The sequence below is a fragment of the Dendropsophus ebraccatus genome, chromosome 1 (genome assembly GCF_027789765.1).
Source record: "Dendropsophus ebraccatus isolate aDenEbr1 chromosome 1, aDenEbr1.pat, whole genome shotgun sequence".
Lineage (NCBI taxonomy): Eukaryota > Metazoa > Chordata > Amphibia > Anura > Hylidae > Dendropsophus > Dendropsophus ebraccatus.
Window position 1 is genome coordinate 197,770,468 of NC_091454.1, and position 72,089 is coordinate 197,842,556.

The 72,089-nt window shown below is 46.3% G+C and overlaps 2 protein-coding genes across 2 annotated transcripts; both read left to right on the forward strand.

The window, feature by feature from the left end:
- The first annotated feature begins 14,127 nt into the window (after nt 1-14,127).
- On the forward strand, nt 14,128-23,700 carry TMED4 (transmembrane p24 trafficking protein 4). Its single transcript, XM_069944151.1, has 5 exons — nt 14,128-14,357; nt 15,488-15,588; nt 17,031-17,156; nt 18,096-18,242; nt 19,868-23,700. The coding sequence occupies exons 1-5, from the start codon at nt 14,195-14,197 to the stop codon at nt 20,015-20,017; spliced, it is 687 nt and encodes a 228-aa protein (XP_069800252.1). The 5' UTR covers nt 14,128-14,194; the 3' UTR covers nt 20,018-23,700.
- A 1,600-nt stretch (nt 23,701-25,300) lies between these two features.
- DDX56 (DEAD-box helicase 56) lies at nt 25,301-49,418 on the forward strand. Its single transcript, XM_069960158.1, has 14 exons — nt 25,301-25,436; nt 31,037-31,198; nt 31,283-31,437; nt 31,520-31,690; nt 31,811-31,901; nt 32,415-32,656; nt 33,553-33,693; nt 35,223-35,336; nt 35,422-35,516; nt 37,289-37,365; nt 37,554-37,643; nt 41,010-41,115; nt 42,182-42,276; nt 49,134-49,418. The coding sequence occupies exons 1-14, from the start codon at nt 25,386-25,388 to the stop codon at nt 49,215-49,217; spliced, it is 1,674 nt and encodes a 557-aa protein (XP_069816259.1). The 5' UTR covers nt 25,301-25,385; the 3' UTR covers nt 49,218-49,418.
- The last annotated feature ends 22,671 nt before the right edge of the window (nt 49,419-72,089 follow it).

Genomic DNA, 72,089 nt, shown 5'->3' on the forward strand with positions numbered 1-72,089 from the left:
AACTATTGTCAAGTGTATTATCAAGTGTTTTATCAAGAGAAACCTCATAATCGTGTAACCTTGCCTCAAGCACATACCTTCTTAGTAAAACAAGCTTATTTAGGTTAAAGAGACTCTGTGATCTTTCGTTTTTTACCGACACAGCACATCACCTAACCCTGGGATACTTTCCTTTTCTGTGGGTGGCGGTTCCGATAGTCCAGGAAGGTCACTACACCACTCTGGCCATCTGTGAATACCATAACCCAAGGGACCCCGTAGCAACCCAGCAGGACACTGACCACAGGGGAAAAAGGTACAACCGGCCTTGTAAAATAAAAGCAGGCGTGCCATCACACCCTTGTGCCTTCCCAGCACTGGCGTCACAAAGTAACATTCCAAGGTTCGAGTGTAGCGCGGCCAACCACCTTCGGCGTGGAGTCACACTCAGAGGAGTGACCAGCCGCTCCTCCGATGAAACATCACCCCAGGGGTACACCTCATATGTCCTGTAGGGAGTGGTGTATTCTTTCCAGTCTGACACAGTGCTCTCTGCTGCCACCTCTGTCCCTGACAGGAACTGTTCAGAGCATAAGCAAATCCCTATAGAAAAACTCTTCTGCTTTGGACAGTTCCTGTCATGGACAGAGGAGGCAGCAGAGAGCACTGTCAGACTGGAAAAACTACACTACTTCCTGCAGGACACACAGAAGCTGATAAGTTCTGGAAGACTGGAGATTCTTAAAGGGAACCAATTAGCCCAACTGGGTTGATTTGGTTCCCTGCAGCACTGTATAAAGCTCCTGTGCAGGTCGCATTATGTACTGGCGGCAGCTGCAGCAGCTATGCAGACATGTGTCTAGTCGCCGCTCTCTGCCTGTCAGCGCTCAACGAGATGAGTGACATGTGGAATAGCCTGTTACTGGCACCTCTGCCTGTCTATCATGGCCCCCCGAGCACCCTGACAGGCTGAGAGACACGGTCAGAGAGCCGATGACTTCCTGATGCACTTCCCCCTGCCAGGTGCTGGTGGAATATATTTCATTTTCTTTGGTGTATAGCTGCTGCTGCAGCCGAGGCCGGTACATGCTGCGAGCTGCAGAGGAGCTTTATACAGTGCTCCAGGGAACCAAATAAGCCCAGTTGGGCTGATTGGTTCCCTTTCAATAGAACTAAGTTACAAATCTATATAATTTTCTGACCCCAGTTGATTTGAAAGAAAAGAAGTACCCCTTTAATCCCTTGCATATATCCACTAAGACAATATAAAACTGGTTGTCCCACTAATTCAAGCCTTTGTTAGGATCATAACAGAGGGACCCCAATTGGGGCCTCCAATAGATGAACCAGAGCTAATGAGTACCAGGTGACTAAAGAGGTTGGCTTCTTATTTCACATCAGCTCCAAGCATGTTTGCACTGGGAGAAACTGTATTATTTGTAGTGGTAAAGTAAAGTACTGCAGCCTTATGTCCTATTCACATGACAGGGCTGGCAGCACTTTGCAGCGCTGCTTCATATTGTACAGGAGACTGCAGCAACTGATAGGGGGAGAACTGAGAGGAAAACCTCTCCCATCTAATACTTATGGTCTATACTAAAATAGGGATACCTTTTCGATTGCTATGATATAGAGAGCTTTGTTCTGTTACCGCTTCTTCCCCATCATAGTATGATCCTGGGAATAGGTGATATCGTATACAGAATTTATAGCACTGAATAGACTTCTCCTACAAGGGACACTTGTGACTCTTGTGCACAATATATATGACACCCTAGCTAGGAGATGAGGCTGTTGGCCTGTGTAGTAGAGACTAGTCCTGAGGCTTGTGTACTAGGCCCAGGAGAGGCAGGGGAGTGCAGGCGATTGAGGAGCTGGTAAACTGTAGGTCAGGGGTCTGGATACCCAACCATGTAAAGCCATACAAGCAGGGGCGTAGCTAGGGTTCACGGGGCCCCATAGCAAAAAAATTTAACGGGCCCCCCCCTCCCCTACACACAACACAAAGCACTGCGTGTATGCAGGGCCGTCATCAGGAATTTCAGGGCCCCATACAACCAAAGTGTCTGGGCCCCCCACATTAATAAAAAAAAAAAAATTGTGTGTTCGACCCACGCCTTGCTGGGAGGTATAATTTGGTTCAGATCAATTCTAGAGAACTGGCTCATATTCCCCATTTTCCCCAGTGGCTTAAAATGTAACCTCCGTTATACAGTTATAAAATTGTAGAAACTAAATGTGAACAAGGTGCAATGTAAATGTCACCATACAGACACTTACTTGTATAGCTGCCTCTTGTGCTCTGTATGCAGTGCATTATATTCACCCTTGCAACGTACAATTTATAGCGTGTCTACAAGCCCAGCGGGGCTCATTATGATGGAGACTAAAACTTATACAAGAGTGGGGTAGGGCTTCCCCTGCATTCAGAATGCTGTTGAGTACTAGGCAATGCCCCGTTTGGGATTATTGAATTTTGAGGGTCTGGGGGGCTGTTTGATTTGTATATGTTCACCAATATCCCCCCCAGGCAGACTAGTTTAGCTCACCCAAGACAGTGATAGCAAATACATGGCGGTGAGAACGCTTTCTAGGAGATCCTGTTTGTGCAGCAGAGGTGTCTTTATCCTGCTCTGCATAGATCCTCGAAATTCAATAACCCCAAACGGGGCATTGCCTAGCACTCAACAGCATTCTGAATACAGGGGAACCCCTACCCCACTCTTGTATAAGTTTTAGTCTCCATCATAATGAGCCTCACTGGGCTTGTAGATGCGCTATAAATTGTACGTTGCAAGGGTGAATATAATGCACTGCATACAGAGCACAAGAGACAGCTATACAAGTAAGTGTCTATTTGAATTGCACCTTGTTCACATTTAGGTTCTACAATTTTATAACTGTATAACAGAGGTTACATTTTAAGCCACTGGGGAAAATGGGATATATGAGCCAGTTCTCTAGAATTGATCTCACACACAGACATCAGCACACATGTATACAGACACCAGCACACATGTATACAGACACCAGCACACATGTATACACACATACAGACACCAGCACACATGTATACAGACACCAGCACACATGTATACAGACACCAGCACACCAGGGCACAATGAAGTTTGAACTTCTGCAACCTGGAGAAATCACCTGATATCACCTGCAGTCCTATGTAACACCACATAACACAGTGGTATCTCTGAGTACAGATAATGTAGTAGATTTCACCTGCAGTCCTATGTAACAGCACAGATAACACAGTGATATCTCTGAGTATAGATCATGTAGTAGATGTCACCTGCAGTCATATATAACAGCACAGATAACACAGTGATATCCCTCTGAGTACAGATAATGTAGTAGTCACCTGCAGTCCTATGTAACAGCACAGATAACACAGTGATATCTCTGAGTACAGATAATGTAGATGTCACCTGCAGTCCTATGTAACACCACAGATAACACAGTGATATCTCTGAGTACAGATAATGTAGATGTCACCTGCAGTCCTATGTAACACCACAGATAACACAGCGATATCTCTGAGTACAGATAATGTAGTAGTCACCTGCAGTCCTATGTAACACAACAGATAACACAGTGATATCTCTGAGTACCGATAATGTAGATGTCACCTGCAGTCCTATGTAACAGCACAGATAACACAATGATATCTCTGAGTACAGATAATGTAGTAGTCACCTGCAGTCCTATGTAACACAACAGATAACACAGTAATATCTCTGAGTACAGATAATGTAGATGTCACCTGCAGTCCTATGTAACACCACAGATAACACAGCGATATCTCTGAGTACAGATAATGTAATAGTCACCTGCAGTCCTATGTAACACAACAGATAACACATTGATATCTCTGAGTACAGATAATGTAGATGTCACCTGCAGTCCTATGTAACAGCACAGATAACACAGTGATATCTCTGAGTACAGATAATGTAGATGTCACCTGCAGTCCTATGTAACACCACAGATAACACAGCGATATCTCTGAGTACAGATAATGTAGTAGTCACCTGCAGTCCTATGTAACACCACAGATAACACAGTAATATCTCTGAGTACAGATAATGTAGATGTCACCTGCAGTCCTATGTAACAGCACAGATAACACAGTGATCTCTGAGTACAGATAATGTAGTAGCTGTCACCTCGGGGCGCCCCTACTAAATGATGTTCTACAAAATAAGAAAAGTGTCATACAGGGACTCACAGGTGACGTCTTCTTTGATCTGAGGAGTCACTTTCCCTTTTCCTCTCCATCCGGCCCAGACCTCCATGATGATTCCTTCCAGATACGTTTCATCTTTTCAGAACCTGCGAGACAAACAATTTAGGCTCCGCACATTTCTAGCAACTTCCTTTCCTTTCTCCCCCCTGTAGGCTCCCAAAGTAACTGCGCTGTGTGGATGCCCCCCTGTATGTAGGATCCCCTGCTGTGCCCCCTGTATGTAGGATTCCCTGCTGTGCCCCCATGAGCTAATAATGCCCCCAGAGGTGGCCCCCATGAGCTAATAATGCCCCCAGAGGTGCCCCCATGAACTAATAATGCCCCCAGAGGTGCCCCCATGAGCTAATAAGGCCCTAGAGGTGCCCCCATATACTAATAATGCCCCCAGAGGTGCCCCCCTGAGCTAATAATGCCCCCAGAGGTGCCCCCATATACTAATAATGCCCCCAGAGTTGCCCCCATGAACTAATAATGCCCCCAGAGGTGCCCCCATATACTAATAATGCCCCCAGAGGTGCCCCCATATACTAATAATGCCCCCAGAGGTGCCCCCATATACTAACAATGCCCCCAGAGGTGCCCCATGAACTAATAATGCCCCCAGAGGTGCCCCTATATACTAATAATGCCCCCAGAGGTGCCCCCATGAACTAATAATGCCCCCAGAGGTGCCCCTATATACTAATAATGCCCCCAGAGGTGCCCCTATATACTAATAATGCCCCCAGAGGTGCCCCTATATACTAATAATGCCCCCAGAGGTGCCCCTATATACTAATAATGCCCCCAGAGGTGCCCCATATACTAATAATGCCCCCAGAGGTGCCCCCCATGAGCTAATAATGCCCCCAGAGGTGCCCCCATATACTAATAATGCCCCCAGAGGTGCCACCGATGAGCTAATAATGCCCCCAGAGGTGCCCCTAAAAAAACAAACATCCTACTCACCTAATCGGCGCTGTGTAGCTGCAGGCAGCAGCTCTTCCTCCTCTTCGGGCTCCATCTTGCGAGCCGCAGTGACGGGACTTCCGGCAGGCATGATGACGTCACATGATTACGCCTGCCGCAGAGGTCACGGCCCGGCCTCCCATAGGCTGCTGGTATGAAGTGCCGGCAGCCTATGGGAGGTAATACAGGAGTAGGACGCTGACAGGTCCTGCTCCTGTATTCTGATCACTTTAATGTTCCGCCCGCTCACTGTGCGGGCGGAACATCAAAGCGATCAGTGCATCCCGAGAAGCTGCGCGGCCGCAGCTTCTCGGGATGCTCAAAAACAGATGGCAAGGGGGGCCTGCCCCCCCCATGTCTCTTAGGGTCCGGGCCCCATACGGCAGTACCACTTGTACTGCCCTATCGGCGGCCCTGCGTGTATGTACACTGCAGTACATAACATAGAAACATAGAAGATTGTCGGCAGAAAAAGACCACTGGGTCCATCTAGTCTGCCCTATTAGTATTTTCTTTCTTATCTTAGGATAGATATATGTTTATCCCAGGCGTGTTTAAATTCTGTTATTGTGGATTTACCAACCACCTCTGCTGGAAGTTTGTTCCAGGTATCTACTACTCTTTCAGTAAAATAATATTTTCTCACATTGCTTCTGGAGTTAAGCAGAAGGACACTCCCTCTTACCTTCTCCCCTGGGCCCCCCTCCTGCACGGGCCCCATAGCAACTGCCTACCCTGCCTCTATGGTAGCTACGCCACTGCGTACAAGAGAGCCGGGTCATAGCTCTTGATAGGAGATGAAGACACCTAATAGATAGAAGAAAGCATAGGACAATTGTGGACCTGTGTGAAGTTAGGGCCATATTAAACGGAGCGATAACCTTCTGAATCAGGCCGATTTGGCAGATCATTGATCCATGTAATAAAGACAACGATCATCGGCTTTACCTAAAATCACCGTCCGCCAACTATGCATTGCTATATATATACATTGTGTAATAGCGATGCAGGAGTGACACCAGAGTAAATAAAATAATAAAGTTATGCATATCTCTCCATGCTTCCCCTGTATTCCTAGCTTCTCCCCACAGCCGCCAATGCAACTTCAGAGCCAGTCTCTGAAGTGACAGGCTGCTTAGCCAATCACGGGCCGGGACGGGACTGCTGCGCCCAGTGATTGGCTGAGTGGCCAGTCAATTCAGAAGCCGGCTCTGAAGTTGTACCGGAGGCTGCGTACACCGCGCAGGAGTGAAGAAAGCATCAGGAAGTATGGAGAAGTAATGTCTGAAAGCAAGGGCTACATGGACATCCCTAATATATATACAGGGTGGTAGAAAAGTAGGTGGACAGTATGTGTAATAGGGTTATGAGGAGATTTATCAAACATGGTGTAAAGTGAAACTGGCTCAGTTGCCCCTAGCAACCAATCAGATTCCACTTTTCATTCCATGCAAGCTAGGGGCAACTGAGCCAGTTTCACTTTACAGCATGTTTGATAAATCTCCCCCTTTATAACCCTATTACACATACTGTCCACCTACGTTTGGAGCACCCTGTATACCCTGTACACCCTGTATACCCTTGCTGCACGATAATCAAGACGTGTAATAGGCTCAGTAAGTAAGCGCTGATGTAGCAGATTGGTGCTCGTTTACTATATTGATCTGGCCGTGTACTATGGTACTTACACAGGTTTAGGAGAGACTCTTGTGAGGAGAACAGGGACCTGAGTAAAATTCTACCTGTTGCTTATTGTTTTTTTTTCCTGTTGTAGTTTCCTGAAGTGTTCAAGCAGCAACAGTGCCACCTAGTATAACTATAACCACTACTTTTTTTTTTTTTTTGCCTCTGTTGAGAATTTCTGCCATCAAGCTTGCTGAACTGCACTTGGCCTGTGATTGTCTTCTTATAGGCCCCGTTCACACTGAGCAAGAACATTGGAATTCCCTGATAAGTACTGGAAGACTTGAAATTTTTAAATAGAAGTAAATTATAATTATATGTAACTTTCTGACACCAGTTAATTTGATAGAATTTTTTTTCTCCTTTATTGTCGAGGAGAGAGTACTCCTGTTGTATTAACCTTTAGGTCCCCATTCATAGTGAGCAAGAACATTGCACCCCACGCTTCTAGAAGCAGCTCCCACAAGTTGGATTGGTTGAATGGGCACTTCTGGCGTACCATACGATCAGTAGCGAAATTTGGTGGGGGGCAAGGGGGGCGGTCGCCCCCGGGCCCACTCAGACAGGGGCCCACTGAGGTCTTAGACAGTTAATGCTGTCTGCAAAAGCTATTGCTTTTGCAGACAGCATTAACACGTCAGTAGTGGCCGGAACTGTATGCGCTCGCACTCCTAATGAGCGCATACAGTTCCGACTGGGCCAGGATGTGATTGACACAGCATCAGGAGCCATTGGCTCCTGGCTGTGTCAATCATTCTTGTGGCCGGAGGCAGCGTTATGCCTCCAGCCACAAGAGGCTGCGCTCCGCATCCGCACACGCCCCCCGAACCGCCGAGCCCACCCCCTCCTTTATGCCTCTCTTGCGACCGCAAGCACGGTCTTGCTTGCGGCCGCAAGAGGCAATCTTACCCCTGTCTGATGCGTCGCTCCCTGGGGGATTCCCAGGGAGCGCACGTATCAGGAACCTTAGTGCGCGTCGCTGGGACTTCCTGTACCGGAAGTCCCGGCCTGGGCGCACACTCAGCTTCCGGATGTGTGCGCTGCCCGGGAATCCCCCAGGGAGGGACGCATCAGCTGGGGGCAGAAGAGAGGACAGCAGCGACGGGGGAGCGCTTGTTAGGTGAGTTGTGTGTTTGTTTTTTTTAATCTGCTGTGCAGGGGGCAAACTATAAGGGGGGATACAGGGGGGGAGCCATCTACAAGGGGGGAATACAGGGGAGGGAAGCCATCTATAAGGGGGGATACAGGAGGGGAGCCATCTATAAGGGGAGAATACAGGGGAGGGAAGCCATCTATAAGGGGGGATACAGGGGGGGAGCCATCTATAAGGGAGGGATACAGGGGAGGGGAGCCATCTATAAGGGGGGGATACAGGGGAGGAGCCATCTATAAGGGGGGGGATACAGGGGGGGAGCCATCTATAAGGGGGAATACAGGGGAGGGAAGCCATCTATAAGGGGGGAATACAGGGGAGGGAAGCCATCTATAAGGGGGGATACAGGGGGGGGGAGCCATCTATAAGGGGGGAATACAGGAGGAGCCATCTATAAGGGGGGAATACAGGAGGAGCCATCTATAAGGGGGGATACAGGGGAGGGAAGCCATCTATAAGGGGGGGATACAGGGGAGGGGAGCCATCTATAAGGGGGGGGATACAGGGGTAGCCATCTATAAGGGGGTAATACAGGGGGGGCATCTATAAGGGGGCAATACAGCGGGGAGCCATCTATAAGAGTCAGCCTACCCACTAAACAAGGGTGTAAAGGGGCCAATACAGATGTGCAGTGTGTAGAGAGATGAGGATGGTGACAGAGTGTGGAACCTAATATGTCTGTCTGGCAGATTCTGTGGATTCGTGGCTCGGAGAAGTTCTCATAACGGCCCAGGACAGATGGAGAAGAAGATGAAAAGGGAAGAACTCTGATCAGAGAAGACGTCACCTGTGAGTCACTAAATATATCTGCACTGTAATGTATATGGTGTGTAGAGCCTGTGTAGAGCTGGGGCTACTGCTAAATGACTTGAAGAGGTGATATTGCTCTGTGTACAGTGGATTATTCAGTTGCAGCAGTGGTGTTAGTCAGTATGTGCTGGTATTAGTCGGTATGTGCTGGTATTAGTCGGTATGTGGTGGTATTAGTCGGTATGTGCTGGTATTAGTCGGTATGTGCTGGTATTAGTCGGTATGTGCTGGTATTAGTCGGTATGTGCTGGTATTAGTCGGTATGTGCTGGTATTAGTCGGTATGTGCTGGTATTAGTCAGTAAGTAGTGGTGTTATTTGTTACTTGTAATCTGGTACTGTGTTTTATTGGATTTAGTATAGAGGATTTAGTCAGTAACAATATGGTGGTGATGGTAGTGGTTGTGGTGATATTTCCCCCTTGTATACTGGTATTATTGGTAATACCATATATATATACCAGTAGCATGCACTTGGTCGAGGAAGGGGGGCTCCAGGTTGACAGTCTGCAGCCCTCAGGGTATGCTGGGAGTTGTAGTACAGTAGTACAATCCTCCGATACCTGCCGCTGTAGACAGATGTATTGCTGGAACTTCAGGGCTGATGGTTGTCACCCACAGGTTGCAGCCACCAGGAGAATCAAACTGAGGACAAGAGTGGTGCTGTCTGTGGAAGAAGGCAGCTATATTTTTCTAATGTTAAGCCCTTTTACTTTTTTTGTGGTTCTATATTCCAGATGTAGAAGCCTCTTACACGGCTCTGTATCCTTATTCACTATAAGAAATGTAGAAGAATATTCCCTTTATTATTCAAAAAAATCCTTGTCACCTGCTGGGGTTCCCTATGGGTAACGTTGGTTGGGGGCCCACTCAGCCTCACTCGCCCCCCCCCTAGGCTGAACCCCTAGCTACGCCCCTGCATACGATAGAATACCAGCTGCCTGCTTCTGCTGTAAATAGTTCTCGCACAATTTGGAGGTGTGTTTAGGGTCATTGTCCTGTTGTAGGATGAAATTGGCTCCAATCAAGCGCTGTCCACTGGGTATGGCATGGCGTTGCAAAATTGAGTGATAGCCTTCCTTATTCAGAATCCCTTTTACCCTGTACAAATCTCCCTCCTTACCAGCACCAAAGCAACCCCAGACCATCACATTACCTCCACCATGCTTAACAGATGGCGTCAGGCATTCTTCCAGCATCTTTTCATTTGTTCTGCTTCTCACAAACGTTCTTCTTTGTGATCCAAACACCTCAAACTTGGATTCATCCGTCCACAACACTTTTTCCAGTCTTCCTCTGTCCAATGTCTGTGTTCTTTTGCCCATCTTAATCTTTTTCTTTTATTGGCCAGTCTCATGGTGCGTTTACACAAACGATAATTGCCGTGATTGTACGATTAACCATGTTGCAGTAATGATTTTTTTTCATAACCATCAGCGTTTAGACGGTACGATATATCGTCCGGAAAAATTGTTTTGCGATCGTTTTGCGATTGCGCGCCCGCAGCCCGGCCCGCCCGCCACCCGGCCCCCCGCTGGCAGCCCGGCCCCCCGCTCATCCTCAGCCCCCTGCGTGGCTCTTCAGCACTGATTGGCTGAAGAGGAGCCGTTTGAAATTCCCGGCTCCCCTCTTCAGCCAATCAATGCAAGGCAGCACTGATTGGCTGAAGAGGGGAGCCGGGAATTTCAAACGGCTCCTCTTTAGCCAATCAGTGCTGAAGAGGAGCACTGATTGGCTGAAGAGGAGCCGTTTGAAATTCCCGGCTCCCCTCTTCAGCCAATCAGTGCACTGAAGAGCGGAGCTGCGGATGTCTGAAGACCTGCTGTGCGGAGCAGGTAACGTATGACCGTGGGCCGGCGGGGGCGATCGGAGCGGCGGCTTCGGCGATGAGAGCGGCGGGGGTGGCGATCGAGCCGGCGCAGGGGGCTGCGGATGAGCGGGGGGCCGGGCTGCGAGCGGGGGGCTGGGCTGCGAGTGGGGGGCCGGGCAACGGGCGGGGCTGCGGGCGGCCGGACTATCATGCGACCGGACTATCGCGCGCCGACTGTTTACACGGAACGATCGGCAATTTTTTTGCGAACGACGATTTGATGACATGTTGAAAGATCAAAACGAACGATGTCTCGTTTGTCGTTTGATCGTTCGCTGCGTTTACACGTACGATTATCGTTCGAATTCGATCGTTATCGCGCAAATTCGCGCGATAATCATTACGTGTAAACGCACCATCAGATATGGCTTTTTCTTTGCCACTCTGCCCTGAAGGCCAAAATCCCACAGCCGCCTCATCACTGTAGATGTTGACACTGGTGTTTTGCGGGTACTATTTAACCCCTTAAGGACCGGGGCTGAAATGGCCTTAAGGACCGGAGCAACTTTTATGAATATGACCAGTGTCACTTTATTCATTAAAGGGGTTATACAGCGCTACAAAAACATGGCCACTTTTCCCCTTACTGTTGTCTCCAGTTCAGGTGCAGTTTGCAATTAAGCTCCATTTACTTCAATGGAACAGAGTTTCAAAACCCCACCCAAACTGGAGACAACAGTAGGGGGAAAGTGGCCATGTTTTTGTAGCGCTGGATAACCCCTTTAATAACTTCGGGATGCTTTTACCTATCCGGCTGATTCTGAGATTGTTTTCTCATGACATATTGTACTTCACATTTCTTGTAAATTGGAGTCGATACTTATAACGAATCTTTATGAAAAAAACCAAAATAACGTGAAAAATTGTGAAAAAATGCATTTTTCCAACTTTAAAACTTTTCTGCTTATACAGAAAATGGTTATACCACATAAATTATATATTAAATAGCATTAGCAACATGTCTACTTTATGTTGGCGGCATTCATTAAACTACATTTCATTTTTTTTAGACAATAGAAAGCGTAAAACATTAGCAGCAAATTTCCAAATTTTCAGTAAAATTTCAAAATCAGATATTTTTAGGGACCTGTTCAGGTATAAAGTGCATTTGAGGGGACTGTATGTTAGAAAGCCCCACAAAGCACCCCATTTCAGAAACTGCACCCCCCAAACTCTACAAAAGCATATGAAGTGTAAAGTGTTTTACCCTTTAGGGGAGTCACAGAAATAAAAGCTAAGTGTGTAAGAAATTAGAAAATTTAAATTTTCTGTGCAGAGATTTTATTGTAATCCAATATTTTTCGTAATTATAAACCTATTACCAGAGAAATGCACCCCAATATTTATTGCCCGTTTCTGCAGTTTATAGAAATACCCCATATGTGGCCCTATTGCGCTATTTGACGCAACCACAAGCCTCAGATATAAAGGAGCGCCTAGTGAATTTCAATGGCTCCGTTATATTTGGTCATTTCTAACTGTACCACTTCAGGTTGGCAGAGGCTCTGGGGTGCCAAAACCTAAAAAACACCCCTAAAGGGACACCATTTAGAAAACTACACCCCTCAAGGAATGTAACAAGGGGTGCGGTGAGCATCTGGACCCCACAGGTGCTTCACAGATTTTCCGAACAATATGGCGTGAAAAAAGACAAAAGTATTTTTTACACTAAAACGTTGTTCTAGCCTTCAATTTTTCATTTTCACAAAGGGATAAAAGGAAAAAAAAAACACAAAACATGTAGCGCAGTTTCTCCCGAGTACGGAACTACCCCACATGTGGACATAAAGTGCCAAGCGGGCGCAGGACGAGCCTCCAAAGGGAAGGAGCGCCAATTGGCTTTTGGAGGCTGGATTTCACTGGAATGGATTTCAAGGGCCACGTCGCATTTACAGAGCCCTCGTGCTGCCAAAACACTGGAAACCCCCCACAAGTGACCCCATTCTGGAAACTACACCCCTTAAGGAATCTAACAAGGGGTGCAGTAAGCATATGGACCCCACTGGTGATGGGCACCAATGTGGAAAAATGTGACGTGAAAGTGAAATTTTCATTTTTTCACTTTCACGGCACAAATGTGCCCGTCATCAAGGGGTCCATATGCTCACTGCACCCCTTGTTAGATTCCTTGAGGGGTGTAGTTTCCAGAATGGGGTCACTTGTGGGGGGTTTTCACTGTCTTGGCAGCACGATGACTCTGTAAATGCGACATGGCGTTCATCATCCATTCTAGCCAAATCCAACCTCCAAAATCCAAATGGCGCTCCTTCCCTTCGGAGGCTTGCCCTGCACCCACATGGCGCTTTATGTCCACATGTGGGGTATTTACGGACTCGGGGGAAATTGCTCTACACATTTTTTATTTTTTTTTTCCTCTTTTAACCCCTTGTGAAAATGATAAATTCAAGGCTAGACCAACATTATAGTGTAAAAAATGTAATATTTCATTTTCACACCACATTGTTCCAAATTTGTGCCCGTCACCAGTGGGGTCCATATGCTCACTACACCCCTTGTTACATTCCTTGAGGGGTGAAGTTTCCATAATGGGGTCATTTGTGGGGGGTTTCAACTGTCTTGGCAACACAGGGGCCTTTTAAATGCAACATGGCCCCTCAAAATCCAATCCAGCCTCAAAAAACCAAATGGCGCTCCTTCCCTTCGGAGGCTTACCCTGCACCCGCATGGCGCTTTATGTCCAAATGTGAGGTATTTACGTACTCAGGGGAAATTGCTCTACACATTTTGTGTTTTTTTTTTATCTTTTAGCCCCTTGTGAAAATGAAAAAATCAAGACAAGATCTATGATTTAGAGTAAAAAATTTAAAAAAATTACACTTCCACAAGGGGTTAAAAAAGAAAATAAACGCAAAGCGTGTAGAGTAATTTCCCCTGAATACGAAAATACCCCACATGTGGACATAATGTGCCATATGGGCACAGGGCAAGCCACCAAAGGGACAGCGCGCCATTTAGAGGCTGGAATGGAGAATGGAGGCCATGTCGCAATTGCAAAGCTCCTGTGCTGCCAGGACAGTAGAAACCCCCCACAAGTGACCCCATTCTGGAATATATACATATATTATTTATTTTATCTTTTTTTTCACATATCACATTTATTTTAAATATATATATACACTGACATAGTGGTTGTGTCAATACAAATTATAATTACTGTATACCCTTTGTTACGTCTATTAAAGATGTTATTATTCATTAAATTAAATAACTCAAACACAATTTTTCAATTTTAATCAAAAACTGCAGAGCAGTGACGTCACTCCAAGCCGGATGTAAGATGGCCGCTCTAGGGATGACGTTCCACTCCGGCCAGTGGTGACGTTGCAGTTTTCCGGAACCAAGCCTCGCTCTACCTTCGGCTTAACTCCGCCTCTACGCTCCACACAGCCAATCAGCAGGCGCTGTCGCTTCCCGGATCGAGGCGTGATCCGCAGTAGGCTTCTGTGAGCGCACACCTCTGTCCTGCTGTCAGTCATGTCTCCCCTCGCCCCGGGCTGTGGGTCCCCCAGATCCAGACTGCTCCCCGTACTCGTGCTGCTCCTGCACCTCGGCCTGTCCCGGGGCCTCTACTTCCACATCGGGGAGACGGAGAAGCGATGCTTCATTGAGGAGATCCCGGATGAGACCATGGTCATAGGTGAGAGCGGCAGGTGCAGCGCTGCTGGGGAACAAGGGGTTAACGCGACAGGCAGGTTCCTCCTGTGCTGCTATGGCAACCAGTTCATAATATTCTAATAACGTTCTTTCGGATCTTGTCTCCTTGGAAACGTCCCACTATAAAGTTATTTGGGTTTGATTTAAAGGGACAGTCACCCTGGTTATTGTTACTTAAAGGAAAATCTAATAGTTCCTTTCTTTTTTTGGTCTTCACTCATTATTATGTCATTTTACAGTCTCTTCCCAGCTACAAGTGGCTGATAACAGAGAGCGATAGAGGTTATGTACTGACATATAGGAAAACGCGCTATTGTAGTGGTAGATAGTGTACAGCCGTGTATTCTGTGTATGTGAGAATGTCTTCACAGGCATCACAGCTGTATATCGCCCCAATAAATAGGTATCGGAGCGGAAAAATCCTCATAATGGCAATTATTCTGTAATGTCTGTGGTCAGATTTTAAAGGGGGAACTCTTCTTTCAAATCAACTGGTTTCAGAAAGTTATATAGATTTGTACATGACTTCTATTTAAAAATCTTTTAGTACTTATCAGCTGCTGTACGTCCTGCAGGAAGTGGTGTATTCTCTCCAGTCTGACCCAGTGCTCTCTGCTGCCACCTCTGTCCATGTCAGGAACTGTCCAGAGCAGTATCAAATCCTCATAGAAAACCTCTCCTGCTCTGGACAGAGGTGGCAGCAGACAGCACTGTGTCAGACTGCAAAGAATACAGCACATACAGCAGCTGATGAGTACCGAAAGAGTGGAGATTTTTAAATAGAAGTAAAGTACAAATCTGTATAACTTTGTGAAACCAGTTGATTTTGAAAGAAAAAGGTTTTTGCTACAGTACCCCTTTAAATTCCTATGGCCAGCATTGCCCATACTGTGCTACTTTGGTAGAAGGTGTCGACATAGATCAGGGATGAGGAACCTGCGGCTCTCCAGCTGCTGCAAAACTACAATTCCCATCATGCTTTGAATACATCTGCAAGGCCTTGTTCGCATAGTGCAGTTCAGGTATATGCATGTATTTTGGAAGCTGCACATCCGCAGTGTATAAACACTGTCATAGAAGACACGATTAATCCTCCATCCTTTTTAATTTCAGGAAACTACAAGACTCAGATGTGGGACAAACAGACAGAGACATTTCTGCCATCTACTCCAGGTCTGGGCATGCACGTGGAGGTGAAAGATCCCGATGGCAAGGTAAAGGGGGGGGGGGGGGGCTGCTTCTCTGTATCTGTGTTAGGAGCTGTTAGGTCCTCATTGAGCCTCCTCCTTATCTATCAGCTCTCCTGTCTGTTGTCGTGTTCCTTTGTTATGCCTATTGAATATTCCTTTGTTCCTTTGTTATGCCTATTGCATATTTTACTGTCCATTGTTCCTGTCAGACAATGGAGTGGCTAGTAAATCTGGTATAAACTACAAGATGTAATGTATAGTCACTAAGTTCACTGGGGTCCCTTTAAACCAGGGGTGGGGAACCTCCGGCCCGCGGGCCGCATCCGGCCCCTGACACCTCCGGATGTGGCCCGCGGCTCCCCTGTGACATGCGCCGCTCTGGAGGAGAAGGAGCCGACACACACGGCATCCTCCTGTGTCTGTGACAGCTGCCAGGAGGATGCTGTGAGTGCCGGCTCCTTCCCCTCAGAGCGGTGTACATCTTCTGACTCCTGCCCTCCTGTGACGTGCGCCGCGCTGGTGAGGCAGGAGCTGGCACAGACACAGGAAAATGTGTTGTATGCCGGCTCCTGCCTCACCAGCGCGGCGCAGAGCGGCGCACGTCTTCTGACTCCTGCGGGCCGCGCGCGATGACGTAATTTCATCGCGCGCCGCCTGCAGGAGAAGACTGGCACAGAAGAGAGGAGGGAGAAGAGGACCTGGACAGCGTGGGAGCGGAGGAAAGGTGAGTGGGATGTTTATTTTTTTCATTTGGGGCAGACACTGGGGGTTAACTAGGCCACCAGGGACATGACTGGGGGGTTAACTAGGCCACCAGGGACATGACTGGGGGGTTAACTAGGCCACCAGGGACATGACTGGGGGGTTAACTAGGCCACCAGGGACATGACTGGGGGGGGTTAACTAGGCCACCAGGGACATCACTAAGGATTCAAATCAGGTACAAGGGGCATCACAGAGGGTTAACTACAATAGCAGGGCATTAGGGGAACAATACTTTGCCTTGTTCGGGTGCTGCAAACCCCCGCTACTAACTGCCGCGCACGGTATAACATTGAGTGCGGCCCTCGAATGATTTTATTAAGGCCCGACCGGCCCTCGACATGGAAAAGGTTCCCCACCCCTGCTTTAAAACCTAAGCAGGAGCTCCCCAGAACAGGGCAACAACAAGGGAAGACAAGCTAATTCCAGAGCTGGTGGGCAAAACAGGAAAGATGTCCAACATAGCACTGGGGAGGAATTAGACCATGCTTTATCTCTACACCAGGCTTCTTTGAGGCAGGAAGGGGTACCCCAGGGGTCAAAACATTTTAGGGTTCCTCTACAGTAATAAGATAGGAAACCATGTATTTCTGAGAACTGTTGTTTCCTGATGGCTTTTCTTTATGATATATTATAGTCCATGATGTTATAGGTTATTTGGATGTAATTCTAACATGTACCTGTTGAATTTTCTCTCACTCCAGGTCATCTTATCCAGACAGTACGGCTCAGAGGGCAGATTTACCTTCACATCTCACACCCCCGGAGAGCACCAGATCTGCCTGCACTCCAACTCTACCAGAATGTCTCTTTTTGCTGGAGGAAAACTGGTGAGACTTCATTATTATTGTCCATACAGCTTCACTATAAAGGGGTTGTGTCATTGTATACAGCAGGAGCGCCAGGTGTCAGCATCCCTTTGATCTCATATTGGTAACCTGTTCTAAGGATGGGCTATCAATACACTTTCCGAGAAACCCGGAAATCCTAGAACCGGGGAGGTAAGTGGACGTCATTATTTTCATCCACCTCTTTCTTGGCCATAGTGAATACACTTTCATATAAAGTGTATTCACTATGGCCGAGGAGGTTGTGGATAATAGCAACGACGTCCACTTACCTCCCCGGTTCCTGTGCTGGGTACTGCGCCGCATTGCTTAGTTATCCGACCGCTTCACGGTATATGACGTGGCTTAAGACGTGACATTACTAGCCCACTCAGCCTTTTAGCGGCAGAGGGGGGACTACAGGCGCTGAATGGCTGAGCAGGCATGAAACGTCACATCTCAAGACGCGTCATATACCAGGAGGTGCCCGGGAACTGGAGCAGCATGACATGGGACCCAGCGCTGGTACCAGAGAGGTAAGTGGATGTCATTGCTTTCATCCACCCTTTCCCCACCCGGAGTACCCCTTTAATTTCCAGCTTATTCAATAATTCTCATTGTTCGGTTTTCCAGGATGTTGCAAATAATTTCTTTTTATAATAATACTGAAAATGTTAAAACATACAAAACAACCCAAGATAAAAATAGGTTTATAAAATGCTCTACAATTCTGAATCCAGAGTAAAGGGGGGGGCTGTAAAGTGCATATGTTATACTGGAGAACCCAACATTGGATGGAGCATTGCTTCTCCATTCAGTCTCTAAGATACAGTGCTCGGCTATCTAAGAGTCCTGTAGATCTTGTTTATATGGTTGCCTATATGAACGTCCTCTGTTATACTTGGGTATGAAATCTGACATTTATTTTTTTCTTTTGTTCAGAGAGTTCATTTAGACATCCAGATTGGAGAGCACACAAACAATTACCCAGAGATCGCTGCAAAGGATAAACTTACAGAACTACAGCTCCGGGTCAGACAGCTCTTGGATCAGGTGGAACAAATCCAAAAGGAGCAGAACTACCAGAGGGTAAGATGGGGAAGCTGTGGATGGAACGTTTAGAGGCCCTTGAGCAGTATTCTACATATAGTGCTATTCTTTTATGACTTTAAAGGGGCATTTCATTTTCAACTTATCCTGTGGCTAGAGGATGATTGTTAAATGGCTAAATGTAGCATAGTCAGGGCCCTGTTCTGGAGATTGAAGACAGAGGGGGTGTGGGGGACCCCTGCCATTTCATGTCCACAAAGATAAGTTAATTTAACATATCATACCCAGTTAAGTCTCATTCTGAAAGCCTTTAAGGGGTTGTTTCATGAATACAATCTGGCTTTTACATGGAAACTGGCATCTTCTTAAAGGGGTTATCCAGGATTAAACATCATATACTTACCTCTCTGTGCATCCTTGGTGTCCCCTGCTGACTGCACAGCCTCCACTTCTAGAACAAACTTGTCTCAGGAGTGACAGGCATTCACTGACTAAGACGGGACAGCGCCACGGCCAGTGGCTGAGCGAGTTATCACTCCCGAAATGAGTGCATCTCAAAAGTGGAGGCTGTGCAGTTAGCGGGGGAAACTGGTGCCCTAGAAGAGGGCACAGAGGGAGTGCAGGCAGGTAAGTATAACATGTTAACTGTTTTATATGCACCAGCAGTAGTATGTTAAAAATTATCAATGCCGTACAACCGAGAACACAGCCATTTATTTTGCAAAAACAGTGTCACCCCTATCCTCAGGTTGTGTGCGGTATTACAGTTCAGCTCCATTCACTTAAATGAAAATGAGCTGCAAAATCCAGACCCAAACTGAGGACAGGAGAGGCGCTGTTTCTGGAAGAAAGCGGCCATATTGTCTAGACAACCATTTTTATGTATTTTCCAGTACCTTTGGTGGATAGATGATAAATGTTTGATCAGAGGGAATACCACCTCCCCCTCCACCCAATCACTAGCTTTGTACTGATGTATGATTACCTGGAGGTTACCTCGAACTCTTTGGGACAATAGGCACATTTGTCTTGTACTAGTTCCTTGACATTATGCCAATCACTAGTTCTTATACAAGAAAAAAGTCAGATGATTGGTCCTCATTGTTTCGGATACCAAGCAGTAAGGCGGCTCTTATAGTAGATGTTACAAAAGAAAGCAGGGCAAATATAGGTTATATTTGGAATGGAGATTAGGTGCTTGTTATCTGTGTCTGATCCCACAATAGTCACTGTTTTCTGTCCTTCCAGTTTTTCCAGTTTTGACCCTGTGGTTTACATTAATAGTCGTAAGTGGACTGGAAAAGCTTGTTGAATATATATGTAACCTAACAGAGGCGTTAAAAGTAGTGTTCCTGTATTCTTCTCCATAAGATAATAGAATGTTAAGGCGGACTGGTTGAGACCAGTGGTGTATATACCCTATAAGTGTGTGTGTGTATATAATAATAATAATATTTATTTGTATAGCGCCAACAGATTCCACAGTGCTTTTTTAAAAAAATATATAAGGACAATACATGTTATATTTATATTAAATTATACAATAAATAAATGAAAATAAAATTACAGAATTAGAGACCTGCTCACGAGAGCGTACAGACTAGGATAGATATAATAGACAAATACAATATATGTATCTACCGATTTATTTATTTGTGTTACAGTACCGCGAGGAGAGATTCCGACTAACCAGCGAGAGCACAAACCAGCGCGTCCTGTGGTGGTCCATCGCCCAGACCCTCATCCTTATCCTCACTGGCATCTGGCAAATGAGACACCTTAAGAGCTTCTTTGAGGCCAAGAAACTAGTGTGAAGTGTCTACCTCTGTGCCCAATTCTGCATACTGTATGCCCCACAGATACGGACAGAAACAATGGTTGTCAATCATGTTCCTCCTATCCCACCTGCCCAACATCTTTCTATGTATATACCTACAAAGTCTTGGAAGACCAGCGGGCGGGGGGGGGTAGGGAATGTTTTTTTAATAAAACTGAAATATTATCTATTATTGCAGTAATGGAGCCGTAACATTGGGAGGCTCCAGATCACCAGTTCATTTGTTTGACACTTTTAGATTTTATAAGAATGGAGAAACAATCATAGAATAACATTGTGCCCTCTTTACGGGTAAGTATAAGTCCTTGGGTCGTCCTCTTCTCTCAAGATAAAAACACAAAATAGCAATATCCAGGAAAGCAAGGAGCTGACCAATATGGTGGTCGGTAATCCTCCCTTAGCAGTTGCCATTTTGCTTTCCCAGACTCCTGATATTGGTTGTGGAATTGTTTAACTAGGATTCTGGGTGACAACCCTAATGTACTTGGAATTGTCACTTTTGGGGGAAATAGAGGAAGGAAACTGAGGGTTTATAGAGGGGGGGGGATTTATCCAAACAAGTACATGACATCACTTTTATGCTGCTTAAAGGGATACTCTGAAAATCTTTTACTTTTAAAACAACTGCTTTCAGAAAGTTATATTGATTTATAACTTCTTTTTAAAAATCTCAGGTTTTCCCATACTTATCAGCTGCTGTATGTCCTACAGGAAATGTTTTTTCTTTCCAGTGTGACACAATGCTCTCTGCTGCCACCTCTGTCCATGTCAGGAACTGTCCAGAGCAGGGGATTTGCTACTGCTCTGGAAAGTTCCTGATGGACAGAGGTGGCAGCAGCGAGCACTGTGTCAGACTGGAAAGAATACACCACTTCTTGCAGGACATACAGCAGCTGATAAGTACTGGATATTTTTAAATAGAAGTAATGTACAAATCTGTGTAACTTTCTGAAACCAGTTGATTTGAAATAATTATTTTTTTTCCTGCTGGATAACTCCTTTAAATCATGAGTCATCAGAGCAGTCTCTGGCGGCTTCTACCCACCTCACCAGCATTAAAATATGTTTTCCTTTATGGGTATAGGTCGAGATCTGTCAATCAAGACCGCTCTGATAACTTGGGCAGCATGAAAGTGATTAAACATTTCGTTAAAAAAAAAAAAAAAAAAAAAAAAATCTTTGCATTAGTTTTGATGCCTAACCATCTCATTGACATCACCCAGAAAGGTATGGATCTGTGGCAGCGTTTGCACTGTGGTTAGTAACAGTTCACATGCAGCAGGACACGGAAGTCAGTTGCGTTCATCCTCATGGGGATGCTTTAGTTGTTTCTGATGAATGAGACTGTGGCAGCAACTACTGCAACAAATCCTCCATGTGTGAATAGACCTTAAGGGTATAAACCCACACACCGTATATGCAGCGTATTTACTGCTGCGATACGCAGCAAACTCGCAGCAAACTCGCAGCAGATTAGATCTAAATAACTGAACACAGCATCAAATCTGTACCAACAAATCTGCTGCGTATTTGTTGCGTATCTGCTGCATATACGGCGTGTGGGTTTATACCCTAAAGGTGCAGGTAGTAGGGGGCTTCTTATAGATATACTATTTAATAGTCTAGGTTTGCAATGTCAGCATTTAGAGATTTACCTTAAAGACCTGTTACTAGATGTATTTCATTAGACTGTAGCTGGAGGGCATATGCTGTAACATAGAGCAGAGTCTTTTTACACTGGCGCCTAAATTTTCGCAGTGGGTAATGCACGTTAACTAGCGGGGTGTATGACGTACGCCGCTGTTTATGAAACTCTCGTCCTTGGTATAACTTCAAGATGAAGCCTTTATTTTAAAGGGAAGCTATCATTGCTTTCATGCTGCCTGTACCACAAGCAATTGGGGTGGTCCCTGGCGGCTTCTTACTGTCTCACTAGCCTTGATTGATATATTCCTCTCTATTTGGGTATAGGGAGAGATTTATCAATCAAGGTTGGCAGGGGGGGAAGAAACCCATAGGGACCTCTCCGATCCCACATGGTTCAAGCAGTATGAACGTGGTTATAGGTTACTTTTTGATGGCCTTAAAGGAGTTGTCTAGGTCAAGAAAAACATGGCCGCTTTCTTCCAGAGACGGCACCACTCCTGTCCTCAGATCTATTAAAGTGGATACAGCTGAATTGTAATACCACACACAAAAAGTGGATAGAGCTGAATTGTAATACCACTCACAACCTAAAAATAGGGGTGGTGCTGTTCTTGCAAGGAAGTAGCTGTGCTTTTTCTTATCCTGGACAACCCCCTTTAAAACCTATAGACACTTGTCAATGATAACACTTATAAATGAACATACCGACGTAACATAGCTTGTAAAGGTTCACCGATACAATCCCATGCTGAACATCAGAGAACATGTGTGATATTTATGGAGAATCGGTACGTGTAAATGGGTGCGATGGCAATGGGGCTGCCGGTCGCCCTAGGAATGTGATGTAAAGAAAATCATGGCTCTGAGATGTTGATCTCCCTTGCAGATAAGCGGGGCCTGTGTTTGGCAGATGCTTTTCTATCCATGTATTATAATAATATGAATGTTAGTTTGATCCAAACCTGAATCAGTGGAGGACTGAGGACTGTCACCTATACAATACATAGATGGTTCTTTATTTGCGCCGCCATTAAAGGGGTTATGCAGCACTACAAAAACATGGCCACTTTCCCCCTACTGTTGTCTCCAGTTTGGGTGGGGTTTTGAAACTCAGTTCCATTGAAGTAAATGGAGCTTAATTGCAAACTACATCTGACCTGGAGACAACAGTAGGGGGAAAAGTGGCCATGTTTTCGTAGCGCTGAATAACCCCTTTAAAGGGATTATCCAAGCTTAGTCAAACATGGTCGTTCTCTTCCAGAATCTACATGACTCTAGTTTGGGTGTGGGGGTTTTACAGCTCAGTCCTATTGAAGTGAATGAAGCTTAATTGTAATACCACACACCCTGAGGATAGGGATGGTACTGTTTTACTGTACACTGAAGTCACAATACTGCCCCCTAGAGGTGTTTTCCAGGAATATTAATTTTACTATTGTACTGGATAGAAAGGATGCATAGTTATGTGATGTAATTGTTTAGAGCAGTGTCCCCCAACCTGTGGCTCTCCAGCGGCTGCAGTTAGATGTCAGAGCATGCTGGGAGTTGTAGTTTTGCAGCCACTAGAGAACCACAGGTTGGGGAACACCGTTGTAGGGCAAATGCATAGTTACACTTTAAGGTAAAAAAGGAAACCGTATTTAGGAGAACTGTGGGGTTTACCACTACGTGTATGTTCACATAGTGCCGAAATAACTGCGACTGATCCATGCATCTAGTTGGAGACTAGTAAAAATCTAAGCAAAAGCGGCCCCATCCAGGTGTACAGAATGGATCTGCCTCATGTGAACACAGCCCGATGGTGACACAGTTTTAGAGCACTGATTGTACCGTCATTCGGCTGACACTAACGCTTAGTCCCCATACTTGTCCTTTGTTTCAGCCTCCAAAATGATGTCTCTAATATATGATTTTATACCTTAGGGATTATATATATATATATATATATAAAGAGAATGTTTCAGGTTTCTTTCTGTGACTATTTTGAATTGTAATAAAAGATATTTCCATGTCTGCGTCTGGTGTTTATTGATGGGGCGTAGAGTCAGCGTGAGGATGGAAACAGTCAGTAGGTATGTGTGATCTGGTGCCTGTTGGTTATATAGCTCTAACATGTTCAATAGTGATGTACACCTAAACACTAGAGATGAGTCAACCTAAATTAGTCTGAATTTGATTACTGGCGGCTGTTGTGACTGCCATAGATGGAGGAGGATAGATTCAGCCATGTATAGAGATATTGGGGGAGATTTATCAAACATGGAGTAAAGTGAAACTGGCTCAGTTGCCCCTAGCAACCAATCAGATTCCACCTTTCTTTCCTTGCAGACTCTATGGAAAATGAAATGTGGAATCTGATTGGTTGCTAGGGGCAACTGAGCCAGTTTCACTTTACACCATGTTTGATAAATCTCCCCCTTACTTTCTGCTCAGATCCAGCCATAAGCCTGTTCACACTACGGAATCTGTGCAGATAATCTCCGGCGGCTTCCGTGCGCACTTCCAATTGAACATCTGCCTGTCCGATAAGCTCCATTCTATGGTGAGGCAGATTCCGCCATCTGCCCAAAGAATTGACTTCCAAATGTATTTTTTTGAGCGGACGCTGGAATTTGCCTGAATAGAAAGGAGCCTATGTGATGGGGGTGCATGGAATCCGTAGTTGGAACGGGCCTTCGTGTTGCAAAAAAACACCACTTGCTTTTGCCATTCCTCACAGCTTTATTATCAGCATAGACATCCAGTTGGATGTAAATCTCCACCAGATGGAGCTGTTGACAGCTGCCTGCATCTTGCCCTTACCTTTGGGTCTCCAAACTGCGGCCCTCCAGCTGTTGCAAAACTACATTTCCCATCATGCCTGGACAGCCAAATCCAAAGCTTTAGCTGCCCAGGCATGATGGGAGTTATGGTTTTGCAACAGCTGGAGGGCCGCAGTTTGGAGACTCGTGGATTAAAGCAAATCTTTACCGGCATGTAGCTGCCCTCACATTACCAGTATGGCGTCTCTCTCTCCGCTTCCATCCAGCCCAGGGGTTTGCTGAAAGTGGAGGGAGGCGCTGCAGGCCTAGGGCACGGATGCTCTGGGCCACGCCAGATTGACTCCCCTCCCCGCCGCAGCCATAAAATTAGATTTTCTTCAAAATACCGACACTGGGAGAAAGGCCGATCCCTGGAAGCAGTGTGAGGACCTCTACAACACGGTACCGGCGGTTTGGGGGCAGCTACATGCCGGCACAGATTTGCTTTGAAGCTATCTAAAAAATTTTTTTTTTCTTACATCACCTGGTCAGTGCCAAGCTTCATTATAGTAAGATTCCTGTTACCCATAGCAACCAAATCACAGCTCAAACATCAAGTCTAAAGGGGAACACCGGAAAAGGATTTTCCCTGTTTTTAAAACTGGTTCCAGCTTGTAGTTTAACATTGTAATATCATCAAAAGTGCAATAAAAAAAATATATATATATTTATATTTATATATTTCTTCAATTATTTTTAACTGATTTGGTTCCACAGTAATGTCAGAGTATGTACATACACACATCCACCACGCGATGGCGCTGCAGTACAGTAAAGCCCAGCCGTCCTCGTCTATGGTCTGGTGGGGAAGCCATGTAGTCTCTATGGTGTGAGGCGGCGCTCTAGCTGGCTGGTGCGGCTCTGTGGTGTCAGTCCTCCCCGGTTACACACGTGGGTATGGCTACGCTGCACTTCCATGAGTTGGGGCTGGATGACCGGCTATTAAAGGTGAGGAGCGTGTGTAATGTAGGATGGGCGATATACACCCCCATAACGGTGTGCTGGCCTGTCCATCTCTATCAGTGGGACTACAAATCCCAGCATACCCTGATTGATGCTTTCTAGCTGTAATTGCCAGCATGCCATCCCCAGTTATGAGCAGGCATGCTGGGATTTGTAGTGTAACAGCTCTCTAGGTATTATACATATACACAGCACTGTGCCATGGTGGATGATCTGCTCTCTCTATTTAACCCTTTAGATGCTGTGCTCCCCTGCCTGTCACTCCAGCTGTTGTCCAAGTCTGTCAGGGCATGCTGGGAGTTGTAGTTTTACAACAGCTGGAGAGTCACTGGTTGGCGAATAGTGTTGTGGTCATCAGTGACATCTAAGGATTTAAAGGGGTTGTTCACTAACAATGTTTTCTTTCATATCCACTAGTCCCAGCAAGCGCTCGAGATTTGTAATTCACTTATATTAAAAAATCTCAACTCTTCCAGTACTTATCAGCTGCTGTATGTCCTGCAGGAAGTGGTGTATTCTTTCCAGTCTGACACAGTGCTCTCTGCTGCCACCTCTGTCCATGTCAGGAACTGTCCAGAGCAGTAGCAAATCCCCATAGAGAGCCTGTCCAGCTCCTTTGACTGGAAATAATACACCACTTCCTGCAGGACATACAGCAGCTGATAAGTACTGGAAGACTTAAGATTTTTTTTAATAGAAGTAAAATACAAATCTCTGGCACTTGCTGATTCGAAAGAAAAACATATTTGGCGAACAACCCCTTTAAACAGCAGAGATAAACCATTAATAGGGCTGTATAAGCGTCATCTACATAATGGATACATTGAAGATTTGATTATGTGTTGCGCTTAGTCCCAAGTTTTGATCAACTAGTGAAACAATTGCCCCTACATCTATTTCATAAGTGTTATCTAATACGCCACTCACCAAGTCTGTTTGAGTGGTTATGCTTAGAGCTGTAGTCCTTCACAGTTGGATTAGCTTCTCCAGTTGCAACAAGTTGGTGTAGAGTCCTATCACCTCGCAAGGCCGATGGTGCATATAGCACTTGCTAGGGTAATCCTGAGCGAGAATCCTCTGTGACATCACAGGTGCTACGGATCGCTGTGTGAGGCAAACTTCCTCGACTCTAAACCATCTTGTAGCAACTGGAGAAGCTAATCCGACTGATGTCTCTTCCATAGACAAGAAGGACTACAGATCTAAGCATAGCCTCTCAAACGGACTTGGTGAGTGGCGTATTAGATCACACTTATGAAATAGACGTGGGGGCAATTGTTTCACTAGTTGATCACATCACGGGACTTAGCGCGACAACATTCATTTAATGTATAATTGATTTTGAGTGGAGGCAGAAACCAGTAGTTGTAGCACGCAGCAATACGGATACTAGCAATTTCTTGTGTATCCTCTTATCAGGAGCGCCGTTGTTTTACTCTAGTAAAAGTACATTGAAGATTTGTAAATTTTCCCAGTAAAGCCCCTATTCCACGCGGCAGCAGCGAGTGGAGGAGTCCGGGGGGCTGCCCGGGTGATCGCTAGATTGTCCGGGCAGCCCATAGAGGATATTGGCGGTCTGCTGCCGCCGCTCCTGTTCCACGGCGTGACGGCAGCAGATCATTGCTATCACAGTCATTTGTTTTTCAACATGCTTAAAAGACAAACGACTGCACGATCAGCTGACATGAACGATGTCGGCTGATCGTTGGCTTGTATTCCACGGAACGATTATCGGCCAAATACGGTCTATAATTGTTCCGTGGAATAGGGCCTTAAGTTTTGAGGGAAGTCAAAATCTGCAGCCTTATCGGCCTGAGTGAACATACCCATACAATGATCACATCACATTTATTTAAAGGGAAAAACAAAAGTTTAAATGCTCCTGCCATAAAGGCCCTATTCCATGGAACGATTATCGGCCGATAGGGGAATGAGGAGCACACGAGCGCTAAGTCTGGCCTGTTATATGGACTGTGGACGTATTTATTGTAAACGTTGGAAGATTTTCTTAGGGCACTATTACACGGGCCGTTGAAGGCCCGATAATAAATGTAAATGAGTGACGATCTGCTAGATCGGCGCTTGTTTACTGGGCCTATTACACGGCCCGATAATCACTTACAGGGGCTGCAGGAGAATCGTTACCAATGTCTTTGCAGCCCTTGTTTAAACTGTATACATTACCTATCCATGCTGCAGAGCTCCTCCTCCTTGTGCTATGCTTCTCCCCGGGTCCGAGCGCTCCAGCTTCAGAGCGGCCTGTCTCAGCTGACAGGCTGCTCAGCCAATCACTGGCCGCGGTGGTCCCAGCCAGTGATTGGCTGAGCGGCCTGTCAGCTGAGACAGGCCGCTCCGAACCTGGAGCGCACGGGATCCAGGGAAAGCAGAGCGCAGCAGCAGCCCTGGAGCGTGGATAGGTAATGTATTCTTCTTTGCTAATCATCAGCGCCGGCCGCGCACCGCTATTACATGTAGCATTGCGTGGTTGGCGCCCGACAATTATAGGTCAGATCCTATATCAACGATCAGCCAATGACAACGATCATCGGCTGACCGTTGTCTTTATTACACGGAAAGATAATCGGTCGGATAGGGCAGATTATCGTTCTATGTAATAGTACCCTTAGTGTATACAGAAAACTTGGTTTGAACGCAGCTATAAATTCCTTTAAGCCTGGGGCTACATAGCAATCTCCAGTCGAGGAGCTTTTTACTCTTACAAGTAAATGGATTTGTGTTGCAACCCACAAGCTACCACAGCCACACAGTCACATTCATATGAAGTCGCCGTGTAGCCCCAGAAGTTCCATAGGATCCATTAAAATTGCGTCCACCGCAGCTTTAGCAGTGAAAGCTGAGATGAAGGGGCAGAGCGCACTTCTAAGCTTGTTCTGCCCCTTCATCTTAGCGATCGGCGGGGTTCTCAGCACCTGGACCCCCAACGATACAAGCCTCTGACATGTTTCTATGACATGTCAAAAGTTTGTTGTTCTGTAAGGCACACTTAAATAGTTAAATGAATCTGTAATTGGCCAAATGCAAACAAGGAAGCTTTCATTCACTGGAAGCTAGGGCTGGGCGGTATACCGCAAAAATACCGATACCGTCACTGGCGTCGGTTAACCGACCTCAACTTAGCCAGGACGGTATCTGCGGTATTTTTGTATTTTTTTCTGCTGCTCCTCCACCACTGACATGCCGGCGTCTCTGCACACAGGGACACCGGCATCAGAGCGGGAGGTGGAGGAGCAGCAGCAGCAGGGCCCAGGTGACAATGCCGCCCGACCCACCCCCCGCCCGTCCGAGCACCCTCACCGGTCCAGTCCCAGGCCCCGTCCCGCCGCACCTGTCCATCCATGCGCCCCACAAGTCCGGTCCCGTCCGGCGTCCCTGCACACACAGCACATTGACATTGCCCTCCCCGGCACCAGTCCCGTCCGAGCCCCGCCCCGGCCGGCGAGCGCTGCACATGTCAACGTGCTGTGTGTGCAGGGACGCCGGACTTGACGGGTGGGCGCATGGATGGACAGGTGCGGCGGGACAGGGCCTGGGACCGGACGGGTGGGGGTGAGGGCGCTCAGACGGGCGGGGGGCGGGTCGGGCGGCATTGTCATCTGGGCCCTGCTGCTCCTCCACCTCCCGCTCTGATACCGGCGTTCCTGCACATGTTATTGTGCTGTGTCTGTGTGCAGTGACGCCGGCATGTCATAGCTGGAGGAGCAGCTGTACCTGTAGTCCCCTCAGTAACAATACAGGGCTGTAACATAGGAGGAATAATGGGCTGCAGCAGGCAGGATAACTTATAGCTGTGTGTGGTATCCTGCCTGCTGCAGCCCATCCATTCCTCCTATGTTACAGTCCTGTATTGTTACTGAGGGGACTACAGGTACCAGCATGCACCTCCCTGTATAATATTCTCCTACCCGCCTGCCATCCTTATGTGCCCCCTGTAAAGTTACACGCCCCTTTTCACCCCTCCGTATAGTCATACGCCCCTATCCGCCCCCCTATGTATAGTCATACACCCCTGTCCGCCAACCCCAGATAGTCATACACCCCTGTCCGCCCCCCTATGTATAGTCATACACCCCTTTCTGCCCCCCCGTATAGTCATACACCCCTATCTGCCCCCCCCGTATAGTCATACACCCCTATCTGCCCCCCGTATAGTCATACACCCCTATCTGCCCCCCGTATAGTCATACACCCCTATCTGCCCCCCCGTATAGTCATACACCCCTATCTGCCCCCCCGTATAGTCATACACCCCTATCTGCCCCCCCGTATAGTCATACACCCCCGTCCGCCATCCCTGTAGTCATACACCCCCGTCCGCCATCCCTGTATAGTCATACACCCCCGTCCGCCATCCCTGTATAGTCATACACCCCCGTCCGCCATCCCTGTATAGTCATACACCCCCGTCCGCCATCCCTGTATAGTCATACACCCCCGTCCGCCATCCCTGTATAGTCATACACCCCCGTCCGCCATCCCTGTATAGTCATACACCCCCGTCCGCCATCCCTGTATAGTCATACACCCCCGTCCGCCATCCCTGTATAGTCATACACCCCCGTCCGCCATCCCTGTATAGTCATACACCCCCGTCCGCCATCCCTGTATAGTCATACACCCCCGTCCGCCATCCCTGTATAGTCATACACCCCCGTCCGCCCCCTATCCCTATGTGCTGCCTGTATAGTCCTGTAACCCGATCCCAACCTACTGTATAGTAATACACCCCAATCCATCCCCCCCATATAGTCATACACACCTATCCCTCTGTGACCTGTGTATACCCTGTAGAGGGTGTATACCTGTATATACACATGTCCAGGTCTCTGCTGAGACCCCCTAATAATGACAAATAATAATAATGATAATAGACTAACCATGGATTGCTGCTCAGTGAGTTCTTTTTAACTTTTTTTGAATCAAAATATCGCCAGTTTGGCACGGCAAGTGGGTGTGGTTTGCAAAAAGGGGTGTGTCATAATTATCGGTCAATTATCGTTACCGCGGCTACATGTGCGATAAACCGCGATATTGATTTAGGCCAATATCGCCCAGCCCTACTGGAAGCTATGGTGAGATATTGCAATCATTAAATTCAGTGATCTACCAACCTGTGGTTTTCCAGCTGTTCAGTGTCCCAGGGCATGTTGGCATTTGTATGTTTGCACCAGCTGGAAAGTCACAGTCTGGGAGAGCACTGCAAATATTTAGTGAACCCCTAAAGAGGTCGTCCAGGCAAAACTAACAAGTAAAGAGATCACAGGGGGGCCATATCTCCTTACCCCCCGCTGATCTTCGTATCAGCCCCAGACTTTTTTTATGAATACAGTCACGGGTACGGCAAGCGGCACTAGTCATTCCTTTAGAACTGCTGAAAAGTGCCGTGGGTGTTGTGCCATTCATAGCAAAGAGCCCGAGGCTCGATACAGAGATCCAGGTGGGATCCCCCATGATCTCTTACTTGTCCCCTATCCTTTGGATATTGGACAAGTTAATTTTGCCCAGACAACCTCTTTAAATTTTCTAGGTGACGTCTATAAGTTACTTTCTTGTGTATTTTTCCATAGGCGGTTGCAGATTTAGGATGGGTGAAGCCAACTTTAATTCAGGAGAAGGCCATTCCATTGGGCATGGAGGGCAAGGACTTACTGGCACGAGCAAGGACTGGTTCGGGTAAAACTGCGGCCTATGCCATACCTATAATACAGAACCTTCTACAGTCCAAAATGGTAGGTATACCTCAGTGTCCTCCTAGCTACAGTCTGGTCTTACATAATGTGTTGGTGGTGTTCTCATCCAATCTTCTTTTCCAGACTGTGTCTGAACAGGCCGTAAGAGTTCTCATCCTTGTGCCAACCAAAGAACTTGGCCATCAGGTCCAACAAATGGTCCGACAGCTGACAACCTACTGTGCGCGAGATATTAAGATTGCCGACATCTCCGGACAGGCAGACGTGTCTGCTCAGAGGTAAGTACCAGCTGTGGAATTTCTCTTACTCACTACATAGCTGGGCGTCCATTTTTGTTAACAGAATTTGTGTCTTACTCAGACCAATCCTGATGGAGAAGCCAGACATAGTGGTCGGTACGCCTTCTCGAGTATTGATTCACATGAACCAGAAGACCCTGTGCTTACGGGAGAGCCTCCAGGCTTTGGTCATCGATGAGGCCGACCTGATCTTCTCATTTGGTTTTGAGGAGGATCTGAAGAGTCTCTTATGGTGAGTAGGATAGTCCTGACCATGTGTGACTACGTAATGGGTGTATTGTACCTACCTGATGCATGTGCTGTAGCATCATATTCTCTGCATCATTAATCAGCATTTTTTTTATATTTTTAGCCAACTTCCTAATATCTACCAGTCATACCTTATGTCTGCCACGTTCAACGAAGATGTCCAGGCCTTGAAGGAGCTTGTCCTGCACAATCCGGTGAGACTTTTATGGGTTCCCTATAGGTGTCCGGATCTCAGGGTGATTCCTGGACCCCGAGTGATCATGTGGGATTTGACAGCAAGTGTTTAAAGGGGTGGTTCAGGACTAAAAAAAAAAAAATGGCTGCTTCTTCTGTGGAAATAGTGCCACACTTGTCCATGGGTTGTGTTGTTTTGCAATTAAAGTGAGTGGCACTGCAATACCACACACAACCTTGTCACAGGTGTGGTGCTGTTTTTGGAAGAAAGCAGCCATGTTTTTCTTTTTAACCCTTCACAACCTGTGAAAAAGAAATGGAGCATGGCCCGTTGTTCATTACAATCATCGTTTACGGCACATGGGCATATCAAATAGTACTGATAAATGTCCTTTGCAGTCTCTCTCCACTCTGACCTAGAGATATGTAGTGTGTCCTAAGTTCTAGTAACCCTTGCTGACATCATCTATTCATCTAGCTGACATCATCTATAGTTTCTAACCCTATAGTGCTTTATGTCCTTTGTTCCTTAGGTAACGCTGAAGCTGGAGGAGTCGCAGTTACCAGACAGCTCTCAGCTCACACAGTATCACATCCAGTGCGAGGAGGAGGACAAGTTTCTTCTGCTCTATACGCTTCTAAAACTCTCCCTGATCCGCGGGAAAACCATTATCTTTGTAAATGAAGTGGAGAGGAGTTATCGGCTCAAACTCTTCCTCGAGCAGTTCAGTATCCCGTCCTGTGTGCTCAACTCCGAGCTGCCGGTGCAGTCACGGTAAGCCATAGACTATGGTATTGCAGCTTGACTGTCATGCAAAGGGAAACACTGGTGAAAAATCTTTTTCTTTTAAATCAACCGGTGTCAGAAAGTTTTACAGATTTGTAATTTACTTCTATTTAAAAATCTCAAGTATTTCAGTACTTATCAGCTGCTGTATGTCCTGCAGGAAGTGGTGTATTCTTTCCAGTCTGACACAGTCGTGGCAGCAGAGAGCACTGTCAGACTGGGAAGAATACACCACTTCCTGCAGGACATACAGCAGCGGATAAGTACTGGAAGACTTGAGATTTTTAAATAGAAGTAAATTATAAATCTGTATACCTTTCTGACACCAGTTGATTGGAAAGAATTTTTTTTTGCTGGAGTTCCCCTACTTAGGTGCCAGACCTGATGCAATGCACAGATAAGAGGATGACAGCCATGTTTTTTTGAAATGTCAAAAGTTTAGCTCAGTAGTGTTCTCCATGATGAGACTGCCCACTGATCTCTATACTTTTTGGCTTGTTATTTGAGTCATTTCATCTCGTTGTGGTCCATAACCTTTTAATAGAGCCCATCTCTTATATTAAGTGGGATCAATAAGCGAGTCTGAGATTGAAGGGCACAGCCATGCTCATCTCCTGGTCCTTAGTAACTGGTGGGGGCTCAGTATTGAGACCCAAGTGACTCAAAACTTTTGGCTTGTCTATATGACGTGTCTGAATATTTTTTTTTTTTAAGTAGATGGGAACCAGCCAATGTCAGTTAAAGGTGTAAGGGCAACTTTAGGGTCCACTATGTTACTTGTATAAATTTCAGTGCCGCAGTGGTTGGTTGGTTTTTTTGCATGCTCATTAGTAAGGGAAAGCAGGCACATGGACCTGATACCTTGTATTCTGTTTATTCTGCAGGTGTCACATCATTGGACAGTTTAACCGGGGCATCTATGATTATATAATTGCATCAGATGAACACGCCTTATCGGATGGGAACGTGAAAGGAAAGAAGCAGACTGGAAAGAAGAAGGGTGCAAAAGGAGCAAAGGCCGAGAAGTAGGACACAACTCCTATATTATTTCCTATGTACTTGCATCCTATCTCAGACAGCAGCCTTTAACCCACTTAGATGCCGCAGTCAGTATCCACCATGTCATCTAAGTGCTTAGAGCAGGGGTAGAGAACCTACGGCTCTCCAGCTGTTGCAAAACTACAACTCCCATCATGCCTGGACAGCCAAAGCTTTAGCTCTCCAGCCATGTTTCCACCGGCACAAACATTAGCTGGGTTTTATATCAATGATGTAAGTTGTAGTTCTCTTGTCTAGTAGTGTATATAAATAGATGTAAAGTAATCTTTAGCGCTGTAGCTACTGGGGGGATAATGATCATTGGATGGTGGTGCTGTGAAAATAGATGTATATATGTATCTAGTGATTATGTAATACGATCTTCACAAGGCTGCTGATTCTTCTGTGAGATCTGTAGAGCTACGTGTAATACTGAAGTGGTTGGTGTTGGCTTATATAACACACCCCTATTGAAAACACATACGTACTGACTGCAAAGGTTCTTACTGAGAATGACTAGCCCGTATATGTGTTCGCTACCTGTCTCCCGCTGTGCAGTCCTCCAATTGTTATCAGTTGGTTGCGGTCTTGCGGTAGAAATGATGTTGTTAAAAATTGGAGAGAAAAGTTCTTAATGTCGGGGTTGGGAGCGAGCCCCGGCCGGCGGCTCCCCTGCTACCAAACACCCGGCGTGGTGTAGTAAGTTTAAAGGAGTCCATGTTTCAGTGACGTCACTTTTGTGGATACGGGGGCCGTTGTAGAGCAAAAACATCTAATGCGTTTCAGCGAACTGCAGTCAGAGACGAGGGTAACCAGTTTGCTGAAACTAACGTGTTAGTTGTTTTTGCTCTACAACGGCCTCCATAGCCACAAAAGTGACGTCACTGAAACATGGACTCCTTTAAACTTACTCCACAACGCCGGGTGTTTGGTAGCAGCGGAGCCGCCGGCCAGGGCTCGCTCCCAATCCCGACATTAAGAACTTTTCTCTCCAATATTCAACAAAATCGTTTCTACAGCAAGACCGCAACCAACTGATAACAATTGGAGGACTGCAAGGCGGGAGACAGATAGCGAACATATATACGGGCTAGTCATTCCCAATAAGAACCTCTGCAGTCAGTACAAATGTGTTTTCAATAGGGGTGTGTTATATAAGCCAACACCAACCACTTCAGTGTCACACGTAGGTCTACAGATCTCACAGAAGAATCAGCAGCCTTGTGAAGATCGTATTACATAATCACTAGATACATATATACATCTAGTTCCACAGCGCCACCATCCAATGATCATTATCCCCCCAGTAGCTACAGCGCTAAAGATTACTTTACATCTATTTATATACAACACTACTGAGAATACAGATCCCTCAATATCTTTTTAGCAGCATAGCAGCAATATCTCTGCAGTGCAGCGCCGGTTAGTGTGCACCTCTGTAATGTGCATACCATTGAAATACACTTGTCTAGTAGGTTTGTTGTTCCTCCTCAGTGGACGCCTTTTGTCTTTTCAGAGGTCAGGACAGTGAGTATGGAGTATCCCGTGGAATAGACTTCCAGAATGTCTCTACTGTTTTAAACTTTGACTTCCCCTTGTCTGTAGACTCCTATATCCACCGTGCTGGAAGGTAAATATAATGATGTCCTGTTCGATCACTACTACTTTATATGTCCTCTTGTGCTTCACTGATCTTATTACCATGGTCATTTCAGGACAGCGCGTGCCAATAACCCAGGCGTGGCCCTTACATTCGTGGCACATACAGAACTTTCCCTTCTGAAAGATATCGAAGAGGCTCTAGGTGGAGGTGCGTAGCTTTGTAGTATGTGTAATACTAGTGCTGCTGCTTGTGATACTGAGTCTCCCTTAGGGTATATTCACACGGGTGAGCCCGGCAGGTCCTGGCAGTTCCCATACACTACATACTTGCTGCGGTCTAAATGACCGCAGCGAGTATGTAATTATACCGCCCTTAACCCCTTCTGCTCCCCCGCTGTAAGCATACTTTACCTGTCCTTGCTGCACGGGTCCGGCGTCCTGCTCTCCCGCCCGGCCAATCAGTGGCTGCGGCTGGGCAACACACTGATTGGCCGGACAGGAGAGCAGGACGCCGGACCCGTGCAGCAAGGACAGGTAAAGTATGTTTACAGCGGGGGAGCAGAAGGGGTTAAGGGCGGTATAATTACATACTCGCTGCGGTCGTTTAGACCGCAGCAAGTATGTAGTGTATGGGAACTGCCAGGACCTGCCGGGCTCGCAGCGAGAATCTCGCTGCGAGCCCGCCCGTGTGAATATACCCTTAATGTCTATTCTAATGTATGTTAGCATTATTAGCAGAACAGACATTACCCTTGGGGAAGCAGCCTGTGTTAGTAGTTCTGCAGCCGTACGTGGAGTTAACTGTCATTCACCTCTTGCTCTGCTTCAGGGTGGTCCACCTGCAGTGTCCATCACAAGCTGCTGTGATGTCTATTCTATTGCTAACATGTATTAGAATAGATATCAAGACGCTCAGTATCCCATATAGCAGCACTGGTGATATTAACTGTGCTGGAACCAGGGCATGGACAGCCCTGCAGGTCTCCACAGTTACATTTTCTTATATATTTTTTTTCTTCACTGGAAAACTCCTTTATGGTGCGTTCACACCTACAGGATCTGCAGCTGATTTTCTGCAGCAGATTTCAGTTAAATAACTGAACACAGCATCTTGATGCTGTGTTCAGTTATTTAACTGAAATCTGCTGCAGAAAATCAGCTGCAGATCCTGTAGGTGTGAACGCACCCTAAGGGTACGTTCACACTTACCGAATGCGCAGCAGATTTCATTTAAATAACTAAACACAGCATCAAATCTGCACCATCAAATCTGCTAAGGGTGCGTTCACACCTACAGGATCTGCAGCAGATCCGCAGCAGATTTGATGCCTTGTTCAGTTATTTAAATGAAATCTGCTGCGGATCCGCAGCAGAAAATACGCTGCGGATTCGGTAAGTGTGAACGTACCCTTAAAGTGTTAGTTTTGTTAGAAAAAACTTTTGACATGTCACAGACCCGGTCCGGGTCTGAGTGAAAACGAGCGGCAACAGGAGCGCACTGCAGCGTGTCTGATCCCCGCTCTGTGTCACATGATATCAGTCCATAGACTTACATAGGCAATCAGTTGGAGCCCGACTGATTATGTGACATAGAGTCTGGAGAGGATTGCTCTTAGCGCGGCCGCCTTCCAGTTCGTTCTCACGATTGGTACAAATCTGAACACTCATACCCAGACTGATCAAAACTTTTGAGATGTCAAAAGTTTTTCAAAAAAGCAGTGACACTTTAAGTTCAACCTTTTAGATTTCGTTTTTTCTAGATGGCGTTCACCATAGACATGATGAATGAGATAAAATGCCACTATCTTTACATCCAGGCTATAGGAGAACCTCTGTTACTTTGAACTGGGGACAGAACACTTGTAGCCATAATGTATATGATAAAAGGTTATTGTGTAGACCAGTAGTAGCTGTAGCAGTGTGTAAACCAGCATGTATTTCTGTGTTGTATGTATAACATCCTCTACCATCCTTCTGCAGGAAGCTCTGAGGAGTGTGTGCTGCGTCCTTACAGGTTCCGAATGGAAGAGGTGGAAGGATTCCGCTATCGCTGTAGGGTAAGTTGGGTAAAGAGACGTAAACCTGAGACAGTGGATGTTTGCATGGCTCAGTCATAGAACTGGTTTTATGCAGCGGTCTTATATTTGGGGCTTTGTCCGCATATACCCTTTAAGAGTTTGTGTTCGACAGGCCAGGGGTTTGTTTTGTTTGCTCTTCCTTTACATGATGTGACTTCATCCCACAGGATGCAATGAGATCTGTAACCAAACAAGCTATAAAAGAGGCTCGCCTGAAGGAGATAAAGGAGGAACTGCTCAACTCTGAGAAACTGAAGGTGAGAGCCAACTAATACCAATCTACGATGAAACTGATGAATACGAATCCTCCTTGTATAAGGCATTCAGTATATGCACAGTGGGCTCTACACTGCAAATCCACAACGAGTGCACAGGCCAATGCATGTGAATGGGATTTTGTCAGACCCCATTACCATTCTCAGATTTAATGTGGTATTCCGCTCAGGTAAAATACATGTTGAACCACCACCTTCCTGAAGACTAACATTTTGTTCCATACTTATTATTTATTCAGCCTTCTTCCCCCAGTTCTGAGCTGCTGCTTTCTGCTAAAGACACAAAAATCTGTGTGTGAGCTATTCTCCCCATCTCCACTCGGATCTTCCTCCTCCCCCTCTCTTTTGACATGGCACATGTAAACAGTGCCCATGGCTGTCTGTCTCTGCACTCTGTAATGCCGGGAAGATTAATCACAGTGAGGTCACCAGCAATTTGACCTCAGATTAACTCTCCCGGCATTACAGAGTGCAGAGACAGCCAGCCAGGGAGACTGTTTACATGAGCTGTCTCAAAGGGAGGGGGAGACAGAGTGAACAGCTCGCACACAGTTTCCTGCACAAAGCAGCAGCTCTGAACTAGGGGAGGGAGACTGATATAATAATAATAAGTATGGAAGGAGTTGTAAGTCTCCAGGAGTAAGGATGATTTATTTTTGTATTTTACCAGAGCGTAATACTCTTTTTAAAGTGTTACTGCCACGTCAAAAAAAAACCCTTTATCGCACAGGCCTATGAGAAGTTTTAGGGTGCTGAGCTCCTCACTGGATATAACTAGGAGAAGAACATGGCTCGCTTCCCTTCTCAGCTTGTTCTGACTTGTTGCACTATAACGCTGTGCTGGTAGTGTAGTCACGTCCACCTTTCACTTATTTCTGTACATGAGTTTCCTTAAAGACTTTCCGCCACCCTCACATGTGTAGCACCGGGTGCTGCTGAGGACATGGGATGAGTCAGAGAGTCCTGTCTGAGTCACTCCATGACCTTAATGCACTGCACATCAGGTCACGGCCTCAGCAGCTGGCACTGCGCTTGTTTTTATCAGCAGGGTACAGCTTCCAGGTGTCTGGTAGGGACAAGCGACTGAGGCTTTAACCTTTTGATTATAATTATTTTGTTCATCTTGGAAATCCTGCAGACTCTTATCACCTTTTTTCTTTTTCTCTGAATTCATGCAATGTTTTTTTCTATACTGTGTCTAAGCCCTAGTATATATAGTTTATGTATAATATTATCTGAATATAATATGTGTATTATATTTGGAAAGCTGTATGACCCCCCCCCCCCCCACCCAAAAAAAAAAAAAAATAATAATAATAAAACTTTCCTCAATACCATACAGATGTGCTCATCTATTTTCCATTGTTGTCCTTATGTGACCCAATCTGAGTAAAAAACGTTTTAACTGGTGGTCACACAAGTGGTATATCAAGGTGTACCTGACTGAGAAGGTGCGGCCGTCATGTCAGCTGACCCAGGATGGATCACTTTCTTATGACACATTAAACATTTGATTTTTTTTGTGGGTCAGGCTGGTGATCACATGACTTGGTATGTAAGTTATAGTAACAAAATGCATGGATTCAGCTGTGCTAGAATGCATCACATTGTGCTTATTTAAAGCTACTAAAATAAAGTAATACTAGCCATACCTGTGGCTACCCAGCTTTTCCAGAAATTAAAAAAAAATATTTTATTCCATCAAAAGTAATTTCATTTTTACAAATTTTAGTACTCGCCTGCCACCAGTCCTCACTGCTTTCTACTTGCATCTTGACACATAAGAAATACCCACTCAACCAGTGAGGTGGGTCTTTGGTGCGGCCAGTGAGGTGGGTCTGTGCTGCGGCCAGTGAGGTGGGTCTTTGGTGCGGCCAGTGAGGTGGGTCTTTGGTGCGGCCAGTGAGGTGGGTCTTTGGTGCGGCCAGTGAGGTGGGTCTTTGGTGCGGCCAGTGAGGTGGGTCTTTGGTGCGGCCAGTGAGGTAGGTCTTTGGTGCGGCCAGTGAGGTAGGTCTTTGGTACGGCCAGTGAGGTGGGTCTGTGCTGCGGCCAGTGAGGTGGGTCTTTGGTGCGGCCAGTGAGGTGGGTCTGTGGTGCGGCCAGTGAGGTGGGTCTGTGGTGCGGCCAGTGAGGTGGGTCTGTGGTGCGGCCAGTGAGGTGGGTCTGTGGTGCGGCCAGTGAGGTGGGTCTGTGGTGCGGCCAGTGAGGTGGGTCTGTGGTGCGGCCAGTGAGGTGGGTCTGTGGTGCGGCCAGTGAGGTGGGTCTGTGGTGCGGCCAGTGAGGTGGGTCTGTGGTGCGGCCAGTGAGGTGGGTCTGTGCTGCGGCCAGTGAGGTGGGTCTGTGCTGCGGCCAGTGAGGTGGGTCTGTGCTGCGGCCAGTGAGGTGGGTCTGTGCTGCGGCCAGTGAGGTGGGTCTGTGCTGCGGCCAGTGAGGTGGGTCTGTGCTGCGGCCAATGAGGTGGGTCTTTGGTGCGGCCAGTGAGGTGGGTCTTTGGTGCGGCCAGTGAGGTGGGTCTTTGGTGCGGCCAGTGAGGTGGGTCTGTGGTGCGGCCAGTGAGGTGGGTCTGTGGTGCGGCCAGTGAGGTGGGTCTGTGGTGCGGCCAGTGAGGTGGGTCTGTGGTGCGGCCAGTGAGGTGGGTCTGTGGTGCGGCCAGTGAGGTGGGTCTGTGCTGCGGCCAGTGAGGTGGGTCTGTGCTGCGGCCAGTGAGGTGGGTCTTTGGTGCGGCCAGTGAGGTGGGTCTGTGCTGCGGCCAGTGAGGTGGGTCTGTGCTGCGGCCAGTGAGGTGGGTCTGTGCTGCGGCCAGTGAGGTGGGTCTGTGCTGCGGCCAGTGAGGTGGGTCTGTGCTGCGGCCAGTGAGGTGGGTCTGTGCTGCGGCCAGTGAGGTGGGTCTTCGGTGCGGCCAGTGAGGTGGGTCTTCGGTGCGGCCAGTGAGGTGGGTCTTTGGTGCGGCCAGTGAGGTGGGTCTTTGGTGCGGCCAGTGAGGTGGGTCTTCGGTGCGGCCAGTGAGGAGGGTCTTTGGTGCGGCCAGTGAGGTGGGTCTTTGGTGCGGCCAGTGAGGTGGGTCTGTGCTGCGGCCAGTGAGGTGGGTCTGTGCTGCGGCCAGTGAGGTGGGTCTGTGCTGCGGCCAGTGTAACCATTTCTCATGTGTCAGGATACAACCAGGAAGCGATCAGCAGCAGGGCATTGGTGACAGGTGAGTACATGGAATATTCTTACATGAGGACCATAACAAGTTTCATTCTGTGTCCAGCACCCTTGTCTATATAACAGAAACTTATTATATAGTGAGTATGTGAACAATGTAGGATTATAGCTTCCTAATCTCTGTCTTTCCTTTGCTCCATGCAGACATATTTTGAAGATAATCCAAGGGATTTCAGTCTCCTCCGTCACGACAGACCCCTGCACCCTGCAATAGTGAAGCCTCATCTGAAAAATGTTCCTGACTACCTGAGTATGTGCGGCCTAAGTTTATTCATGTGTAGCTCTGATTCCTGCAGCCACCTTGTTCTCCCCCATCCTCAGTGATTTGTGTTCTGGGAGGAGGCGGATGTGAGCCCCTAAAGCTGTATGACTAGCTCACCCCAGCACTCACTGTCGGTCTGGAGGCACTTAATTTCTCAGCTTTGTTATTGTGATTGTGGGTATGTACTTCACTGGAGCTTCTAAACTTACACACAGTGGCACCCATTGGGTTTATGGTATACTGGCACTAGGATACTCCCTCTGGCCTCAGGCTAATGTATAAGTAACCGGGTGTATGTTGGGAGCTTGTTCAGCTTTGGGTATGTTCACACAGTGTGGATCAATTGCAGAAAATCTGCAATGATTCTGAGCCAAAATAAAGTATTTAAAATCTGCAGCAGATCTGCATGGTGTGAACATACATTCACACATTAATTGTATATCACAGACATGATGTGAACAGGGTGACAACCTCACTCCCCCCCTCCCCTTCCGAATGGTTCTACTAGGCACATCCATGTTCCATTTTTATTAGTGACTTTTACAATACAGGTTCCTTCTAGTGTTATTGTGGGGAGTAGTGGTGGTCTGAGGGCATGTTCACACAGGACTGAAGTGCTGCAGGTTTGTTCTGGAAAGCAGCTATAATTTTTTTCATCTGAATCAGAGCATGTGGTTATCGGTGGTTGCAGAAGTTGGATGCAGCCCTAGGAAGTCTGCATATGCATATGGCTGTATCCATGTTTTCCAGGCAGCCTTAGGGCTGCATCCACCTTCTTCAGCCACCGGACGAAAAATATAGCTGCTTTTTTCCAGAAACAGTGCCACAAGGGGATAGATTGCAGCCTCCTGTCTGAGAAATGTGTTGGGAGTCCTCCCCTATAACTGTGATGGAAGGCTAGAATCATGGCGTTAATAAGGTCTAAGCAGGTTATTCAAATTAGGTTGGTTAAGGTGTGTGTGTATATATATATAGTGTAGATGAGTAGGAGATGCAAGATGAAAAGTATCTGCCATTGTTTCTCTATTCACCATTTGCTTCTTTTCTGTTACAGTTCCTCCATCCCTGCGCGCCATTGCAAATACTTCACTAAGGAATAAGAAGAGGAAAAGACTGCAGTCAGGTCCCTCCAAAGGACCGTCCAAAAAGGTGAAAGGCCTAAATGGAAATACTGGATTTCTGCAACATAAATGGCTGCTATGATCATTATATATATATATATATATGTATGTATGTATGTATGTATGTATGTATGTATGTATGTATGTATGTATGTATGTATATGTATATATATATATATATATATATATATATATATATATATATATATATATATATATATATATATAAATAATTTCTCGTGCGTCTTATTGGGGGACACAGATACCATGGGTATAGGCTGCTGCCACTAGGAGGCGCTGACACTAAGAGAAACAAAGGAAGTGACTCCTGAGCAGGATATACCCGCCCACAGGCACTGAGGTAAACCAGTTTAGCTTAGTGTCAGTAGGAGGCAGACACAGGTCTGGGTTCTCCAGACCAGTTTCTTCCTTTATGTTTAGTTAGTTAGATTTCTTTTTCCTTCTAGGTCCTATGGATTCTTGGGCACGGTGGGTTATCTAAAACTCACCCTGATCCCCCCACTATGCGACCAGGGAACAGACCATAAATGTAAATGGGCTGTCACCCCTCGGTCGCCACCGGCCGGCAACCGACACCAGGGCCCCAGATCAGTCTGACTATCTGGTCGCCTTTCTGCGGACTCTGTATCCGCACAGCCCCTTCCCGCCTCGCCCCCCAAAGCTTGGCGCGTTAAGGTGAGGCACCCACCGGCTGAAGACTACAATGGTGAGTATGTGCTCCTATATGGTGAGTATATTCCCCCTGCCCTCCCTCCCAGGCCGCCATTTTACTCCACATAGGCAGCTCTCCCTCTCCAGTCACTTGCAGCCCTCCCCAGGCAGATACTCCTCTCCCCTCAGTCGGTAGCAGCCCAGCCCCTCCACCATTTTATTCTTATTAGTGTCGCTCTCTGGGTGCCATGGGGCGCACTGTGAGGGATGTTCCTCCCCTGACTGGGTGCTGCGCAGCTTCCCGCACTTTTCCTTTCATGTGGCTCTAGAGACCATACTAAAGGATGCTCCGCCCCTTTCCCCTAAGCCCCGCCCCTTACCGGGTGCCGCGGCATCCCGCCCTTCTTTCCCTATATTGTGGCTCTCCAGAGTACACACAGGGCTACCTCCGCCCCCTCCCGATATGCCCCGCCCCCTTTCGGGCGCTGCGCGGCCCGCTTCATTGCTTCTCATTATGTTTGGCTCTCACTAGAGCCTGCTCTGGGGATGCCCCGCCTCCTCATGTAAGCCCCGCCCCTTCCGGGTGCCGCGCGGCCCGGAGAATTGCGCCTTTTTTCTTAACTGTGGAGCCTGCACTGGAATGCTCCGCCCCCTCCCGGCAGGCCCCGCCCCCTTCGGGAGTCGGGTGGGCCTCAGCATCCCACCTTAATCTTACCTGTGGCTCTCGGTGGAGCCTTCACAGTAAGATGCTCCGCCCCCTCCCGGTAGGCCCCGCCCCTTTTCGGGTGCAGTGCGTACCGCGGCATCCCCCCTTTTGGCTCTCTCCAGAGCCTGCACTGAGGGATGCTGCTTCCCCTTCCCCCTGCCGTGTGTGTGTGTGTGTGTGCGGTCTCCTGATGGAGCTACCACACACACTGCCCTTCTATTCCAGCAGCTTGGGACACTTGATGCACCTCTCCTGCCACCTACTGGTGGAAGTGTGTTATTACACCATTACATATATGAGAATGGCTTGCATCATGTTTTATTATGGCCAACGTTCCATATAATGTTCCAGCAACCCTTGGTCTGCAGATCAAGCATTTTTGGTGCTGGTTGACACCTATGTGTCAGATTTTATATATATAAGATTACATTAATACTTATATACAGACACTCTGGTTCCCCTCCAACCACATACGCACAGACATATTCCCCATCACCATACAGTGTTTCTGTGCCCTCAGTGATATCCTTCTGCTACATGGTGTCACGAGAAGTACATGGAACCAGACATGTTACCCGCTATCCAGGCGGTGTATCTGTACTCTGAGAACCCTCTGCTACATGGTGTCTCGAGAAGTACATGGAAACAGACACGTTACCCGCTATCCAGGTGGTGTATCTGTGCTCTGAGCAGAACCCTCTGCTACATGGTGTCACGAGAAGTACATGGAACCAGACATGTTACCCGCTATCCAGGCGGTGTATCTGTACTCTGAGAACCCTCTGCTACATGGTGTCTCGAGAAGTACATGGAACCAGACACGTTACCCGCTATCCAGGCGGTGTATCTGTGCTCTGAGCAGAACCCTCTGCTACATGGTGTCATGAGAAGTACATGGAACCAGACATGTTACCCGCTATCCAGGCGGTGTATCTGTACTCTGAGAACCCTCTGCTACATGGTGTCACGAGAAGTACATGGAATCAGACACGTTACCCGCTATCCAGGTGGTGTATCTGTGCTCTGAGCAGAACCCTCTGCTACACGGTGTCACGAGCAGGACACGGAACCAGACATGTTACCTGTTTCCAAACAGTGTATCTGTGTTCTGAGCAGAACCCTCTGCTACACGGTGTCTCGAGGAGTACATAAACCCAGACACGTTACACGTTATCAGGGCGGTGTATGTGCTCTGAGCAGAACCCTCTGCTACACAGTGTCACGGTAAGTACACGGAACCAGACACGTTACCTGTTTCCAGGCAGTGTATCTGTGCTCTGAGCAGAACCCTCTGCTATACAGGGTCACGGTGAGGACACGGAACCAGACACGTTACCTGTTTCCAGACAGTGTATCTGTGCTCTGAGCAGAACCCTCTGCTACACAGTGTCACGGTAAGTACACGGAACCAGACACGTTACCTGTTTCCAGACAGTGTATCTGTGCTCTGAGCAGAACCCTCTGCTACACAGTGTCACGGTATGTACATGGAACCAGACACGTTACTCATTGACAAATTATCTCTGAGCAGAACCCTCTGCTACATGGTTTCACAAGCAGGACATGAGACCAGACACATTACCGTTCCTAAGGGGACTACTGTGTTCTTGAGGCAGAATCCTTTGCTAAATGGTGTCACAAGCAGGACATGGAACCAGACACATTACCTATTACTATGCTGTGTTCCTGGGCTCTCACAACAGAACCGTCTGCTACATGGTTTGTTAGACAGGTTATGGGACCAGACTCATCACCCATTGCCAGTCGTTGTTCCGGTGTTACTCAGAGCTTCCAGTCCTGTCACTCACATCACCCATTAGCGGGCGGTGCTTCAGACCTGCCTCTCATCTTCATGACATAGATTCCTTTACTACATGATGTCACGGACATAGAACTGGACATGTTACCCCCTCCCAGGTGGTGGTACAAGGTTATTCAGAGCTCTGCCCTCTGCTGCATGATATGGCTCCAACTACATTACCTGTAGTTCGGTGTGCACAGATTGTGGTATTCTGTTACACAATGTAATACACCACCTTCAGGTCTGCTCACTATCCTGGTGATGCTGGGCAGTTCTCGTATCCAGTCCTCATTTACATTGGGACACAGTCCTGATCTCTTTTTCATCCTCGTAGGACTTCCATGATCTGTGCCTGTCACTTCAGGGGATCATCATGGGGTAACTTGTTACTACACCATGTTGTCTTCTATATGTTTCCACTAACAAGTCTTATTGCCTGCTCTCAGGCAGCGTAACCTTGTTGTATTCCTCTTGGGCCGTATCCTTTCTAAAGCCCAAGCATCCTGCTACGTGTCCCACTACTCAAGGTACAGAACCCCTCGCTTTACCTGCCCCCGGACTGTTGGACTCTCATACTCTGGTCCTCTGAATGGCCGGCAGCATACAGATCCGGTCACTATTTCATCCTGGTACTGTCAGGGTGGTTCTTCTGTCCTTTGTCTGGGCATAACTACCATGTTCTGACATTTGTCTCGCTGGCTGTTTCCCAGTAGTATGGCTTGTATTGCTTAGGCCGTCCCCTCTTTGATCTGGGTGAAGTGAGGCCTCTCGGCTCCTCAGGTAAAACAGTAAAGGGTTTCTTCTACCCCTGGTGTATGTAGGACATCAATTGCCTACATGTCTATCACAGTGCTACTTTAGGACTTCTCCTTCTGCATCTGCCTATGGCCAACATGGCAAGTATTTAGTCTTCTCTCTTAGGCAGCTGCAGTCTCACAGGGTGAGGATTTCCTGTTTACTGCCTGTACGGTTTCTCTACCGTCCTACGCATAGGTGTATGGTCTCTTCATGGTCTAGCTTCTCCAGGTGTCCTTGCTTGGCCATATGGACTATGAAGCATTGTTCTCAGTTCAGGGTTTTGCAGTGCTCCCGCTTACACCATTACTCCTTCTCCCTGGCTTAATGCACTGTTTGTGCATGACCCCCCCATCCTGGGTTTGGTTTTTTACCACTCAGTCAGAAAATCTTCAAGCAGCCCTTCCCTCCTCCAGGAGGATGGAATATTTAGTATAAGTATCCTCCTGAGGACTGCTATTCCGTAATAGCTTCTTCCGACAGGCGGGTGTGGGTTTCTGACCCTCACTGGCCTCTATGAGCACTCCTGCTTGACTTCCTTGTCCTTGGTCTTCTTGTTGACCGGCCATGCTCTCCAGACGGGCTCCCAGTCCCCCTCCCTTATCTTGTCTCCCATGTGGATTCCTTGAGAACTTATTCCCTTAAAGGTTTCCTCTCCTTGGAAACAGGGTTGTTCACTGGCCCATGTCTGGCCCTACCTTTTATCGTCTCCAAACCTATCGCATTCTGGCAGGACTTACATTTGCTGTTCTGCTCTTACCAAGCAACGTCTCTGCTCACCCTTTGAGGCGTTGGTTTCTGGATCTAGTCTACATATGGACTCTAGTCTATGTATTACCTGTTGTGCCCATTGTCCTGTGACAACTCCCATGCCCATCAGCCTTACCTTGCCCTCCCTTGACAGTTGTCTTCTGGGACTCCAGGCTCTCGAGTACCTCTAGGCTTCCTTGGAGCGGAGTGTTTTATATGATCAACCTCCTTTCTAAGGCTCTAACAGCCCATGGAGTTGTTTTTTTCCCCGGCTTACCGGCTTTCCTCTGCTCCTCTTTTCTGTCGGGCACTGCGGGGTACCAGGTACTACTGTACTCCTTCCAGGACAACTTACTCAAGATTCTGATCTTGGTTTTCCTTCCTCCAGCTCCTTCCTTCCCTGGACTGCTTTATGCTTGGACAGCTTTATTCTTCTTATTAACATGTGTTTCTCAGATGGGATAACTCATATCATAGGCCATGGCTTCTCTTGTGCTCAAGTTTTGTCTTCTCAGTGAAGACTGTACTCCTAGGCCTATGGAGCTTCCAGCCTGGCCATTCTTCCCAGCTCCATAGTCAAGGACGCAGCTTCTCCTGCATCTCATGTGGCACCTTCTATGAGAGACGCTCTTTCCGCTCTCTCCTTTATTTGACGCCTTAGACCTCTATGTGCCATGAAACATTTTCCAGTCTCTCCCGTCATGGTTGTATTTGACTTTTATTCTGTTCTACCTCAGAGTAAGTCCCTGCCGCCTGTGATCGCCTACTTGGCTGGGCGTCTGCTTTTTTTTTTTTTTCCCCACATCTAGCCTACTAGTTCTGTTGGACTCGATGTTACATCATGTTGCTGGCTTCCAGGATGGACACAGCCCACTCTGTCTGCCGTGCAGCACGTTGCTCCAGGGACTAGACACTCTTTTTCCTTTGCCGCGGACCTGTAGGGGTTTTCTCTGATGCATTCAGCATCATCCCTTACTCTCTTCCTAGTTGATGGTTGTGTTGGTGCTATTCTGTGCCTTCTCACCAAGCGCTCTTGTCTAGCGGTTATCTTTCCCACCCCATGGACTGCTTTTGGACGTCCCATGGTATCTGTGTCCCCCAATAAGACGCACGAGAAAAGAGGATTTTTTACTCACCGTAAAATCTCTTTCTCGTAGTCTTCATTGGGGGACACAGCACCCACCCATTTTCTTTTGGGGTTTTTCCTCGGTATGGTAGTTTTCTCCGTTTTTGGTGTTATTCCTACTTTACCTGTACTTGACTTCTCCTACTGCTCTTGTACAAACTGGTTTACCTCAGTGCCTGTGGGCGGGTATATCCTGCTCAGGAGTCACTTCCTTTGTTTCTCTTAGTGTCAGCGCCTCCTAGTGGCAGCAGCCTATACCCATGGTATCTGTGTCCCCCAATGAAGACTACGAGAAAGAGATTTTACGGTGAGTAAAAAATCCTCTTTTTTTTTTTACCATTGTTCTTTAACAGAGACTCTCTTCGGTTATTTTTTTCTGTGTGTGGTGTTGTTCAGCCACCAGGTGGCACTGCAAACCTTTTGATCAGCAAAATGTACCACACCAGTACAATCCCTCCTGTTTGTCCCATTCTATCTGCAGCAGCTATGGTGAGCGCAATACCTTATCCAGACTCGTGCTGTTTGGGGGCGACCTTCTCCGCCGGCGGTGCTGGCCGGGTTCTGGCGTGGCATTTTTGGGTCTGGTCCTGTGATATGGGGGTCGCAGGGCCGTTCCATGGCTGTGCACGCCTGCGGGGGTGGTGGTCACTGACCAGCACAGTGTGGACAGTGTAGGGACCCATGTGTATCAGATACCTGCACGCGGTACATGGGGCAGTGTGGCTTGATCAATTCATACACAAAATTTTGATGTTTTTTATGCAGCCGAGAGGCACTAGTGTCAGCCATAGGTGTGAGGTGCAGCGCTCTTTTCTCTCCTGTATTGTATTACACCAGTACAGCCTACAATGGGATGGACGGCACTTGGTTGTCGAGGCATAATGGGGGTTGTAGTTTTGGAACAGTTGGAGGGTGACAAGTTTGACACCTGTGTTATAGACACCCCAGGGACACTTAGGACCGCACATTGTGCCATGTCTGAATCCTGTGACTTGTATGTTGTCTAGAAACTAAATATTCCTTATCCATTCACAGAGGAAGACACAAAATCCACTACGTACTTTCAAGTACAACAAAGGAACAAAGAGAACGGTCAGAAGACAAAAGACAGAATCTTGAGCAGTGCCGCTAGACCAGTCCATCACATGCCGATTGTTCCCCACAGGACTACTGAGTGAATTTCCTATAATAAGGTCCTGGGACCTTAATCCATGGTTATGTGTATTCCCTGCATTCTGGACAGAGAAGGTTTCAGTCGCCACTTCGCAAAGAGCCTTTTATGCACAATTTATGTAAATAAATTTATATATTTGTTTGGGATTAGATGTATAAGTCTCGCTTTGTATGTTGGTAAGGATGATGTGCGGAGTGAAATGTGCTGCTGCGCACCTCTGCTAGCACATTTTCTCGTTAATCTCTAGTCATTTAAACTTGATGTTATCTGCAATGTGGATTTCAGATTTCTTTGCAATATTAACCTAATTTGCACCTAAATCCACACTATTGGGCTAGTAAATGCTGTTTTTGACATTGCAGGACATGCACAGTGTACTGTATCCAGCCCCCCCCCCCCCCCCCCCCAGGCAGGTGCAGTTTACTGCCAGGTGTATTCCTACAGTCCCTGATCTCTGACACACTTTGACCCTTTATGGCGCTCCAGGCTTGGTATCTCCTCGTTTAGTGTTGATAAGATGGACCGTGCTTTCTGGTTATCTCCTCCTTGTCCTATCTGTTCAGATCATCTTGGTCCCCTGGCTTGACGTCTCGCTTTCTCACCTTGTACTAACCCGCTGGCAGTGAGGATGATCCAAGGTGATAAGATTGTATTCTGCTGGCCTTGCCCTGCTGGGCCAAATGCATCAGTCCTTTACTGATAACGTCAACAGACAAGGTGCACGTATCATTATTAATACCGCCTATGGGTCTCATCCAAGGTGTTCTTAAGTCTTCTTCACAGAGTTCTCTACAGGAAGGAGCTGTGCAATTTTTGATGGAAACAGTTTAAACTTGGCCTAAGGGTAGCTTCACACGTACTGGATTCGCAGTGGATTTCACGCTGCGAGTTTGCATTGAAATCCGCTGCGTATCCTGGTGCTGTCACTTTTAATGGGGTTACATACCCACAGAAGAATTTTCATTCCGCTGCAAGTATGTAACCCGGCCCCTTTAACCCCCCACAGCATACATTACCTGCTCTGCGCCGCAGCTGCATGTGAGGCTCCTGTAGGTCCCGCTCAGCCAATCGGTGAAAGGCCCCACCGCAGTCACTAATTGGCTGAGGGGGACCTACGGGAGTCGGGAGCCTCACATGCAGCTGCGGCACAGAGCAGGTAATGTATGTTGCTGGGGGTTAAAGGGGCCCGGTTACATACTCGCAGCGGAATAAAAATTCTTCTGCAGGTATGTAATCCCATTGACGTGACAGCACCAGTATCAGCAGCGGATTTTGCTGTAAACTCGCAGCGTAAAATCCACTGCGAATCGCATACATGTGAAGCTACCTTTTAAGGTCCTTTTACACTACAAGTTTTGTCGTCCGTGGGCAGCCGTAAATGAGCGCCATTCAGCGAGATTACACAACATGACAAATCGAGCGGCCGGACTGCACAAATGATCTTTGTGTCGTTTGTGCATCCCTGAAAACTGACAGCACATGTATGTATATACATAGTATAAGTGCTGTATGTGATCCGGAATCCCGCTCTCCTGTCCTCTATCGGCTGCTGTGTCTTCTGGAGGCGGTACTGGTCTGAAAATACAGCAGTGGTTGGAGAACAGGAGGCTGGATACTGGATCACAAGCAGCATTGATGGTAATTAGAGATGAGCGAACCGGGTTCGGGTCCATCCGAACCCGAACGTTCGGTATTTGATTAGCGGGGGCTGCTGAACTTGGATAAAGCTCTAAGGTTGTCTGGAAAACATGGATACAGCCAATGACTATATCCATGTTTTCCACATAGCCTTAGGGCTTTATCCAAGTTCAGCAGCCACCGCTAATCAAATGCCGAAAGTTCGGGTTCGGATGGACTCGAGCATGTTCCAGGTTCGCTCATCTCTAGTGGTAAGTATACACTGCTTGTGGTCTGGTAACTGAGGGCACAGATAGATATATATCTAATGTCAGTTTCCCTTTAAACAGAAAGTTGTGCGGCTGATAACGATAAATTCTGAAATCTGCTCTAATGACACAATCAGCCCGACAGGTTTGCCCGGTCCTTAGCCGATCGCTGTGCGGCCGATAGCAAAGTATTCGTGTGACGCAGCCACTCAATTGATTTTGCTGTGTAAAGGCACTGAAAGCTAGCACTGATCTCACTGATCCGCGTTCTTTGGTGGATGTAGTCGGCCAATGATTGTACAGTCTACTCTAAAACATCCTTTAGGCTGTAATCAGACATGGCAGTTTTTAAGGGATTTTAGTAGAGATGAGCGAACCGGGTTCTGGTTTGAGTCGATCTGAACCTGATCGTTCGGTATTTGATTAGCTGGGGCTGCTGAACTTGGATAAAGCTCTAAGGTTGTCTGGAAAACATGGATACAGCCAATGACTATATCCATGATTTCCACATAGCCTTAGGGCTTTATCCAACTTCAGCAGCCACCGCTAATCAAATACCGAAAGTTAGGGTTCGGGTTCGCTCACCTCTAGATTTTAGTTTAAACCTTTTATTTTTTTTAATAACATTCCAGATTTCCCCCTTCCAGTGCATATAACCCATGCAAGTGTTGCTGCTTAAAAAGCTCCCCTTGAAACAATAACTGTTGTGACACAGGTCAGCGAATCTGATAAAATCTGTCCACAGATTAGAAATTTTGCAGCATGTCTGAAATCGACGCTGACTTTTGCAGCATATGAGACTCCACAGACTTGGCAGCTTTTTCCAGTCTCCTGGAAGCTGTGATATGGAAATATATTGCTGGTTGATCTAGTAAAAAGCTGTAATAAAATAATAAAGCAGCAGGGGCCGTATCAGCTCCAGAAAGGCTTCCAGCTCTGTAAGATAAAAAAAAACCCCAAGAAGATTTATTTCTAATGTCAGCCTGACCTTACATCTGCGGGAGATGGACCTTGACTGCTGTGCAGCTCTGTATTGTTTGTCCTCACATTGTAATAACTACATTGCATAAAAATCACACCATGTTTATGGTCTAATAAGGACGCTATCTTGATGGCCACTGGTTATTTTTTCAACTTTTACTGTCCTTATCGCAGAGTTATTTCTTAAAGGGATCCTATGCTGCATGACGATGCTCAAGGACTGTTATACATACAGCCTATACTCTTGTGTTCTATGGAAATATAAAGTTGTCTGGTCCATTGAAGGTGTATGGTCCATTCGTCACTTTTAAAAACAGCTCAAATCCATCCCGAGAGTCAAGAGGGGCTGGCAGCTCACTGAGGGATTAGGTTACGTGCTTTCCATACAAGTCTATGAAGAAAAGAGGAGAGTGGCTGAAGAGAGACACAAGTAGACAGAGTGACTTAAGATCAGGGATGGGAACCTTCAGCACTCCAACTTTTGCAAAAGTAGAACTCCTATCAAGCCTGGACAGCCTTCGGCTGGGATCACACTTCGTTTTTTTTTTTTTAAGTCCGTTTTTTGCAAAATAAAGGATGGAAAAACCAGATGCATTTGTGTGCATCCGTTTTTCCATTGTCTTCCACTATAAAAAAAAGGATCACCATGCATCAGTATTTTTTCAACGTAAAGGACCTTATTTTTGTGTTAAAAAAAAACATGCTTCCCTATCGTCCCATTGGCATCACAACATTGGGGTATTATCGCCCCTGCGAGCCCCTGGGACGAAGGAATATTTAATGAATACTTAATAGTAAACCTTTTTAATCTTTATTGCTCCTCCCCCAGGAAGTATAAATAGACTCCACCTCCCCACACACCTCAGTCTTTTTTACTTCGTTTCTGTAGCCCTTTGGGACTATCCCTCCTCCCCCCCATTTTTTCCTTTTTTCCTTTTAGGTACCTGTAGGCGGTGTTCGTAGAAGCTACCCCGCTGGAGACCTTGGTAGAGGTATTTGTAGTGCCTCAGGATGAATCCCGCACATTGCGGTGGAGCTGTGCGCTTTCCTTCTTCTCTTTCTGTGGCCGATTACAGTGGAACGCAGATGCGTTCCACTCGGCCGCGGCACTTCCGGTTTCCGGACTGAGGGACCGGAGGTGACGTCGGGTGGAACGCAAAATGCGTTCCACCTAGTTTTTTTCGTATTTCCGGCGGCGCTTCGTAGCGTACGCCACGTCTCAGCTGCAGCCTCACTATATAAGGAGGCTGCAGAGGTACAGCAGGCAGATCATCTGATCTGTGCTGCTGTTTGGATTCCTACAAGCAGTGGATCCTGAGTTCTGTGAGAGAGCCCTTTTCACTTGCAGTGGAGGCAATGTAAGTACTATGCTGCCACCTAGTGGCCAAAGTTGAAATTGCAGTTTATGGACCAGGTCTATTAAACTATCTTACCTCTTGTATTTAGATGTCTGAGATGGATACCAGCCCTTCTATAAAGAGGCCGTCTAAGAGAAAGCATTTCACTTGCGGTGACTGTGAGACTCCTCTCCCGGATGGATACGAATACCGTAGGAAATCTGCTACACAGATAAGGCTTGGCTCTTTGTTTTTAGCAAAAGTATTTATGCATAAATATTATTGCAGTTCTATGTACATCATGTCGTCCCAAACCGGTGGATAGACCTAATGAGGAGCCGGACGTTCAGGACGTGGTCATTTGGGTCAAGGATTATGTCCAAAAGACCCTTGCTGAGAATAATGATAACCGTCAGGTTAAGAAAAAGAGTAAACGCAGTGTTTCTCCCTCTACTTCCCAGCCTGTAAGTAAGCTTCCTATTTACTGAATAGGCTATCTGGGTCAGTGTCTGATGTGTATATATATTCTTACCCTAGGGGTCTGAGTTGAAGATTGCTAATCAGAAGAGATCATCTTCCTCTTCTTCTGAGTCTTCCTCTACTTCAGAGGATGAAAAAGAACTATTTAAGGGATACTTCACTGCAGATAGAATATATAAGCTTCGCAAAGCTGTGCAGGCGGAGATCCACCCAGAAGAACCGGAAGAGGGTACCTCCGCCGCAAAAAAGCCTAGGGCCTTTTATGTGGGGGAGACTTCCATGTCTATGCTCCAGACAGAGTGGAAAAAGCCTGAGAAGGCTCCTGTCCTGAGCAAGAGGTTTAAAACCTTGTATGTTCTTAATGAAGAGCAAAGCAAGGATTGGATTGAACCTCCCAAGGTTGATACGGCAATCGCCAAGCTGTCCAAACGCACGGTCTTGCCGGCTGAGGATGGGTCAAATCTAAAGGACCCTATGGACAGAAGAGTTGAGGTTGCCCTTAAAAGATCTTATACCGCGGGCGCTGCCCAAGGGGCAGTTTCAATCTCTTCATTCGAGGTTTCTAGAAGCCTCAGGAGGTGGCTAGCCAAGGTCCAGGAAAACCTGGAATCAGGAGTGAGCAGGGACAAGGTCCTTCGCTCCTTCAAGAAAATAAATATGGGGATTGATTTCCTCTGTGACGCAGCTTCCCAGGGGACCAGGCTGGCTTCAAAAACCATGGCCCTCTCCACTGCAGGTAGGAGAGCGCTCTGGTTAAAACCCTGGTTTGGGGATGCTAATTCCAAATTCCAGTTATGTAATATGGAATTCCAACCAGGAAGGTTGTTTGGTTCCGAATTGGACAAACTTATGGAGGAGCTATCTGATAAAAAAGGGAAATCTTTACCACTCTCACAGAAACCACGTGAGTCCTTTCGGAGGGCAAGGTCGCCTCAGCGTGGGAGAGGCAGGTATCAGTATAGAGGGAGAGGAAGAAATTACTCTAGAAGAACAACCGGCAAACAACAGAATAGAGATTCAAAGAAACCCGACTTCTGACGCCAGAAGTGTCCCAGTGGGAGGGCGATTAGCCCTATTCCTCCCAGCCTGGGAAAGACTGATTCACGATCAATGGGTAATAAAAATTATAAGCAGTGGCTATGTTCTTCTTTTTTCTCTTCTTCCTCCCCCAAGGTTTCTACTATCAAGGAAACTAGCTCCAGAAAAGCAGACGGTTCTAGAAAGAGAGATTCTTCATCTTCTTTCCATAGAAGCCTTAGAGAGCGTTCCGCCAACAGAGGTTGGTCTGGGAGTGTACTCTCCAGTGTTTCTCGTGCCCAAGCCGTCCGGAAAGTGGAGACTTATTATAGATCTGCGTTATCTAAACAGATTCTTAATAAAAAAGAGGTTTCGCATGGAGAGTATAAAATCGGTAAGATCTGTCCTCCAAGAGGGGGATTTTATGGCATCCATAGACCTTCAGGATGCATATCTCCATGTTCCGATCCTAGAGGCTCACAGAAGGTACCTGAGGATCGCGATAGAACTTCAAGGGAAGGTGAGGCATTTACAATTCAAGGTTCTCCCCTTCGGGATAACCTCTGCCCCTTTCGTATTTACAAAAATTGTATCCTCAATGATGGTCTTGTTCTGTCTGCAGGGAATAAAGATCATACCATACCTAGACGACTGGTTGATTATGGCTCAGACTCAGAATCTTCTGAGTCAGCAGCTGAATTATGTCCAGGACATATTGCAACAGCTAGGATGGCTTATCAACCACGACAAGTCAGACCTTACTCCATCCAGGACCAAGGTCTTTCTAGGGTTCCTAATAGATTCGTTTCAAATGAAATTGTTTCTTTCCACTCCCAGAGTACAACGTATCCAGGCAGGAGCGCAATTTGTAATCCCTCCGCGTCAAGTGTCTATAAGAACTCTAATGAGGTTCCTGGGTCTACTCACCTCGACAGCAGAAGCCGTTCCGTGGGCACTGTGGCACATGAGACTCCTCCAGACAGAGGTACTCGCAGTCTGGAATCGAAGGCTGGAAGACTTAGATGCAACACATATCCTGTCCACACCAACACGACAGTCTCTGATGTGGTGGAGGCGGGTAAGGCATGGAGCTTCAATATCAGAACCACATTGGTTAACAATAACAACAGACGCTTCGGGGACAGGTTGGGGGGCACATCTCTTACACAACACGGTCTCGGGTGTATGGAACCCGCAGGAGTCTGCTCTTCCTTCCAACATTCGGGAACTCAGGGCAATTTATCTTGCTCTTCTTCATTTTACTCCTGCCATTCTGCACCAGGCGGTAAGAATCAGGACGGACAACATAGCCTGTGTGGCCTACCTGAACAAGCAGGGAGGTACCAGATCCCCTTCACTTCTCAGGGAAGTGGAGAAGATCTTCAAATGGGCGGAAACCAGAGTGTCCAGGTTATTTGCAATGCATATCAGGGGAATACACAATACTCTAGCAGATCGCTTGAGTCGAGGTCTTACAGTCCCAGGGGAATGGTCACTTTCAAGGAGAGTGTTCATTCAGCTAACTCAGCGTTGGGGACTTCCTCAGATAGACCTCATGGCGTCAGCAAACAATGCCAAACTGACGCGATTTTGTTCCCTGTACACCTCGGACAACCCGACGGTAGTAGACGCTATGACAATTCCATGGGATTTTCAACTAGCCTACATCTTCCCACCAATCTCCATGATTCCCAGGGTACTGACGAAGATCAGGATCGATCAAGCATCAGTAATCATGGTGGCCCCCTTCTGGCCGAAGAGGTCTTGGTTTTCCCTGCTCATGATCATGAGCAGAGGGAATTGGTGGAAACTACCTCGCCATCCGGACCTTATAGTCCAGGGGCAACATCTTTGCAGGGACCTGGACAGCCTCAACCTGACGGCTTGGAGGCTGGAGGGGCCATTCTAGAGCCTGGGTTATCGGAGAGAGTCTTGCAGACTCTCTCTCATGCACGCAGCGCGGCCACAAATAGATCTTACCTAAGAATATGGAAAAATTTCCAGGCTTGGTGTGCTGTAAAGGGGGTTGAGCCAACAACAAGTTCTACCCCTCAAATTTTAGAATTTCTACAGGAGGGGTTTGACAGAGGACTCAAGCCGGCATCCATTAAAGTCCAGATAGCGGCCCTTTCAGCACATCTAAGTTTACGCCTATTCCAGTTTATGGAAATCAAGAACTTCATCAAGGCGGTCACAAGATTAAGACCTAGCATAGTCAGACAAGCGGACCCTTGGGATTTGTCCTTGGTGCTAAGGCGTCTATGTCTTCCACCATTTGAGCCTCTGGAGGAAACAGATCTTAAATTTCTATCCCTCAAGGTGGCGTTTTTGTTGGCAGTTACAACTGCCAAAAGAGTGGGAGAACTGCAGGCTTTCGGTTCCTCTCCGCCTTATGTGAGGTTTTTTCAGGACAAAGTCATTTTGCGATTCCTTCCAGGGTTTCTTCCTAAGGTAGCCACTGTTACTAATATTAATCAATCAGTGGTACTTCCCGTTTTTTCGCCGGCCGGATCAGCTCAGGAAGAATTGGATCTTTCGCTTCTGGACGTTTCAAGATCAATAAGAATTTACCTAGACAGAGTAACTTCTTTTCGCAAGGAAGAAAATTTCTTTGTGCTTTTCTCTGGCCAAAATAGGGGAAGGAAGGCATCAAAGCCTACAATATCTAGGTGGATCTGCGATGCCATATCGCTTTGTTACACGTTGGCCGATCTCGCTCCGCCGGAGTTCACTAGGGCTCATTCGACCAGGGCGGTAGCCTCTAGCTGGGCCGAGCGTGCTGCTGTGCCCCTGGAGGAGATTTGTCAGGCAGCAACCTGGTCTTCCCTGTTGACCTTTGTAAAACACTATCGTTTGGACACGTCTTGTGCTACAAGAACTACGTTTGCAAGATCAATATTGTCTGCAGCTGTAATCGAGAACCCACCCATTGAGGAGCATTCTTGCTAGTTCCCCAATGTTGTGATGCCAATGGGACGATAGGGAAGCGAAAATTATTATGTTAATTTGTTTTCCCTAAGACCCATTGGCATCACAAGACACCCGCCCTATGTTATGTTCGTTATAATTGACTGAGGTGTGTGGGGAGGTGGAGTCTATTTATACTTCCTGGGGGAGGAGCAATAAAGATTAAAAAGGTTTACTATTAAGTATTCATTAAATATTCCTTCGTCCCAGGGGCTCGCAGGGGCGATAATACCCCAATGTTGTGATGCCAATGGGTCTTAGGGAAAACAAATTAACATAATAATTTTCGCTTTTTTTTTTTTTTTTTTTTAAATAATGAAAGTCAATGTAAAAACAGATCAAATCTGATGCATAAATGTATCCTTTTTTTTTTTTTTTGCAAAAAAAGTATTGCAAAAATGTAGTGTGAACCCAGCCTAACAGAAAATGAATCCATGTCATAAGGGGATCCAGTAGATTCTGATCCTAATTGGTGATGTGTTCTCTTTAATTAAGGTCTGTATGTCGCTACTCTCAAATATCCCACTTTTCTGGTGGCATTTTGTATCTGAATACGGTACGGGGGTCCCAGCCTGTGATTGGCTGAGTGCTCCGTCAGCTGACAGGCCATTCTGAAGCTAGAGTGCGCGGGACACGGGGAGGAAGACTGAGTGGAGCAGAAGACCTGACATGTAATGTATGCTGCTTCTCAAATCGTCGGTCGCCCGCCGTGCACCGCTATTCAACTGTAGCGATGCGCGGTGGGGGAACAATGATTTTAGGTCTGGCCCTAAATGAACGATCAGCCGATGACACGATCATCGGCTGATCGTTCTCTCTATTTCACAGAGCGCCAAATGGGCCCGATCCGTCTGATTATCGTTACTGTGGAATAGGGCCCTAAGACTGTCCCTGATGAATGATTCCACATGGAAGCTTTAATTTAGCTTTTCTTAGGTGCTGTTACATGGGTGTTGAAGTTCCAAGCCCTGGGTTCACCCTTCTAGTCTGCCTTATCAGAGAATGTGTGCTGATATAAGATTATAGCCCACAGAGACTACATGTCAAGGCTTCAGATAAGATGTCAGAATTGATAGTTATCAGATGAAAGTTTCTTGGATGAATACAGCACCTGCATGGATATTACTTAAAGTGTACCTAAACTTTGTGACAACTACTGACATGTCATAACAACATTGGTGGGGTACTGCTGAGGTACCCACTGACCGCTAGCATGGAGAGGCAGTAGTATTTCCATGAGTACTCTGCTTCTTTGTTTCTGCTCAGTTTTTTTTTTTTTTTTAGAAAATCCAAGCATTTTGTATGGATACAATGAAAGTCGCTCAGTCTGTACTCCATGTGTTGAAAGGGGACCTCCAGTGAAAATCTTTTTCTTTCAAATCAGCTGGTGTCAGAAATTATATAGATTTGTAATTTACTTCTATTTAAAATCTTAAGTCTTCCAGTACTTATCAGCTGCTTTATGTCCTGCAGGAAGTGGTGTTTTCTTTCCAGTCTGACACAGTGCTCTCTGTTGCCACCACTGTCTATGTCAGGAACTGTCCAGAGAAGGGAAAGGTTTCTATGGGGATTTGACAGAGGTGGCAGCACTTTGTCAGACTTAAAAATTACACCATTTCCTGCAGGACATGCAGCAGCTGATAAGTACTGGAAGACTGGAGATGAGTCCGACGCCCATAGAGAATCACAGCTCCAGTCATTCTATATGGGCGTCGGACTCATCTCTGGGGAGCGCGCGCAGCTTCAGACATTGATTTCTCTATGGCGGGACGTGCTCCGGGAACAGGACTTCGTGGAAGCCGTAAGTATATCGGTCTGCCTCGGGGGGGGGGGGGGGGCAGGGTCTGCCGTGCTCTGCCCCGGCACAGGGGGTGACAGGTTCTCTTTAAAGTGACTGTACCACCAGGTCCAGGCTGAAGCACTGGAGGCGGGCGGACCCACCCTTAGTGGGAAGAAACCCCAGCCCCTCCATGATGTGACTCCATTAGAATCAATGGAACCCTATCATAGAGGGGCTAGGGTCTCCTCCCACTAAGGGTGGGTCGGCCCGCCTCCAGTGCTTCAGCCTGGGCCAGGTGGTACAGTCACTTTAAGGTCTCCATGTACTACTCAGATCTACAGGTTGCACTTTTAAATCCATAGGGCCAAATAAAATAGTGAATTATTAATGTTATTTGACACAGTTCATTGTCGGACAATTTATAATATCTCTGAAATATCTCTGAATTTTTTTTTTTAATTAAATTTTTTTTCTGTTTATTCAAGGAAATCTGTCACTAGGTTTATTCCGCCTTAAATGAGGGCAGTTTAAACTAGTGATATAAATGCTGAACAGATCAGTGTATTACTTACATCATTCTGTTTAGCTGTTCTCCTAATATGCAGGAGAATAGGATTCATGCCACACTCCAACCCCGCCCTCCAGCTGCTGATTGACAGTTGACTGTCTATACACAGCATGGATAGATAACTGCCAATCAGCAGCTGGTGGGCATAGTTTGCTCGTGCTCATGAATATCCAGGACGACTACTTATTGTCCATGTTATTCAGGAGGATATCTCTGGATCAGCTGCACAGATCAATGAAAGTGATACATCATTCTGTTCAGCTTCCCTGTTACTATTTAATGCTACAGTGCGATAGGACGCTGAAAGAGTCTCTGTAAACGAACACCATAATAAAGATATAAAGAAGAAAATATTGAGGTGTTTATTATGTCAGCTTGTACCTTTAATTCCTGCTATAACAGGGGATAGGAGGAAACCTGGCTGGGTACATGTTGTCTCTTCCATAATATCCATTGATTTCATATTGTCAGTAATAATCCATCTGCCAGGATCATCACATTAATCAGACAGAGAAGAGATAAGGTGGAGGAAAGAAGAGAAATCCTGGCTCTTCTGGTCACATGGACCGTCCTAATGTCTCGGTGATAAATGAGTTATTCTTATTAATAATTACAAGCCGATTAGCAGAGGCGTCACCTGGTAAAAAGCAAAGTCTAATGCAGCCTCGTAGTCTTGTGGAGATCAGCACCATAGTGTTCCCTGCAGCCCCCAGACTCCAGGAGACAGCAGCCTCTAAATGCCACAATACTATATAATACTCATGGGCAGCAGGTGTGGTCATACATGTCCATGTAGTGTTACACAGAGCCCATAGGAGTGAATGAGGAGATGTAATAAGTGGTTGGAGTCCTCAATGATGTCTGTACATTACATTGAAAGAGTATTTAGACTTGACCTCACGGCCTGTTGAGTTTTCAATTGTTGTCAGAGAGATAAAGGAGTGCCAGAGCTGTCTCTGTTTTTTGAAAGTATATGGCTCTAAACCATGAGAAACAAGATTCTTTGGTTCACACCTCAGACTTGAACCCAACTGAACATGTCTGAATGGACATCTCTCTGTCCCACTTTCCAGAGCTTAAAGGGGTACTCCGATGGAAATCTTTTTCTTTCTAATCAACTGTGTCAGTAAGTTATATAGATTTGTAATTTACTTCTATTCAAAAATGTTCAATCTTCCAGTACTTATCAGCTGCTGTATGTCCTACAGGAAGTGGTGTATTCTTTCCAGTATGACACGTTGCTCCCTGCTGCCACCTCTGTCCATGTCAGGAACTGTCCAGAGCAAATCCCCATAGAAAACCTCTCCTCTGGACAATTCCTGTCTCGGCCAGAGATGTCAGCAGAGAGCACTGTGTCAGACTGAAAATATACAATGGTACCTTGGTTTGAGAGTAACTTGGTTTAAGGGTGCCTTTACACGTACCGTATCTCTGTGCATTTACCGCTGAGAGTTTCTCGCACATAAATCCACAGTGATACTGATTGCTATCAAGCCAATGTATGTGTATTCTCGCTGCGTGTTTGGTGCGATTTTTACATGCGAGTTTTGATTTTCATATGATTTTCACAGGCCCGTTCAACACCACAAAAAACGTAGCTAATTTCATGCGAGTTTTGTGCGAGAAATAAGCAGCGATACGGTACATGTGAAGGCACCCTAAGAGTGCTGCGTGTATGTGCCACCATCTGTCCTGCTCATTCCTTCATGCTCCCTGCAGTCTCTGTCCGCCCTTGTGTTTCCCATCCTCTCCATTACTGTACAGTAACTTATAATATCACAGATTCTGCTGTTTCTGAATGTTTGTTTCATCCGTTTTACATGTTATTCAGAATAATAAATCATCATTTTTGGGGTGTGGAACCAATTGTCTGCATTTCTGTGATTTCTTATGGGAAAATTTGCTTTGGTTTAAGAGTGGATTTGGATTACAAGCACGGCCCTGGGACAAATTATGCTCGTAATCCAAGGCGCCACTGTATATATATATTCTTATCCAGGTAAACCTTTGTGTGATGGATCTTCACTGACTTTAAAGGGGTACTCCAGTATATATATATATATATATTCTGAACCTGTAGCTGTTATCTTCTCTGTACTCTCCACTATCAGCTAGTGATGGCATTGATCAGTGAGTGCAGTGACCTCAATAGAGATTTACCGGGACTGATTGAATAGATATAAGCCGATCTTTATCCCAGTACTAAAGCAATAAATTATAAAACAAAAACATAAATAGCAATATTGGATTGTATGTACGGTGATGATTAGCTACGTCATATCTATACAGCCATACCATTCACCAGAGGAGGCAGCCAAGTGACACTGTGATTACAGGGAAACTGACAGCAGGCGAGAAGACTCTATCGGGGAGATTTATGAAACATGGTGTAAAGTGAAACTGGCTCAGTTGCCCCTAGCAACCAATCAGATTCCACCTTTCATTTTCCAAAGAGTCTGTGAGGAATGAAAGGTGGATTCCGATTGGTTGCTAGGGGCAACTGAGCCAGTTTCACTTTACACCATGTTTGATAAATCTCCCCTATGTCTCCATAGTGCACGGGATGCTGAGAATGAGGGTGATTTGGAATAGAAATAAAGAGGTAACATAGAGTCTTCTAGCCTGCTGTTAGTTTCCCTTTAAGACATCCCGCTGTGAATATGTGCTTTAACCCCCCGCTGTCCGCAGCCCCGCTGCATTCCCCCATCCCCGGCCACATCAGCCCATTCCTGGCCGCATCCAGCAGCCCGCAACCCCCCATCCACGGCCGCATCCCCCCATGCTCCCATCCCCGCCCGCATCCTGCAGCCCGCCGCCGAGAGCATACATTACCTGCTCGGCGGCGCGGCTGCAGTGAGGCTGCCGGCTCTGGTCCCGCTCAGATCAGCTGAGTGGGACCAGAGCCGGGAGCCTCACTGCAGCCGCGCCGCCGAGCAGGTAATGTATGCTCTCAGCGGCAGGCTGCAGGATGTGGCCGGGGATGGGGGATGCGGGCGGCGGCGGGCTGCAGGATGCGGCCGGGGATGGGGGGATGCGGGGATGTGGCATGCGGCCGGGCATGGGGGGATGGGGGGATGTGCCGGGGATGGGGGATGCGGCGGCGGGTCTGCGGACAGCGGGGGGTTAAATCACATATTCACAGCGGGATGCCAATCCCGCTGCGAGTATGTGCTATCAAAGGGGTGAATGGTACCAGATCCGCATCGGTTCTCGCTACGAATCCGCAGAAATGAGACCCGCTGCGGATCCGGTAGGTGTGAAGGCACCCTTAAAGTGACTCTGTACCCACAATCTGTCCCCCCCAAAACCACTTCAGATAGCTTCTTTCAAAGGGGTTATCCAGCGCTACAAAAACATGGACACTTTCCCCCTACTGTTGTCTCCAGTTTGGGTGGAGTTTTGAAACTCAGTTCCATTGAAGTAAATGGAGCTTAATTGCAAACCACACCTGAACTGGAGACAACAGTAGGAGGAAAAGTGGCCATGTTTTTGTAGCGCTGGATAACCTCTTTAATCCAAGATCTGTCCTGAGGTCCGTTCGGCAGGTGATGCAGTTATTGTCCTAAAATACAACTTTTAAACTTGCAGCCCTGTGCCAAACGGCCGTGGCCTAGAGTATCAGTGCCCTAACCTTGCACCACCCCTCCGTCCCTCCTCCACGCCCTCTTTATAATTAGGAATGCCACTGGAAGGATTTTTCCTATTCCTCTGCAGTGAACATTGCACAGGTGCCTTAACAATCCAGCCCATGTGCTGTGCTGACACAGCTGATGAATAGGAGACAATCTACCAGGAGCATTCCTAATGATGAGCAGGGTGGGGAGGAGGGACAGAGAGGTTGTGCCAGTCTAATGCACAGATACTCTAGGCCACAGCAATGACACAGGGCTGCAAGTTTAAAAGTTGTTTTTCAGGACAATAACTGCATCACCTGCCGAACGGACCCCAGGACAGATCTTGGATTAAAAGCAGCTATCTGAAGGTACAAGTGGTTTGGGGGGGTCAGATTGTGGGTACAGAGTCGCTTTATGCTTTATAATAAGGCCTAGATGCAGAAGATCAAGGAGAGGAGCACCATTCACAATGCACTAGCCATACAGAGCCTCCAATAATGTCAATGCTTTTCGGACTTGGGGAAGCTGTCTGTGTCAGTAGTGCTGTAGCCGTGGCACAGTGTAGCAGAGCGAGAAGGGATAACTTTCAATCACTGATTGTTCTGCTACAGGTTGCCAAATCTGCAGCGCTACTGACACAAACATAATATCATATCTATGCTAATGCTGATGTATATTAGTATATCAGTATTACTAGCACTGCATATATATAGGTAGGTCAAATTTATAGGCCATTGAGGTGTCTATATGCCAAAGGGCATCTTCTGTGTGTGTGTGCCTTGCCTCTGCCATATTATACATACCACCAATGCATGTGCATTGACTGAAGCTTTCTTTTATCTATATGAACCCAACACAAATGTCTTTTTAATTGGGGAATACCCCATTCATGTATGTGTACAGTTCATTGTGTAAATTACCTTGTATTATAAAAGCTGTTTCTTTTCTTTGTGCTTTTCTATAGTAACACTTTTATCTTTATTACTATAATAAAACTCCATTAGTAGCTGTACATAATAGTAGCGCTTACAAGAAGGGGAGCACGGAAAAGCTTGGTGGTTACAGTCACACTAGGCGGCTCCAGGAAACACAATACTGTTGAATAACAATATTAAAGTAGTTTGACAAAAACAAAAAAAAAATGTTTTTCAAATCAACTGGTACCAGAAAGTGAGATTTGTAATTTACTTCTATTAAAAATCTCCAGTCTTCCAGTAGTTATCAGCTGCTGTATGTCCTGCAGGAAGTGGTGTAATCTTTCCAGTCTGGAGAGCTCCTGCTCTGGACCATTCCTGACATGAACAGAGGTGGCAGCAGAGAGCACTGTGTTAAACTGAAGAGAATATACCACTTCCTGCAGGACATACAGAAGCTGATAGGTACTGGAAGACTTGCAATCTTTTAATAAAAGTAAATTACAAATCTCTGGCACTTGTTGGGACCAGTGGATTTTAAAGAAAACATTTTTTGTGAACTAACCCTTTAACAGTAAGGAATCAGTTCTGTGTTACTCCCACAGGAGCCCTTTCCTGGGGTGTGTTACAATGCATTTGGAAGCCTTCAGGCCACTCAAGAACATTCACAGAGTTGTCCCTAAGCCGCTCCGGTGTTGTCTTGGCTGTGTGGTTAGAGCGATTGTGTTGTTGTCTGCCATAAAGCCCAGATTGGTGCAGTAATGTTGACATATTGGAAGTTTCTCCTATGTCCGCAGAGAATCTTTTGTTTTCAGCCAGCTCTAATAGTCCTGGTTGTTCGCTTTAAAGGGGTTATCCAGAGCTACAAAAACATGGCCACTTTCTCTCAGAGACAGCACCGCTCGTCTCCAGTTTGGATGTAGGTTTTGTAGCTCAGTTCCATTGAAGTGAATAGAGCGTAAAGGGGTTAACCGGCGCTACAAAAACATGGCCACTTGCTTCCAGAGACAGCACCACTCTTGTTTCCAGTTCAGGTGTAGTTAGCAATTAAAGGGGTTATCCAGCGCTACAAAAACATGGCCACTTTCCCCCTACTGTTGTCCCCAGTTTGGGTGGGGTTTTGAAACTCAATTCCATTGAAGTAAATGGAACTTAATTGCAAACTGCACCTGAACTGGAGACAACAGTAGGGGGAAAAGTGACCATGTTTTTGTAGCGCTGGATAATCCCTTTAATTGCTAACCACACTTGAACTGGAAACAAGAGTGGTGCTGTCTCTGGAAGGAAGTGGCCATGTTTTTGTAGCGCCGATTAAACCCTTTAAAGGGGTTCTCCAGTGCTACAAAAACATGTCCACTTTCTTTCAGAGACAGCACAGCTCTTGTCTCCAGTTCAGGTACGGTTTGCAATTAAGCTCCATTCACTTCAATGGAACTGAGCAGCAAAACCCTGCCGAAGCTGGAGACAAGAGTAGGGCTGTTTCTGGGAGAAAGTGGCCATGTTTCTTTAGCACTGGATAACCTCTTTAAGAAATATGGAGGTCACTGTGATCTTGAGAATTCAATGCAGCAGAATTTTTTTTGTCCCCTTCTCCAGGTCTGCGCCTCCACACAATCCTGTCCCTGAGCTCTACAGGCAGTTCTTTCACCCTTAGGCCTTATGGTCAACCTGACCTTTAAATGATATGAGAAGTACGGCATAGTCTGCTAGTAACACCTATTGTGACCAACGCAACCATCAAGCTTATTGTGTCATTCTAAGTGTTTATAAACATTAAATTGGAGCTCCAGCAAAAAAAAACAAAAAACTTTTAAACCAAATGGTGTCAAAAAGTTTCATATAGATTTGTAATTTACTTCTATTTAAAAATCTCAAGTCTTCCAGTACTTATCAGCTGCTGCATGTCCTGCAGGAAGTGGTATATTCTTTCCAGTCTGGCACTGTGCTCTCTGCTGCCACCTCTGTCCATGTCAGGAACTGTCCAGAGCCATACGTGACAGGATAATGCCCCAGCCAAGAGTACAGTGTCCTTGGAAGATTATAGTAAATTGTAACCAATAAGACTTTATCTTCTAGGTAATTGCAGTGAATATCTACACTCGGCTACAATCATCATTATGCAGTTATCAGCCTTCTGACCTTGAGTCCTGGGCTCTAAGCCAGGAAAATATTTTTTATATTATTTAATAGCGACATGTTAATTCTTTTCCTGCATTAAGGTTTATTTTCTAGATTTATTGATTTTTTTTGCATCCAGATTAGTTATAGACCGGGTGGGAGGGGTGTAATGTCATTGTTTGCTTTGTCTGCTGAGTGGGTAGGAGATAAGGCGCAGCACTAGATATCATCAGCAAAAAAACAAGAGATTCTTATAAAATCTGTGTTTCGCCATAGAGGTGGCAATGATTGACTCTCTAGTTATCATTATTATTATTGTGCACAGGCTTGATGCCAGATTTCCCCAGCCGATCTCTAGGGGTCTCCCATGATTGACCCATTGTAGAGGAATCATTGAATAAAACATGGTGGAAGAGTGGAAAATCGCTTTTAGGTCACATAGAAACCTAAAATTCGAAAAACGATAATCTTGTATACGGCCAGTGCCGGTCTCATTGCACAGCTGACCCCTTCGACTTACATACATTGTGGTCCATTCGGTTTCACCAAAAAGTTCAACGGGAAGGATAGGTTTGTACAAATCTTAATGCCAGTATACACACTCACTGAACATTAAAAACATTTAAAATTCCAATAGAGTATCAATATATAGTCATCTGGTTAGGACTCGCCCCAGTAGATGGTTTATAGGCAGACCCAAATATACATAGCAATCAGATCATAATAGCGTATAATATAATAATGCAAATAATATACCCACAGAAAGTAGAGAGATATAACAGTTCCCTAGGGGAGGGTCTGTACTGACTGGGGGCCGGACAACACACTAAACACCCCACCTCTCTATCCTTGCTGTACTGCGCATGTCCAAAATAGCCTAGAACTCTTTCTTCTTGTCAGAACGTGGCTGGAAGGATCATTTTGAGTCTGCTGCAGCCACCACCACAGGAAAAATACAGCGTGGGACATTTTGGGGTATGTATTTGCAAAAAATATTTACCTTGAGGATCCTTACAAGTATAACTATATTATTTGAGATGGGACTACCCCTTAAAAGGAGAAGTTTGGTGAAAATGTTGATTTAAGTATTGTATTGCCACTCAAAAGTTATACAAATCATCAATATACACTTATTACTGGAAACACTTATAGGCTGCGTTCACACTACGTATATTTCCGTCAGTATATTTCAGTCAGTATTGCAACCAAAACCAGGAGTGGATTAAAAACACAGAAAGGATCTGTTCACACAATGTTGAAATTGAGTGGATGGCCGCCATATAACAGAAAATAACGGACATTATTTCAATATAACAGCCGTTGTTCTAAAATAACAGCAAATATTTGCCATTATATGGCGGCCATCCATTCAATTTCACCATTGTGTGAACAGATCCTTTCTGTGTTTTTAATCCACTCCTGGTTTTGGTTGCAATACTGACTGAAATATACTGACTGAAATATACATATACTGACTGAAATATACGTAGTGTGAACGCAGCCATAAAGTGCTTTTTTCCCTGCACTTACTACTGCATCAAGGCTTCACTTCCTGGATAACAGGGTGATGTCACTTCCTGGATAAAATGGTGATGTCACTTCCTGGATAACATGGTAATGTCACTTCCTGGATAAAATTGTGATGTCACTTCCTGGATAACATGGTAATGTCACTTCCTGGATAAAATTGTGATGTCACTTCCTGGATAACATGGTGATGTCACTTCCTGAATAAAATTGTGATGTCATGACCCGACTCCCAGAGCTGTGCGGGCTGTGGCTGTGGCTGCTGGAGAGGATGATGGCAGGGGGACACTGAGGGACACAGGGCACTGGAGGGACACTGAGCATCCCTGCAGCCTGCCATCATCCTGCAGCCACAGCCCGCACAGCTCTGGGAGTCGGGTCGTGACATCACCATGTTATCCAGGAAGTGACATCACCATGTTATCCAGGAAGTAACATCACCATGTTATCAAGGAAGTGAAGCCTTGATGTAGTAATAAGTGCAGGGGAAAAGCACTTTATAAGCATTTCCCATAATAAGTGTATAATGGGGATTTGTATAACTTTTGGGGAGCAATACAATACTTTAATAAAAATTTTCGCCGCACTTCTCCTTTAAGATTTGTACTTCGAAGAACAGACTTTTAAAGCACGGTTGAATTTTTGTACTGCTTTGTATGTGCATATAACATTACAAGCCAAAAACAAGAAAACATTTCCTGCAATTTGCAGCCACATGTCAATGCCTTAAAGAGTAACTATCATGTTTTTTTTTATTGCAGAAATCAGTAGTATAAGCGATTTTAGGAAACTCTGTAATAGGTTTCATCAGCCAAAAAAGCCTCCTTCTGTACTCAAGAAGCAATCTCCCAGCCTCCCCCCCTGACTTCTTATCTGTGCATTATCAGGCAAACACGTCTTCATTACAGAGAAGCCAGTGAAGACGGGTTCTGCTCTCCCCATTGTAAGGGTACTATTACACGGAACGATAATTGGCCGAATTGGCCCGATTCGGCTGATTATCGCTCCGTGTAATAAATGCAACGATCAGCCTGCCTGTGATTGGCTGAGCGGCCTACCAGCTGACAGGCCGCTGTGAAGCTAGAGCGCGCACGGGACCCCAGGAGAAGCGGACGGCAGGAGCAGCCCTGGAACGTGGATGGGTAATGTATGCCAGTTTAGCAAGGGCTGCAAGGACATCGGTAACGATGTCCTTGCAGCTCTTGTCAAACGATTATCGGGCCGTGTAATAGGCCCAGTAAACGAGCAACGATCTAGCAGATCGCTGCTCGTTTACAGGTGTTATCGGGCCCTGCTCTGCCCGTGTAATACCACCCTAAGCCTATGAAGGGAGGAGGGGCTGAGGGAGATGAGGGAGCAGGAAGAGGTGACATGAAGGTCAGCTGTTTGCAGACTCTCTGGGCACCTAAAACGCTAAATTCAGGTGTCAGAAAGGTCAGTGCTTATCTATGAACTTACTGAGAGAAGATTGCAGGGTGTTGTGCTGTGCAGGACTGCTCCGTGCTCAGTCACTCCTAACAGCCCCTCCCCTCTCCATAGCCACATAATGGACACAGAGATCCTGCTTCATTTGATGTGAGGGGGGAGGCTGGGAGATTGCTTTTTCACTACAGAAGGAAACTCTTTTAGTACATAAAACCTATTACAGAGTTTCTTAAAATCGCTTGTACTGTTGATATTTAATGTTTTCAGAAAAATGACCCTGAAATGACAGTTACGCTTTAAACTCGGTTGTCCCCTGTACATGTTTTCTGAAGATTCCATAGAGATATTAATAAGCAGGCTGCTGGGAGAAGCAGATAGGCGGCCGGTGCTTGTGTGTACACAGGCTCATTAGAAGGAAATTCACATATCTTCAGGATCAGCAATAACAGAATTCCTGGAGCTGATAAGAGTCACCCCACACGACGTCAGCCGCCGTCATCTCACCAGGTGTCCAATCACTGCCGACAGACTGGTGAGAGTCAGGAAAGCCACTCCTCTACCTGACACATCATAGGTACGCAGTATTGCTGAGTAACACTATGAAGGCAGGATGCTACGTTGGTACTTAATGGTACAGAAAATCACCAGTGCACTCCAGTGGCTTTTCACCTTAAATGTATAGATATAGTGCTGTCTTTTGTGCAATGCATGATGGGTATAACAAGCAAGGACATTCCCTGTGACATGCTTATATTTCCTTATACTATCGACCAGTTGGGCAGTGCAACTATTCCACTAATACAATGATGGTGCAGAAAACTTTTCGAGATGAACGATTACTAAAAGTGGAAAACCTGCCTTCTCTTTTCTCATGGAAACCATGGACAATATCCACCATCCTACTGAAGAAGGTCAGAAAATGGCAGACACAGTGGTAGTTAGGATATCAGGTTACTATCCCAGCCAATCTAATCAAAATACCCAAAAATATATTAATAAATTAGTAAAGGTCCCAAAAAAATGGTGGATGGTCTGAAGCATAAAACATATAAGGAAAGACTTAAAGGGAACCTATCACCATGAAAATGCTACCTAAGCTATTGGCATCATGTTATAGACCAGAAGGAGCTGAGCGGATTGATATGTATCTTTATAGGAAAATATTTAGTAAAACTTGTAATTTATTAAGTGAAATCTTTGATGTTTTCATACTAAAGAGTCCAGTCCATTGAGTGACACCGCCCACTGGACTCCTTAACCCAGAATGAGCAGGGATTTTAATAAGCATGTTACAAGTTATACTGAATCTTTTCCCACAAAGTTATATATCAATCTGCTCAGTTCTTCCTGCTCTATAACATGATGGTGATAGATTAGATAGCATTGTCTTTGTGACAGGTTCCCTTTAAGGATCTAAATCTGTATAGTCTGTAAAAAAGAAGGGACATGATCGAAACCTTTAAATATATTTAAGAACCAAATCAGGTTATGCAGGGAAGCGCTTTAATAAGAAACTAAACACAAGGACAAGGGGACACAATCTGAGGTTAGTCGGATGAAAGATGATGTAATTGTTACCACAAAGTAAAATAGTTGTCTAAAGTAACCAAAATCCTGCTCTAATGTTTACTGTGCAGGTTAAAAAAACACAAGAATGATCACTGAATAATCACCTTTTTGCTTTCTATTTCCCTATCCCATCCATACCAATATTTCCTTGGTGCCCCAGTAGTCCTTGTTTTCTTGGCTTCATGTGCTTGATGTGGTAGCCATTTACTGTCCATAATGCTGATGTTAGTATGGGTTATTTTTTATTTTAAGCTATATGCAGTTTATCCAGGGATTTCCCATAAGGTTGGAAAACCCCTTTAAATTCCAGGAAATGAGAGCAGGTCAGGTCAGGGCTTGGTCATTTTCATTTTCTGATGAGATTACACCTAGGCACATTTTATTTATGTCATGAATATTGATGATTATCAATTATCCGTGCTCACTGATGGAACTAAATAAGTTCAGATTGTAAATTCTGATTGGATTGGAATCTACACATTTATTACACTATAGTGCACGAATATAGCCACAAAATGAAAAAAAAAAAGAGCAATCAAAAAGTTGTAAATTTACCATCAGCCACTACCCTGCTCTATTAAGATTGTAATTGCACTTTTTTTTTCTTTTTAATAAAATGTGTTTCCATTGTGCC

What these genes read in the sequence shown, in the direction of transcription:
- TMED4 (XM_069944151.1), top strand. Translation starts at nt 14,195, where the DNA reads ATGTCTCCCCTCGCCCCGGGCTGTGGGTCCCCCAGATCCAGACTGCTC. An exon ending in GGATGAGACCATGGTCATAG is followed by an intron (nt 14,358 to 15,487) that starts GTGAGAGCGGCA and finishes TTTTAATTTCAG; the next exon opens with GAAACTACAAGACTCAGATG. An exon ending in TGAAAGATCCCGATGGCAAG is followed by an intron (nt 15,589 to 17,030) that starts GTAAAGGGGGGG and finishes CTCTCACTCCAG; the next exon opens with GTCATCTTATCCAGACAGTA.
- DDX56 (XM_069960158.1), top strand. Translation starts at nt 25,386, where the DNA reads ATGGCTACGCTGCACTTCCATGAGTTGGGGCTGGATGACCGGCTATTA. An exon ending in GATCTGAAGAGTCTCTTATG is followed by an intron (nt 31,691 to 31,810) that starts GTGAGTAGGATA and finishes TTATATTTTTAG; the next exon opens with CCAACTTCCTAATATCTACC. An exon ending in CCAAAGGACCGTCCAAAAAG is followed by an intron (nt 42,277 to 49,133) that starts GTGAAAGGCCTA and finishes ATCCATTCACAG; the next exon opens with AGGAAGACACAAAATCCACT.